The sequence below is a fragment of the Coptis chinensis genome, chromosome 4 (assembly GCF_015680905.1).
Source record: "Coptis chinensis isolate HL-2020 chromosome 4, ASM1568090v1, whole genome shotgun sequence".
In the NCBI taxonomy this organism is placed as follows: Eukaryota; Viridiplantae; Streptophyta; class Magnoliopsida; order Ranunculales; family Ranunculaceae; genus Coptis; species Coptis chinensis.
Window position 1 is genome coordinate 27,032,634 of NC_141459.1, and position 65,407 is coordinate 27,098,040.

General features: G+C 37.5%; 1 protein-coding gene, 3 long non-coding RNA genes and 1 pseudogene across 7 annotated transcripts; 4 read left to right on the plus strand and 1 right to left on the minus strand.

Moving 5' to 3' along the window:
- The first annotated feature begins 5,739 nt into the window (after nt 1-5,739).
- LOC147502970 (uncharacterized) lies at nt 5,740-11,923 on the plus strand. Its single transcript, XM_086607773.1, has 2 exons — nt 5,740-7,269; nt 7,708-11,923. Exon 1 carries the CDS (start codon nt 5,747-5,749, stop codon nt 7,172-7,174), a length of 1,428 nt encoding a protein of 475 aa, XP_086463899.1. The 5' UTR covers nt 5,740-5,746; the 3' UTR covers nt 7,175-7,269; nt 7,708-11,923.
- A 22,075-nt stretch (nt 11,924-33,998) lies between these two features.
- On the plus strand, nt 33,999-38,637 carry LOC147502971 (uncharacterized). Of its 2 annotated transcripts, none has more exons than XR_015220088.1 (5): nt 33,999-34,266; nt 34,917-34,945; nt 36,279-36,361; nt 37,258-37,390; nt 38,397-38,637. It is a non-coding gene; the product is annotated as an uncharacterized LOC147502971 (long non-coding RNA). The 2 variants fall into 2 exon arrangements; XR_015220089.1 differs by having other exon boundaries at nt 37,258-37,372.
- Nucleotides 38,638-41,158: 2,521 nt separating this feature from the next.
- LOC147502972 (uncharacterized) lies at nt 41,159-45,025 on the plus strand. 3 transcript variants are annotated; one of them, XR_015220090.1, is made up of 4 exons: nt 41,159-41,563; nt 41,943-42,232; nt 42,804-42,850; nt 44,792-45,025. It is a non-coding gene; the product is annotated as an uncharacterized LOC147502972 (long non-coding RNA). The 3 variants fall into 3 exon arrangements; XR_015220092.1 differs by having other exon boundaries at nt 41,164-41,563; nt 42,167-42,232; XR_015220091.1 differs by having other exon boundaries at nt 41,166-41,563; nt 42,170-42,232.
- A 721-nt stretch (nt 45,026-45,746) lies between these two features.
- Nucleotides 45,747-48,360, minus strand: LOC147502973 (uncharacterized). The gene is made up of 4 exons (XR_015220093.1): nt 48,200-48,360; nt 48,026-48,107; nt 47,450-47,515; nt 45,747-46,074 (listed from the first exon to the last, which is right to left on the minus strand). It is a non-coding gene; the product is annotated as an uncharacterized LOC147502973 (long non-coding RNA).
- A 4,079-nt stretch (nt 48,361-52,439) lies between these two features.
- On the plus strand, nt 52,440-55,592 carry LOC147502974 (uncharacterized; annotated as a pseudogene).
- Nucleotides 55,593-65,407: the final 9,815 nt, after the last annotated feature.

Consider the following 65,407-nt stretch of genomic DNA (forward strand, 5'->3'; position numbering starts at 1 on the left):
TCCGGGTAAAGCCTTTTGCAACCCGCATCGAGCCTTTAAACGAAAAATAGTACCATCCGGATTATGCTTAATAGTGAAAACCCACTTACAAGCAACTGCTTTCTTCCCGGAAGGAAGATCTGTAAGAACCAAGTGTCATTAGAATACAAGGCACTCAACTCCTCGTCCATTGCTTGCTTCCGGCCGGGGATGAGATAGAGCATCCCCTCAGAAGTTAGGCGGAACGAGAGGCATAACAACAAGGGCGTAGCAAAAGACTTGACGGATGGTGGTAAATGATCGGTGGAAACATACTTAGAAATAGAATCTTGAGCATACTTACTAGGAAGACGATATCTTGGCGGTGGGCGTTCAAGTTTTCGAGTGCAATCGAACATCAAGGTCGGATGGAATGGCAATAGGATCCACGAACCACGATTAAGGAAGAGGTGAGGCAGCGGAGCGATTGAACTTTCGGCCTCAAACTCGGAATGGCAACCGAAGGAAGATACCGGCGCCCGCTCTCTGAAGGCTATCGATTGAAGCGGGTAAGCGCTCCTTCTTCACTCACTCCCTCATTTTCACCAAGATCATATCCAAAGACCACCGGATGGCATAACACAATCCTCAAATGGTTCGGAGGACATCTTCCCCTCCTCAAGAGTAAAAGCGGGACATCTTCAAAAAGGTAACATCAAAGCCTGACGGACAAATGATTTGCGCAGATGAGGACTATAACATTTGTACCCTTTACGTATGCGTGAATACCCAAGGAAAGCACACTTAATAGCACGAGAGTCTAACTTATCACGACCGGCTTAAGATTATGAACAAAGCGGAACCTGACCAAAATCCGAGGGGAAGATGGAAAGAAGATTGACCGGGGAAAAAGAACAGAGTATGGTGTTTTGCCTCCTAATATTGAAGAGGGCATCACGATTAATCAAGTATGTGGCGATGGGATCGCCTGCCCAATAAAACTTTGGGAGATTTGTTTGAAACATTAAGCGTGGCGACTTCAAGAATGGGTCCGTTCTTTCTCTCGGCAACCCCATTTTGTTGAGGTGTATCCACCGCGGGAGGTTTGATGTGTAATTCCATGGTCATCTAAAAACTCGGAATATTGTAGAGGTATAGTCTTTGGCATTATCGGTTCGAAAAACATGCATGTGTGCGAGAATCTTGATTAGTAATCTCAAAGATAGAATTTTTGAAAAACGAGAGAATACTTGAGAACGATTTTCCATAATATAGACCCAACAAACCGCGAGAAAAATCATCTATAAATGTAATAAAATACTTGGCTCCAAAAAGGCGGTGGTTCTACAAGGACCCCGACATCCGAATGGACTAACTGAAAAGGAGCACTAGAACACTTATTTAACCTATTTTTGTAAGTAGCACTCGGCGATGTTTAGCTAACTCACAAACCTCACAACCTAAAAGACTGAATACTAGAAGAAATACTGAACTAAACTTAGCAAACTAGCCGGAGGAAGATGACCAAGGCGTCTATGCCAATCAGCAGAGAGATGAGACTGTAAGAGCACATACGGTGAGAGTGCCCATAATCATCTTGAAAGTAATAGATGCCCCCATGCTCATACCCCCCACCAACTAGTGTCTTTATCTGTAGATCCTGAAACACAATATGAGTGGAAGAAAACATGACATTACAGTGAAGAGATTGGGTGAGACGATGAACAGACAATAGATTAAAGGGGAAATTTCGAATAAGCAAGACTGAGACAAGTGATATATTACGAGTTAACTGAATAGTACCCCGAGCAAGAATACTAGCCTTAGCCCCATTTGCTAATGTGACATATGATGGTGTGTGAGTATACGCAAGACTAGAAAACAACTGGGGATTACTTGTCATATGATCAGAAGCTCCTGAGTCAATAACCCAAGAGTTGTTACCACTTGTATGAAGACATGTTTTACCTGAATCGGCTAGGGTCGCAGTGGGGTAGTCGGACAAACTTGATGAACTGGGAATAGCTTGTATCCACTTCATCAGGGCTGCAAAGTCTTCTTGAACTCGTTGAAAATCAGTCACTTTTTGATCAACTACTGTGGCATTGTTGGCTTTGTGCAAAGGTGGGCGTCCTGTTATATCCCAACAAAAATCAGCACTATGATTTGTGCGCCCACAATGCTCACAAGGCTCAAAACTGCCAATACCACGACCACGACCCCCTCTACCTCCTCTACTGCCATTACCACGACCAGAAGAGGGGTTGTTATTACTGCTTGGAGGGATCAATAAAGCCGCGACCGGTCATTGTGCCTTGGAGGAGGTGCGATATCTGAGACAAACGAGAGTAAGCCTCAGACAGAGTAGGGAGCTTAGATTCAGCTTGAACTTGGGCTTTCACATTAGCAAACTCGGGACGTAGCCCAGATAGGAATTTGGAGACTCGAAATTCCTCCCTTTGTTTCTTCAACTGATTTATGTGCGTAGTAAGTGGGTGATATATATTCGGTTCTTCCCACTTGCTACTTAAGAGAATTGTAATATTCGAGATAGACATATCTCCTTGAGTGAGATCAAAGATGTTCTCATACAACCTGAAAGATACGAGAAGTATTCTGAGATTGAGAGTATGATTCTTGTAGATACTCCCAAATCTCCTTCGATGTTTTAAAAAACCGCACAATATTACAAACATCTTTCTCCATAGTATTCCACAGAAATTCTTAACCAAAGCGTCATCTTTTGTCCGGTTGTCTTTCCTTTATCATCCGGGGATCACATCAAATGATTTTCCTTACCTTTTCGATAAGATAAAATGCGATCGCTGTCTACGCCCATTGAAGGTAATTGGCAACACCCTCCAATTTGATGAGAGGTCATACCAACAGAGAAAATGGCGTATTACGAATTCATCGGATTTTGGAACAACATCGGTCATTGTAAAGAGAAGAAAACTCACTTGATGAAAACGAATACAAAACGCAAAAATACATGGAGACAGGGCGTCTCCTCTTTATCAATACCGAGATTGCGGAAGCGAAACAATACTAAGACACCAACTAATACTAAAACTGGAACCTTGGGCCCGGGGATCTCTCTCTAGCATTCTCTAAACGAGTCGGCTCCGATACCATGTTATTTATGCTAGGAGATACATATGGTGGTTAGCTTGTTAGGTTAAAGGGATTGAGTGTGTAGAAGAAGAAGAAGAAGAAAGGATGGAGGCACAAGAAGAAGGTAGGGTTTAGAGTATATTTACCTTAACCTACAATGCATATATTTATACTAGAGATGGAATAACCTAAATAGCAACAAGCTAAATAAGGTACGGTCTCACACTTATAGAATGTGTGAGACCGACACTACATACTTCAACAAAAAATAATGATATTGAGATGCAGAGGGCATAAACAATAACACAATCATACAGGTAACCAAAATGAAAAAAAAAATGATATGTTTGAGAAAACAACCATAGAACCTCTGAACTGCAATATGTTAATTGAATTGTTGAATACTCCACGAGATAGAAGAGTAACAGGAGATGACTACTATAAATGGCGATATTAAAGAGTTTAGACATTAAACATATATACCTTGATCAATGTAAATTTATGGTGTGAGGAAATTCTAGCCTCCGAAGAAATTATATTTTGTGGTAAAGCTTTTTCAACCATTGGTAATCAGATGCCCAAGAACAATGCACGATCACCTAGATTTTGACCTCTGTTCACTTAAGCTCAGCAATTTCTAGTTTGAAAATCCTGAAACCGATTGTGAAACAATATGACTCTCTTTCTTTGTGTTTGATGGGACGGCCATATATAGTATCTTTCGACCAGCAAAAGGTCAGTTGAAGACTCCACGAGATAATTGCGTCCATTAGTCCATTACCGCCATACATTCGGATGTCCATTCTGCCCAAAACCGAAAAAAAACCCGTGTTGGGTTCTATTAATAAGGAACTTAATGGGAGAATAGGGTCGGGTTTGGTCTATCTAAACCGGACCGACCTTGTGTATTTGGCCCTAAACCCGTTAAAAGGGTTAAAAGCAAACCATATCCGAGGAGATGAAACCCAAATAGGGTAAAATGCCCACCACTTTAACCCGAACTGCATAATTCCCAGATATTTTCATTTATTATCTATTTATCTTCACAAACTTTTAGTTTTTGCTTTCATTACTTGTTTGGGTTTTGGTTTGACAAATTACCTTTGACTTGTTTTCTTCTCTTCTTCCTCCAACAACTCTCCAAGAACAAGTTTGAACCCAATCACACGTTATTAGGATTGGTGGGTTTGGTCTCTTTTGCTCCTCGAAAAATTTCGCGACACTCTATAAAATGTGGTCACTATGAGTCCATTCAAAATAGACTTGCCATCAATCTTATTGTCAAATCAACGAGTCGGTTCACACCACCACAAAAACTCAAAAAACCATCAATCTTTTGAGTTATTGTCTTCTTCTTCTTTTTCTCTTCTTTTGCTTTTCAAAAATGCAAGTTATTGAATCTTTGATATTCTAGAGGGTAGTGCATTTACGATGTTAAAGTTAAAGTCGAATCTATTAAAATTAAAAATGATTAACCATTTTTTCTTGAGATCTTGAGATCTAATAAATCGAAAATGGCGTTCACGAAAGACACCAATATTCTTTTATTTCATATATTTCCCATTGGAAACCCGAACCCGAACCAGCCCGGTTAAAATATAGGGTTAGGGTAGGGTTTGGTCACATGTATCCAACAAATCCCGAACCATCCCGACCCATCCTTGTTTCTTCATTGCTTCAAAACTTCGAAAAATCGGGTTCTACTTTAGTTTGGACATCCCTATAAGTTCATGCCCAAGTCTATTCTAAATAAGGACTTAATGGGAGAAAGAGCTATCTAGGCCCTTCACTAGATCGACAAGTCCTTCGAGAGTGTACAAGTCCCCTTTGTAAAACGTAATGTCCGAGTAAAACTGGAACCATCGCGGCGTCCGTAAACTACAAATCTTCAAATTTCTCGTAGTATTCTCTTCCAACCAAATGGCATGTCATTGTCCTCTCTCGGCCTATAGCAAAGCAACATGCCGCGATAGTAGGGGTTAGCTATGAACAATTGGAGATTTGTATTGATTGCGCCATGCGGTTTGTGTCCCACTCCATGTCGGGGTAGCCCCTTAATCTGTCTATAACAATATAAACTCAATGGAAGTAGGCGAAGACTACTAGTTGCTTTACCCCTACAGCTTAGAGCATTTCGCAAGTCACTATGAGGGGAAATTGAGAGTTTTCACCTTTGAATACCGTAAAACCCTTGCCCAATGCAAGGGTGACAAAGTCGGTGACTTCTAACTAAAGTCACAACGAGGGTAGCACTTGCTGTTGAGATTTTCACTGAGTTGTGAGTTTCTAATGTGTTTTTTTTATATTTTTTCGTTTTTTTTTTCGGACGCCAGTGTGTTTTTTCGACTTTTTTTTTGTTTTTTTTTTTCTTTCAAACGGGCCGGCCGTTTTTTCGATTTTTACATTCAAAGTTTCATACGGAATCAAATATTCTGAGGTTTAAAGTCACCTTGGCAATATTTTCTTGTTTTTCACCAAAAAAAATAGTAAATAGGGAGAATAATCCTAAGTGGAGGTAAAAAAAAGTTGCTTGGAAATGCTCTTAGAGACATAAATAAAATCGTAGGGATGTAAACCTGGGCTTAACTCCACACAGCCCGACCAGACGGGCCCATGGGTCAAGAAAGCCCACGACCACAAAAGCGAACAGAAAGTGAGTGGGCAAGAAGAAAGAATGAGAGTGAGCTTAATCCTCAAAATGCTAAGACATGCTTCAAAAATCTTCACTTTCCTTCACTTCAAACCCACCACTTCATTCTTTCGAACCCACAGTACCAAAAAGAACACCATAAGTTACACACAACACTTAACTACACAACAACAAGACATACTAAAAGCAATGTCAAAAACCCAGTCAGTTTTCATCACTGGGTCGGCAGGAACAGGTAAAAGTTTCTTGGTTTCAATAGCTATAGATATTTTAAAGAATGATGTATATAAACCTGGGGAAGTTTTTGTTACTGCATCAACTGGTATTGCTGCTTGTGCTTTAAATGGACAAACTTTACATTCATTTGCTGGTATAGGACTTGGGGTTGGAGATAAACATGTTTTACTTAAAAAGGTTGTTAAGAATGCTACTGCTTTTAAAAGATGGAAGAGTGTTAAAGCTTTAGTTATTGATGAAGTTAGTATGATAAGTTGTGATCTTTTTGATAAACTTGAGTACATTGCTAGAAGTTTAAGGGGTCGTGTCGATAAACCTTGGGGCGGGATTCAGTTGATTGTTAGTGGTGATTTTTTTCAACTTCCACCTATTGTGGAAGACCCCCTTGGTAGGGAATTTGCTTTTGAAGCTAATTGTTGGAATGCTAGTTTTGATTTGCAAGTTGAGCTTACTCAAGTATTTCGACAATCGGAGAGGGAGTTCATAGATTTGCTTCAAGGGGTAAGGAGAGGGAGAAAGGATGAAGAACATTTAAGAATTCTTCAACATTGTTGTAATGAACCAGTGGATTCGTCAGTGACTGTGCCACGTCTTTATCCGTTGAATATGCATGTTCAGAGAGTGAATGACGCTAGGTTAAGAAGTTTGAGTGGGGAAATTTTTAAGTATACAGCAAAGGATACTGGCAAGAACCCTTGGAAGTGGCAGCTTAGTAATGGGGTTGCACCTGATGAGTTGGAGTTAGGTATTGGTGCTAGGGTGATGTTGATTAAGAACAAGGATGTGGGTGTTGGACTCGTGAATGGTGCGACTGGTACCATTGTGGATTTCGTTCATCATACTGGAAAGAAGTCTTGGGGAGCATTTGCTAAATGTCTGCTGCCCAAGGTTCGATTTGATTCAGGGTTGGAACATGTGATTGAGCCTGATGAATGGCATGTTATGGAGGGAGAAAAGGCGCTTGCAACTCGAAAGCAGATTCCTCTTATACTGGCATGGGCTATTAGCATTCACAAGTGCCAAGGAATGACTCTTGATTGCCTCCATACTGATCTTTCAAATGCCTTCGGTTATGGTATGGTTTATGTTGCGCTTTCTAGAGTAAGAAACTTACAAGGCCTGTATTTATCTGGTTTTGATTCCTCAAAGATCAAGGCGCACCCAAAGGTTTTGGAGTTCTACAACAATCAGCTTGGTTCAAAGCAGTTGCAATGAGTTCAAAGCATGGATTTTGAAGACCAAGTTAAAATTGTAAATTCTGACTGGAAGCTAAGGTCTTTAGGAGGAAGCAAACCATGACGATTTAACAGGTATTTAGTATCCGGGAAGTGACCAGTAGTTCCCTATTCTTTTTATTATGGCTTTATATCAGTGCATATCCCTTTGCACCGACCAATCTAAGTTTAAGCCTGATTGTTTGATACAAAATTTTCTCATCACTGACTGAAAATGCATTATATCCATGGGTGAAACTTGTGATTCCAATATTAATTAATGTGTTTGGTAGTGGCCAACAAATTGCATTAGACCAAGATGTCTCTTTTTCTATTGCCCTAAGCTGCTCTGTTTGCGGTAACCATGAACCTTTTGTTTAATTATCAGTATAAATGCTTTTATTTGTGTAATAATTGGAATGAGTTGTTTACTTTTTGAAAGTGAATCTATTATACCATGTTACACGTTCGGATCCGTTGGTCCGCGTCTATTCGTTGGTAGATCTAATAATGTAGTATTTTGTTTCATGCTAGATTACCAGTTTTTGGAAGAACACGTGCAACCGCATATTCATGGATAAATGGAGTAATGAACTTTATATTTCTCCTACATATCAAGCAACACTATTAGGATTCTTAACAATTTCATTATTGCATAAACAATTAAGAAAATATTTTAGAAGATAATAATTAGTTGGCATTTGTAAGGAAACCAGGTGTTGAGTAGTAAGGTCATAATTCTATTACTCTCTAGTAAGGCAAGGTAAATAGTGGATCATCTTCCAAGAGCCACCATATGGACTTTGTGTAAGGAGAGAAATGCTATGATCTTTGAACAGCAAGAAAAAGAACTATCATGGTCATGGAGGGGATTAAAGAGGAATTATTTGATTGGGCAGGTGCAAGGCCTATCTGCAAAGGGTTTACTAATCAATATCTAATGTGTAATTCAGGTATGTTAGTTAGTTAAATTGATTTTAATTGGGGAAAGGTATAGGTCGGTTATCTTGTAGCTCCTTGCTACAAGAGCCATGGTGCAACTTCTTATATATTTATTTGTCTAATTAATGAATCGGTTTTTATTGATAAAAAAAACAAGAAAGAAATCGTACAAGACGAGTCATCATGGTATATAATGATCTCAGTTCATGTCCAAAAAGAGTGTTGGAAGGATACATGGACCTCTACTTGGAGAGTGCTGCTTGAAAGATCAAACCTGATTTCCATTGTTGTTGTTAGTTGTTCTGTTTTTCCTTAAGCCTGAGTACTGAGTTGAGGGAAATGGTTTTAGTTGTACAGTCAAAAACAAGGACTGGTTGAATCTAGTTAATTTTCTAAGTGCTTTTGTTAACATGTATGCTAGAAGTGGGGATACTGGAAGTGCTTGTCAGATTTTTTGTTAACAGAAAAATATTTTGTTTCTTGGGATGTGATTGAGGGTTTTGCAATGCATGAGTGAGGTACGATGCCCTGGAAGAAGCAATGAAATAAATTTAGACCAGATAGTCTCCATCTCTGTGTTGAACACTTGTATCCAGTAGAAGTCATTAAGAAATTCAGACAAAACCATGAGTGTCGAACTGGGATAGCCCTAATTCAAGTGTTGTATATCTACTTGGGGCTTGGGCAGCAAGCCACTTTTGGAAGCATTACAAGAAAAATGGAATAATACCACTTTTCAGATGTTGTAGTTGGAGTGATTGGTGTGTACAGGTCCTAGAATAATGTGTGCTTCTTGCAGCGTATTTTGTTAATTATATTGAAAACAGATCGAGTGAACATGTATGCTCCTCGAGTTGGAGATGTCTCTAGGATGAGGATGCTGATGAAGTTTAATGGTCTAAGAGATAGAAGTAACCATCGCGTAGTATCATTTTCAACGAGATATAGTGTGCTTTGAGGTTTGCACGGAGTGAGATGAGGATAATAAAAAACGTTGGCTTTATATCGTATAACTATTTTTGCTGTAGACATCTATAGTATTGAGGATGCTGCAGTAGGGAGTTGGAAAAAAGAAAAAAAAATAACACAACGGTTGTGGTTACTGTAGTTCATCTTCTCATTACTTAATATGCATGTTAATGAGATATAGAAGCTAATCACATTAATATTTCTAAATGGATCAAGTTGGTCCATTTAGGCATTTTTAGGTATATTAGAAATTTGACCACAGTGGGAACTTCAAGGCAGTGCTTTCTGTGTTACGGAATAGTAATTGATATTCTTCTATTCAGTAATGCAGATAATAACTTATCACTTTAGCAGCGTAAGTTTTTGATTTCGGGTGGCATTGAGCTTCAGAAGAATAAGCATTGAGCTAAGTTCAAAACAATTTGCTTGTCTGTCTACTTGGACGGGCAGGCGAGTTATGCAAAAGTCTTTGAAGCTATAACGGGATGACTATGTATAATACTATAATAGTATATAGACATAGGTCATGGTGTGGACAAATTGCAAGTATATTCAATTTGCAATTAATCTTTGAAATGGTTAATTGATGTGAGAAATCGGGCTTCAACAGTATGGGGGTTTAAAGGGATGACTAAATGAATATATGTCATGATGTGGACGATTACAGAAATATATGACGTGGTGTGGACGAGATGCAAGTATTTTACTTTGCAGTTAACCCTTGCAATGATTAATTGATGTGAGAAATCGGGCTTCAACCGTTTTTCTGGCAAGAAGATTGGAACAACAGAAAATTTAAAATTTTAAGATACATGCCATTTGAGTGGATCTGCTCCCTTCTTGGGAAATAGGCCATTTTTATGGAACTTCTACCCTCTGGAGCGGATTAGGTCGCAGTACACCAATTTGATAGTTTATGAGTTTCTTTCTTGTATAAATCAAATCAGTAGGTCCTCTTAAGTTGGTTTTCTTTTGAGTTATCTCCTTGTACATGCAAGGAGGTTCAATGCATCCTCTTTGTTAATACTGCTTATGCAGGGACTGTTTATGATGTTTAGATTGGTCTGTATTGTAGATTTATCTTCATTATAATTTCTGTCAGCCTTGAATAATTCCATTGGATTCTGATTAATAAACTTATTCATGTCTATCTATTATGAATACCTTGCACAGTAGATTTCATCAGTAGGATGACAGAACTATTTGTTTTACTGACAGGCAACCTTACCGTTTAGAAAACATATAGGGAACCATTATTTGACAGCGCAGGTGCATGTTTCTATATCGATATATCATAGAGAACACAACTAAGCTGCTATTCTCTTCCAAAGGGAAGCAAAGAGCTACCCGTAAAATATTTTTGTGGTTTTTTAAACCACATATTCCAACTTAATAATCCCTAACACAGTGATACACAAAGCAGCACTTTCAACTTCTGCAGTTGACCTTACACAGTTATCCACAGCGCATTTCGATAGGCAGCTTCTCATCAATATTTATCACTTTCAACTTCTGCGGTTGACCTTTGTTTCTGTTACAGTGTAATCTTCTGCAAGTGAAATGGTCTGAAATACGTTGATATTGACTGGTTCTCGCAACTTTAAATTGAATATTGCATTTTTTTTATTCTGAAAGTTTGTATCACTTATCATGCCATTAAAATGTACTAAAGACAATGTCTATTTATTATTTAAAACTGCTTAACATGGACCAAATCTTCATATACTAGCTTCTACTGCCTCATCCTGAGTTCACGACCAAGTTGCACTGTATAATCGTAAATTCGTTGCATTTCTTCTGTCTGAACCTCAACCATTATTTCATCTACTGACTATCAGTATCGCAACATTAGTTTATTATATGGTTAGGGCCACGAGCCCACGAGTTAGTTCGATTTTAATTGGGAGCAAATTGATTGGGTTGAAAAAATCAGCAAATTTGTTAGTATTTGCATACGTTATTTAAATTATTGCTCGAGCGTCATGCCATCTTTGACATACTCTTACGAGTTTTAAAATGAGTATTTGCATACGTTATTTAAATTATTGCTCGAGCGTCATGCCATCTTTGACATACTCTTACGAGTTTTAAAATGAGTATCTGAGCCATTGGTTGATCCTTACATGCACATCTTAAGATCATCTAACGATAAACTAAACACAAGTTTCAAGTTTCAAAAACTATATCCTGAAAGTCATGAAAAGTAGGCTAACTAAAATAATAATGACAAAGTTAAGAGCATTTGTCCATTTCAGCTGAGGCATTGCTTAAATTGTCGAAAACTATAGCAGTTTCTTGATCTCAAGTATTAAACATCTTCATTTGTTGGTCGATAGGAGTTCATTTAGGTAGCAAGAGGTCTAAGCAATGGAAGAATTTTCATATTTTCGCAAAAGTCGAAGTTATTCAGGGTACAGGCAGCTGGCCGTACAGTCCTCCACAGAGCTCCTTGAGTTAAACCCAAAGAAACTTAGAAGCTTAAAAGAGACAACATCTTCTTCTAATACAGTTCAGGGAAAGGAAGCAAAGAAGGTTACTACGAGTCATCCAATATTCAATATGGCGGATGCACGCCGAAGCAAAAAAGCTATGAAGAAGCCAGATTTTATGAGATATATGGCGTATGTGAAGGAAGGAGGGACATGGAACTCTGACTCTAATAGCCCAGCAATTTATTTCAAGTAAAGTCTTTCTCTTGTAGCCATGAATGAAGTATGGTAATTTTTTAGTAGAATTTTTTTCCTTTTTATGTTGACACACGAAATGCTAAGGCATAGTGATGATGTATGAACAATTTTCATTTAGAATTTTGATATGTGAATCAGTGATTCAGTTCAAACACTCTCTTCTGCTTCTCTCCTTTTCACATCGTATACACAGGTCTTAGGCAAAGGTCAAACCGTCAAAGTGTCATACAATACTCTTAGAATGGCAGCTCTTAGCATGACTCAAAAACTACGTTTGTCGTAAACCAAGTACAATCTGGGGTTCCTGACCGGTGGCCAGCGTTACGTTGCTACTACTTCCCGATCGATCTGACTTGCATGGATAAAATTGTCCCAGTTGTTGGCTTGTTGCACATAGCCAAATGGTGTAAAATCCCAAGTGACTGATTTCCTATTTTTCACAAAACTTGGTTAGACGCCAAATTCGAACTCATTCTAGTGTTGAAATAAATTATCTAAGATTGGGAATTTTTAAGGTATTTGTTATTGACAGACCCATATTGTTTTGGGCAGACTCCAACAAAAAAAACAATTATTACAAGTGTGTCATTGGTCCTAAAAAATCTAAAAAAAAAACAAATATTACAAATGTGTCATTGGTCTCAAAAAATTGAATTCGAAAAAGCTTAAACGACCCGGCTAAGCCGTTCATTGTACAAACTCAACGATGTGGCTAGACCGTTTGGACTGAGTCTCCAACGATGTGGCTAGACCGTTTGGACTAAATCTCTCAAACGGTGTGGCCACATCATTGGGGACTCAGTCCAAACGACTTGGCCACATCGTTTGGACTAAGTCCCAAACGACTTTGCCACATCGTTTGAGACTTAATCCAAACGGTGTGGCCACACCGTTTGAGATTTGAACTTTGAAAAAAATATAAAATTCTATTTTTTGGCGTTTGAGACTTAGTCCAAACGGTGTGATGTGGCTAGACCGTTTGGACTAAATCTCTCAAACGGTGTGGCCACATCATTGGAGACTCAGTCCAAACGACTTGGCCACATCGTTTGGACTAAGTCCCAAACGACTTTGCCACATCGTTTGAGACTTAATCCAAACGGTGTGGCCACACCGTTTGAGATTTGAACTTTGAAAAAATATAAAATTCTGTTTTTTGGCGTTTGAGACTTAGTCCAAACGGTGACACTACACCGTTGGGTATTCGACTACGATAATAACCAAACGATGTGGCCTCCAACGATGTGGCCAAATGGTTTGGCCACATCGTGGAGACTCAGTCCAAACAATGTGACCACATCGTTGGGTTTGCACAATAAACGATTTAGCTGGATCGTTTAAGTTTGGGGTTTTCGAATTCAATTTTTTGAGACCAATGGTACACTTATAATATTTATTTATTTTTTTTAACTTTTTAAAACCAATAGCACACTTGTAATAATTTTTTTTTTTTAGTCTGCCCCACACAATATGGGTCGTCATTAATAGGACTCATTTTTAAAGGTGAAACTCCCAATAATGTGACGGTGATCATCCTCATTTTACAAGGGTTCGCCTATTTTAACCGTTAACATTACAACCGTCCCAAATAGTCAAATTGAACCTAAAGCCTAAGCGCGAGTGCCTGACCTAGCCCAGCCCGTATAATATTTGTTAGAAATTTAGGAAAATTTTCAATAAAATGTTGTCTAAGATGAATAGAACAAAACCAAATTTGAATGATGAATAGAACAAAACCAAATTTGAATAAACAAAAAAAATTATATCAAATCACTAGAATCGCCGAATTTAAACTCCTATGTTCACTAAATTTTAGAAAGAAGATCTGCTTCCTCTCTCCGTAGGTCCAAATAGATAAGGACCCAGGCCATTACTCGTTCAGGCCCAAGGATCTTGTTAGTAAACCCCAAAGACTCGGCTTTAATCAAGCCCAACGGCTCAACTCCGTTTTAGGCCCAATGACCTACCTTCATTTAAAAACAAGTACAAAACTACAAACCCCAACAACTTATACTCATTACGAATAGGTCGCATATGGAAACAACCTATGTTGCACGGACATAGACGCGGCGACTTAATTATATCTAAAAAAAATAGGATGCGGACGCAACAAAAGATGTAGAAATTAATTAATATTTATAATTTTATTTTATATAAATAGAACATTAAAAACGAAATTAAATGTATCAACATTCATAAATTCAAAACTATTCAAGATAAATAGCCACAAGATTAAGTTTAATATTTCATAATCGAACTTTAAAAATATGTTATAATTCTTACTAAAATAAAAATCGGAAAAAATTAGTTTTTTAGCATTATTTTGATTTATTTTATATTTTTTTGAGTCAAAATCTGCGTCATGACTATATTGACCGCGTTCTAACTACGTCTTGACCCATGTCTGGTTTAGTTGACCATGTCTTGACTGTTTTGACCACAACGGACGAGCGTCCATGCCGCGTCCGTATCCGCATCGGCCCTTTGGTAGGTGCGTCCGTGGGCTTTAGAGGAAACAATCCAAGCCCGTGCACATTTACTTGATATACAAGGAATCGCCCGGGTGTATGGATTTAGATTTTAGAAGGTTCTAAAAAGTATAAACAACAGTTCTTCAAATCAAACTTATTAGGAATAACTAATAGGTAAGGATTTCGACCCTATAGTTTAGGATTAGGAATAACCATAGTTAACAATTTTTTCAAATCAAACTTATTAGAAATCCAATGATCCCAAAAATTAGAATTCTGGACAGAATTTCATCATAAATTTTGAAATTTACAATATTTCAACCCTAAATTGTTTTCCTATTTTCTCAAAAACCTAAATATTCAACAGAATTCTAAGATTCCGTTCGAAATCACGAACTATGAGAGTAACACAATTTAAACTATTGGAGTAAAGAATCTGTTTCCTAACACTAAATCCTAACTGAGAAACTAGTTATCTTTCATGTATGTCATTTAGAGACAAAATGGCAAAAAAAAAAAAAAATATGTTAGTGGATTTACATTGAGACTTATGTCATTTTTTCATTGGCCTTAAATTTGTTTAATAAAAAGTAGATTGCAGTTTTATAAGAGATCTACTCTCATATTGTGAGAGCATGATTTATTTGGGAGTGAGAGAAGGAAACTTTGAAACGATTCACATGACTAAAGATGTATCTCTTTGTTGGGGTCGAATTTCTATATATTTTTTGTTTACAACATACATTTTACAAACAATTTCTTTAAATTTGTTGAAAAAGTAATTGTCGTCAAATCTTGCATTTTGAATGGCTAGGATATTGCACATGCCACAGATATGAAGCATCTATCCAAATTTCTCTAAAGTACTCTAGAATTTTCTCGGAAGTATTCGTAGAAGAAGAATATATATATTTGAAATAACAATAAATAATTCTTCCACAAATAACAATATCAATGTCCAATGATCTTAATTTGAGGATTCAAACAAAAGTTATAATTCAACATTAGATCTAATTTCTAAAATCACAATCTTCTAGATTATATATCGGAACGACATATCACCATTTTTCCATGTATACGCAGTGATTTCAGAAGAAGGTTTGTTCTCGCAAGCTAGAATGCTAGACAAAGTTCTAAACATATATAGTCCATGACTTCTTGTATAACATGTATGATAATTTATGGGAAATAATTAATCTTTATAATACAATATGTCTAAGAAAGTTTTGGTGGTAACGAGGACAGAATGTGGACTATGCACAAAATGTAGGTGTGCTAACAATTTTTTTTAAACAAATATTAACAAAGAGTAATATAGCTCCAAAGAATACTAAACAAACATCACTACTCAAAAGTCTAAATGTATCCTCTTAATTGCAACTATTCTATCGAATACTAATGTTGACACCAACCAAAAACTTCCAATCCCGCCTTCTATGAACACCACCAGCCAAAAATGAAAAACCTCACAACATTCTTTGTGCCTTTATCACTGGTTCTTCTCTTTAAGTCCATTATGGGAAATTTTCTTTTTATGTCCTTCTTAGCTACGAGGTATTAAATGTTTTATAACCATCACCACAAATCAAACAAACATAAAGAGGAATGTCGAACACATTTGCGGCCATTGTTGGTTTGAGGGGAAAGCTCGAATTGAATAAAAGGATTTTCCATGTGCAGTACTCAGGTGTCACTGTTTTTTTTTTCTTGCAAAATTATTCATATTCTACTAACTAACCAATCCTGAACACTGAAATAAAAATGAAGTACTAGGTCTGGTATTTAGACCAGCCCTCAAATTAAACATCAACACATAAAATCTCCTTATACCTAATAAAATCCTCCCCAAAATGAAATCTCTTAGACAAAATTTTGAAGACATAAACAAACTTCCAAGAGAAAAAAGTTTCAATAAAGATTTTATCTATCAAGTGACCATAACATATTTCCAGGCACACATAAAAAAGTTATTCACAAGTTAAACTATTGAATGAATTGGGCCATAGACCAACTTTCCTAACACCTGCCAAATATTTTTTACTAGCAAATTAATACCCAAACCTATTTAAAACAAACACTTCCCGTAGAACCCCAAGAATCTTTCTTAATTTGCCTATCTTAAGCAAATTGTTCCGCAACTGAAGAAAAGTGTATTTTGATGTCTAAAAGATTAAAGAGAATTAATAGCCGAAAGATCTCAAAAAACCCTAGTGAGTCACTCATTTAAATGTTCACTCATCGCACGAGTGGACCTATTCGGGTTTGGGCCTAGATATAAAATTTTGAGAGGGACTGGTATATATGTTTTAATAAGAATAATTGCTTTGCCTATCTCTTGAATGGGCCTAGTTTGTTGATAAGAGCCCAAATATGTAGTTTAAACCCCTTAATAGTATTCTACTTATGTCTATTATATTATTAATAACATGAGTTTATTATTATTTACTTGTTTTTATGTATTTCAGGCTTTGGAGTTGAATAAGTGCTGAAATGATGTCAATTGTGCATGAAAAGAAGCTAAATTGATTGCTAGGTGAGAATCATGGAGAAAGGCCAAGATTTATGAAGAAAAAACCCTCAAAATGCCCAAGTCAAAGGACTCAGGTGAAAGTCAACCCAGAATAGAAAATTGCTGAAAAGTCAATAGAACTTCAAACGAAAATATATTTGGACTAAGAGCTCTGATTGAGGCCCATTTTATATCCAAATAATCGGCTCGGAAATAGCTTTCTAATGGTTTAGGCCTCGACCCATTTGGAGCAGTACAAGTTGATAAAAAGGGTGCAACAGTAAAAGGTGCAGATTTGGCTTAAGTTAAATGTTACAACCTATTTTGTTCAGAAGGGATTCTCTTCCCCTTACCCACTACTCTCTCCTTGAACTTTCTTTTCTTTTCTTTCCTCTCCCTTTAGTTCCTCCCCCTCTCTAGGTTAATGAATCCTCCCCCTTCTCTCTCACCCACTATTCCTCTTTATACCTTTCTTTCCCTCCATCATGGCCCTCCACCTGTCCCTCCATCTCGCGGTCCTAATAGCTCCATGTGTAGGGTTTCCGTACCGCGACCCCATGCTTTCAGCCTGATCTGGTGGACCGCGGACTACGACGCTCCGCTGCTTCGGCCCAACTCCCTACTCCTATTCAGTTGATATATACTGTCACTACAGATGCCCCCTCTCGAGTCCGCGACGGTATGTTGGTCGGGGAGTCGAGAGCCCCCTCCATTAATCTTTTTCATGTGGCCTTCCATCTTCCTTTCACCGCTGGATTCACGAGTTCCCATGTGACTACAGCTGCCGCCCCCTTGATTCTTGTGCATCCACGCGTCCTTCATTGGCTGGTTCCTTTTCGTGTCCCCTCGATTTCAACTCCCCTCAAATTACCTTTTTACCCTCTCCTCTTATAAAAAGCCCGCTCGATTCTTCTTCTCTCACTTTGCCTTTCTCTTGCCTTTCAGTTTCTTTCCACTTCCCCCTTTTACCTCTCTCCTTATTTTTCAACCCTGGTAGCTCTCGTGATCGTCGTTTCTCCGGTCTCCTCTGTGGGAATTCTTACTCCGGCTGCTTTTCTCCTACCTCAGGTTGGTTTTCTCTTCTCTCTAGCTCCCTTTACTTGCTATATTGCGCATTTCTCCTTGGTTCTTGGCGTTAGAGTCTGTTCATTTCCCTTCCTTCTCCGCCTTGTTGTAACTGTGTGTCTTCCACTCCGATCGCGATGTCGACAGTGAGATCCGCCACCTCTTCCTCTTCCCAGTCCCATAGCCGTGCTTCCCCCCCTCTCCCCGACCAGACCGAGGCTCCTTCCACCTCTGGTCAAGCCTTTGCACTCCCGCCGCCTCCGCCGCGCCCGCGCGGCCGTAGACCTAACCTAGAAGCTGTTAAAGCGGCTTATGGAATACCCGCTGACGTCATCCTAGAGCACGTGCCTGACCTAACTCACTTCCCACACCTAGTTCCCTACAGGCCGGGGTACCTTGTGGCCACGGTAGGCCAAATCGTTGCCGGCCTGCGATTGCCCCTCACCCGCCTCGATGTCGAGGTGTGTAATCATTTTAACATCCCCCCTTGTCAAGGCATCGGCAATTTCTGGAGGGTCATGTATGCCGCGAACTACTACAACCGTTCCAAAGTACCCAAGATAACGGTTCGCGACATGACCGCTCACTTTTTCATCAAAAAGAGCACCAAGGAGGTCGGTGTCGGCTATCACTCTTTCTGCGTCCGTCCGGGGAAGCGCCACTTTATTCTTCGTATCACTTCCTCTGACAAACTGTGGCACCACTACCCTCTTTATATCTCAGGCAACTTTCTCTTCGCAGATCTTCCCCCTGAACTGAACCTTAACCACTTGGCTTTTCTTCCCAGTGGTGAGTCTCTCTCTTTATCTTCACCCCCTAGATGTATATCTTTTGTCTTCTCGACTGACTTGGCAGCTCTCTTTTTCAGGTTGGCGCCCCGACTCAAAGTCGCGACCTTACCACAGCATTTCTTCCACCACCTTCCAGAAGCTCCGCGACTTGGGACCTGCTCAGGCCGTGATACTTGGGGTTGACCCTGCCACCGCCACCCCGCTATTGGCTGATCCCGAACTGCGATCCATTGGGAAATATGCGCCCCCTTTTCCGTCCCCTCCTCCCAAAGAAAGAAAACCACGATCAACCCACTCCCCGGAAAAACGCCGTTACCATGAAACCCCCCCCATCCGCCCCCAAATCTGCTCCTCCGAACCCTTCTCCCCCCGCCCCTACTCCTTATCGATCCACGACCACCAGGGAAGACCAATACTCATCCTCTCATTCCCGCTTCCAAATCTCTCAAGACTTCGGATATGGTGCCCCAAACGCAAGCTTTTGATTAATGACTTCGGATGACGATGTCGTCCCCATTACTGCCCCCCTTGCTGCTGCTCCCTCCTCTCCTTCCACCGCCCCCAAACGTTCACGGCCCTCAGCTCCTGAAGAGGGTCCCCCCACTACCCATGCCCCTCCGCCTACCGCGCTTCCTCAGGCGGGGCAGCGGCCAGGGAAAGAGGCGGCAGCTCGGACTGAGAAGGGTGCCGCAGGGCCCGTTCCCCCCTTCTGTCCCACTTTCAAACTCCGCAACCGCCACCTAACCATCAACGACTCTGCCTTGGAAAATCCTGCGGTGGCCTCCTCCCTATTCTTTGGGTCTCATCTCCCCAAAGACATGGCATACGCTGACGGTGGCAACTTCGAGTCTCATCGGACCTCATTCTACACGGGCTGGGAAAAGGTGATCCTCTCTTTTCATTCTAGTGTCTCCCTTCTCCTTGAGTATTCTAACTTCTATTCTCTTCCACAGATGAGTTTGGACATCTCCTACATGATCCGCGGCCTCTTGGGCGCTGATTGATGAACCGGACAAGGAGGTCGCCCGGAGAGGATAAAGCCGCCGCCGAGATGGACACACCGAGGGCCCGGGGCGAGCTGAAGGTGCGAAACCGCCCACCTTGCTTACATGGACCAGGTTAATGACCGCAGGTAATCGGTAGCGAGACCACTCCAAGCGACGACGCCGCCGCTCTCGGCTGCCCTCTCCCGGAAGCATCAAGAGGAGGTGTCGGTTCTTCTCTTCAATCAACACGGCCGATATGGGCGAGCTCGGACGACTTTAGGGCCGGGCCGAAAAGGGGTGGCCAAGAAGGTCAAGGAGGAATTTGACCGGCTTACCCGAGAGGGTCGTCTCCTTCCTGAAGCCCCTGCCGCAGCTCCTCTACCCGATGTCTCCGTGCCCATCCCGGACTCCCCTCCTGCCATGTCTGATGTCGCCGCGCTGGTCTCTGAGGCGATAAATGAGGCGGCGGATGTAGTCATAAGCGAGGCCGCCGAGTCCGTGGTCCGAGAAAGCACCGTAGAAGGAAATTAGCTTGTTTTTTGCCCTGGCTAGGCTTTCCTCGACGCTATTTTGTAACACTCCTTTTGCTACAATTTTTTCTGTCTTTCCATCCCCTCTTGTCGGGATGTTTATATTATGTTATGTTTGATTGTCTGGGGTGTTTCTTCTGCTACTCTTACTCATGATTGAACAATAGCCAGGCCCTATTAGTGTACTTGACCCCACTGGTAGGGAATGTTTGATTTGCTTGCCCCACGCTCAGACCAGGCCTCCTCTACTTTCTCTACCTCTGGCAGGCACTCTGCCTGCGGCGTGTGGAAGCCTCTTTGCTTCCCTTCGCCTTTGTCCCCTATAGGTCCGGGGCAACTCCTCTCACCCCGGCACTGCGGGGAACTCGTTTTCGCGAGGCACCTAATTGTGCCTCACTAACATTGGGACCTCTCGTCCTTGGAGGGCTCAACCCCTCCCTTCCCTTCACTCTGAGGGGCAAAGAGAACTCAAGCAACAATATTTAACTCAAAAGTGCTACGGTTTTATATATGTACAAATAGCTCAAACCATTCCCCCATTACATCTCCTCGTAAAAATTTTTCAGCAACCTTACATTCCACGGCCTATCCACATCTGTGCCCTCCACAGTTTGTAATCTGTAAGTGCCTGTACCCCCTACCTCGATCACCACATATGGCCCTTCCCAGGTCGGACCCAATTTTCCTTCGCTGGCCTTCTTGGTGCTGGGTGTCACTCGCCTAAGCACCTTGTCTCCCACCACAAATTTCCTCAATCTCAAGTTCTTGTTGTATTGCCTTTGCAAGCGGCGCTGATACTCTTCCAGCTTAACTCGAGCAGTGTCTCTCCTCTCTTCCACTAGATTCATGTCTCTGGTCAGGATGCCCCAGTTTGATCCATCATTTACAGCCGCGGTCCTAGTTGTGGCTGCCACCATTTTCGTCGGTGTCACAGCCTCTACTCCATACGCCAACGCAAAAGGGGTCTCCTTGGTCGAGGTCCGCGGGGTTGTCCGATACGCCCAAAGCACCCGATTTAATTTGTCGGCCCAGGCCCCCTTCTTGCCTTCCAGTTTTCTCTTAAGATTGTTGAGTATGGTTTTGTTAGAGGATTTCGCTTACCCGTTTCCCTCGGGGTTGTAGGGGGCCGAGAACCCTTGTTTGATATGATACGTTTGCAGAAAATTCCTAACCCTTGATCCCATGAACTGGGTTCCATTATCCACAATGATAGTGTAGGGCACCCCAAAACGGCATATGATGTTTTCCCACAAGAACTTGATCACTTGCACCTCTTTCACCTGCTGCAACGGCACCGCTTCGATCCACTTCGTAAAGTAATCCGTCGCGGCCAACAAGAATCTCCTTTTACCTCGAGCCATGGGCAGCGGTCCCACTATGTCAAGGGCCCACATTGCGAACGGCCACGGGCTAGATACGCTGTGCAGTGGCTCTACTGGGGCCAATATAGACTGAGAAAACCTCTGGCATTTCTCACATTTTTGGCGATTTCTCACGCGCCTCTTTTTCATGTGGGGCCAGAAGTAGCCTTGTGTTAGCAACCTGTGTACCGTTGTCCTGCCTGCCGAGTGGCTCCCACAGTCCCCTTCATGCAACTCACTGAGCACCTCCTGAGCCTGTTCCGGCCCCAAGCATCTTAACAAAGGTCCACTGAAGTTCCTCCGATACAATTCCCCTCCCACCAGTACGTATCTACGAGATGTCTGTTCCAGCTTTCGTCTTTCTCTGGGGCAAATCCCCTCACCCCCTATCAAAAACCGTTTGATTGGCATTATCCACCCATCGTCACACTCCGCGGTGTTCATCACTCCCCATGCCTCCTCGAAACTCGGCCTGTCCAGCTTCTTCACTCGGAGGGTCCTTTCCTCGGATCCCGGCATGGCCGCCGCCACGTACGCCAGAGCGTCTGCATGGCGATTCTCCCCTCGATTCAAATGTGCGAAGCGGATTCTGGTGAACCTCGACGCCCAGCTTCGCAAGACTCCCAAATACCTCGCCATCCTCGGGCACCTCGCTGTGAACCCTCCATTCGCCTGGCATACTACCAAATTAGAGTCGGAGTATACAACGAGTTCCTTCACCCCCAGGCCCTCGGCCATTCTCATGCCGGCGATTACATCGCCTCATACTCCGCCGTTGTTAGATGCTTTAAAACCCAATTTCATTGTCGACTCTAGCAGCTTTGTTGTTGTCGGTGACCAATATCGCCCCCAATCCCGCTGCCGCATCCGTCCGCGGAGCCATCCGCAAACACTCTCCAACCGTTTCGTTCATCCCATGGGTTAAAGCTATCCGGCTCCTCTTCCCTCTCTGATTCCAAAACCATCTCCTCCCCCCATGTCGGATCCTCTGCGGAAACTCGCCAAGATCTCCGCCATCGCTCGAAATTCTCCTCCGTTTCACCTGATATTGGATGTCATACGAACTTAGCATCACAGCCCATTTTAGCATTCTTCCCGACTTCTCTGCTCTCAAAGCCTGCTTCAACGGCAAGTTCGTGACCACGATCACTGCGTGGGCTTCAAAGTAGGGCCCGAGCTGAAATACCAAGGCGAGGGCGTACTTCTCCACTCGATTGTATCTGGTTTCCGCGTCCAACAACGTCTTACTCTGGAAGTATACTGGCCTTTCTATCTTATCCACTATTCGAACGAGGACCGAGCTGATTGCATAATCGGAGACCCCCAGGTATAAATACAATTTTTCTCCCTCTTGGGGCGCGACAACAAATGCGCATACCTTCTAAATACCTTTTAAGATCCCGAAATGCTTGCTCACACTCCGCCCGTCCATCTGAAATCTGTGGTGTTTCTCAACAATGCAATGCCGCCTACACTTGTCGGATGATTTTGATATGAACTCGTTGAGAGTCGACCCTTTCCAAACAACCACGCACCTCCTTCATCTGTCTTGGGCGATGGCATCTCCACCAACACTCTTATCTGCTCGGGTTGGCCTCTATACCTCGGCCAGTCACAATATACCCCAAAATTTCCCCGTGGTGACTCCAAACGCACACTTTCGGGGTTGAGTTTCAAATTGTCGCGTTCGAGTATCCGAAATGTCTCCTCCAACCCTTCCAAGTGCTCCCCTGTTCGGACATACTCTTCTCCACCATATCATCAATATATATACCTCCAGGCCCTTTTGGATCTTGCCCTCAAACATCTTCTCCCCCAAGCGCTGGAAGGTGGCCCCCGCATTTTTTAACCCAAACGGCATTCTGGTATAGCAGTACGTGCCCCCCTCCACTACGAAGGCCGTTTTTTCCTGGTCAGGCCCATACATTGCCACCTGGTTGTACCCCATGGATGCATCCATAAACGAGAAGAAACTAAACCCCGCCGTCCTGTCTACCAACTCATCCACTCGCGGCATTGGATAACTATCCTTCGGACATTCCGAATTTACGTCCGTGAAGTCCACACACATCCGTACCTTTCCATTTTTCTTCGGCACCGCGACTACATTAGACAACCAGTCTGTGAACTCCACCTCCCTTATTATCCCCGCACCTTTTAGCCTCGCCACCTCTTCTCGGATTCCTTCTGCATATTTGGGCCTCATGCTTCTCATCTTCTGTCTCACTGGTTTCGCATCCTCCCTCATGTGCAAGCGATGACACGCAAATTCCGGATCCAGCCCAGTGACATCCTCTATTCCCCACGCAAACGTCTCTATTCCTTCTCAAGCCTTGAACCAACCTATCCTTCCATTCTCCTGTAAGACTCGACCCTATCGATGTGAACTTTTCCTCTTCACCCTCTCCCAAGTTTACTATCTCTATCTTATCTAAAGTCTTGGGATACTCCTCGACCTCCCCTCCCTCCTCCGTGGACCCGCACTGTAATTGCTATGCTGGCCTCTTTCTAGAGCCCGTCGACTCCTCTTCTGGTCCGCGGGCCATCCTCTTGATTGTATTCTGATGACTGTTCTTGGATGCCACCTGATCTCCGCGGACCTCATATATTCCCGTTGGGGTGGGGAACCGGATAACTTGATAGTAGGTCGACGGCACCGCCCTCATCTCATGTATCCATCTCCTTCCCAAGATTGCATTGTATTGAGAATTGGAGTCGACTACCATGAACCTTGAGAATACTGTCACTGGCCCCGTTGTCACCGGCAGCAGAAGTTCTCCCATAGGCTCTGTCACACTCCCATTGAATCCATACAAATTTGTCCGCGGAGGCCTAAGTTGCCCCGGGTTGATCCTCATCTCCTCAAGAGCTCCACTGAATAACAGATCCACGGCGCTACCACCGTCTATCAGGACCCTTTTGACCACATAATTGCCCATTGCCACTGTAATGACCAACGCATCCTCGTGTGGCGTATCCACGCCTCGGAGGTCTGCCTTGGAGAACGTGATTGCCTCCTCCCCGCTCATTGAACCTGCTCTGTATCTCTGTCCGCTATGGGTCTCGTTGACCTGCTGGATACTCGCCGTCCTTCTAACCTTATCTCGGTGGGCATTGTGACTCGTAACTTCCCCACAAGATAACATTTATGGTCCCCAATATCCGTCCATGGCGGGCCGGGCTCCGGTTTGGGTTTTCCCCCACGAATTCCCTCAACATCCCCTTCTCTACTAACCTCTGGACCAACCATCTCAGGGCATAACAATCATTGGTTTCGTGATTGCGCACTTGGTGATATTCACAGTAAGGCTTGTTTGGAATCTCCGCTGGAATTGTTCGCGGCCCTTCATATCCCTGCACATTCTTAATCAGCGGTAATATCTCACTCAATGGTTTCACCAGCGGGACGTGCTCCACCTCGCGGTATGGCTTCCGCTCCCTTTGCTCTCTCCGCTATCTCCGCTTCCTCTTTCGGCCGAGGGGATCGTCGGTATCTCTCCCCGCCCCGGCTATTTCCTTCGGCTTTTCTGCGCTCACCCCCTTTCTCTACCGCCGATACTGTCTTGGCTGCTTTCTTCGACTCCTTCTGCATGGTGTCTTCGTACCTTATATACTTCTCTACCCTCGGATATAACTCATGCAGTGTCGCTATCTCGTTCTTTGCTACAGACTGGTGAACTGCCGTTCAAGTCACAGCCCCCTTTCGAATGCTATTACCGCCGTCCTCTCATCCAGATTCTCTACCTTTAGGGTCTCTGCCTTGAAACGGCACAGGTATTCTCTAACCGATTCCGCGGATCTCTGTCTGACGTTGAATAGGGCCGCGATATCCACAACCCTCCTTTTCTGATGTATAAAGTGGTCCACAAACGCCTGCTCTAACTCTTGGAAATTGGTTATGCTCTTCGAAGGCAACCGGTAGTACCGGTTCGGAAGCTCCACCCTTAAAGGCTGGCGGGAACATCATGCATCGCGAACCATCATACCTCGACTCTTGCCAAAGAGGCATCTGCTGTCTAAAATGGTGGATGTGATCCGCCGGGTCCCCGCTCCATCATATCTCTTGAATCTTGGCCGGGTAAAAGCGTTTTTGTACCTCCGGCCCATATCGCGATCTGCAAGTGGGTTCGCGGTTCAGCCCGCCACCACCACTTGACGGCGCTACTGTTTGGACCCTAGTCTGATGAAGATTCGCCACTCGGTCACTATTGATCATTTGTTGCACTTGTTCAGCTGTTAACCCGGTCACCGGATTATCCACCAAGGTTGGTCCTTGTTCCCCTTCGTCCTCCACCTTTTCATTCTCTGTTTCTTCCTCTGTCCCCTCCTCCAGCCTCTCCTTCTCCCTTCTCAGCTCCTCATTTTCCTCCCTCAACCTTTCAATCTCTTCCCGCATAAGCCGCGTCTCCTCTTCTGCTCTTCCCTCCTCCCGTCCTTCTCCTTCTTCTATCTCCGCCTCCGGCATCTGCTTTGGGACCCTTATCTTACGTGGCCTACCCGCTGCCTTCTTTGGTGCCATTTCTTCTTTCCCCACAGACGGCGCCAAATGTTACAACCTATTTTGTTCAGAAGGGATTCTCTTCCCCTTACCCACTACTCTCTCCTTGAACTTTCTTTTCTTTTCTTTCCTCTCCCTTTAGTTCCTCCCCCTCTCTAGGTTAATGAATCCTCCCCCTTCTCTCTCACCCACTATTCCTCTTTATACCTTTCTTTCCCTCCATCATGGCCCTCCACCTGTCCCTCCATCTCGCGGTCCTAATAGCTCCATGTGTAGGGTTCCAGTCTCACGACTCCATGCTTTCACTGATCGGTGGATCATGGACTCTGACGCTTCTGTTGCCGCCCAACCCCCTACTCCTATTCAGTTGATATATACTGTCACTACATTAAATTCTATGTATTGGACCCTAGTGTGATTTTGAAGCCCATGAGCCTATAGAGAAATAAAATTTCGACCACAACATGTAAAACCCTATTTGTTATCTATAAAAGTAGAGGTTAACTTCAAGTCTAAGTATCCATTAATTAGTTTAGTTTTTAGGGTTAGAATTAGAGTTTATAGCCTTTATTAAACCTTCATTAAAATACATTCAAATTATTATTCAATTCAATTTCTTCTCTACATTATGTCTTCTTCTTATTTTTTTATTCATGATAAATCAATGAATAAAAACTAAACCTCCATTAGAGGGGGTTTGAATGAAACTTTGATAAGGATTTGATTTGTTAGTATATAGTAGTTGTTTAGAGCTTCAAGTCTAGGTTTTTCTCTACTTAGAAATAAGGAAAGTTAACCTATACTAGAGAATAGTGAGTTTGCCATGAGAATGGGAACAAACTTTCTCTCATGCTAATTAGTTATGAATAGAGATACCATAAGTGATTAGGGACCATTAAAGGTCTAGTCTTTATGTTTACACCTTGTGTGAAAATATAAAGACCAAACATAAAGACTAGGGTTTTCTCAACAAATTTATGCTAGAATATTAATGAATCGAAAAGTGGATTTTAAGCTCTCTCTAACTTTCTCTATTTTATTCACATATTTTATTGCTTAGATGAATTAGTTTAAGTTTTAATCAATAGCATAATCATAATATAATTCATCTCTCAACATATTATTACTCTCACCTTATTCCTCTTGATTTAATTAGTTGAATTCTATTTAGTCTTGATAGTTTAAGAGTATATTCGAATATTTACTAGATCTATATTACTTGATAGTATAGAGAGAGAGCAGTATATTGATTTAAACACTTGTTTGTTAGATTAAGTATTAGTGTTCATGCATTAAGAGCATCATCAATGCATTTCTATTTTTCGTTGTGACACCTGAGCATATTTTGTTGATCAAAATTTATAAAAGCAAGCGAAAAACCAGCGCGATTTTGAGAAAATTTGGTTTTTTATTTCGGATGGGAAAAGTTGTCCCGTGCCAAATTAAAATTTTTTTACACGGCAAAAGTTGTCCCGTCCCTATTGAAACAAATTTTTTTTAAACCCGCGAATTCTCTTCTAGTACCATTCCCCCCATAGAACAGGCGAGATAAACTCCCAAACCCATCCCTTCAATCACCAAATAAAAATTCATTTTTCAATCAAATTTATTTTTGTTTTTTGCAATGGATCAACGTCGTCGAGTTGGACGTAGGAAGACTATTATGCTTGGGTCAGGGAGTTCAAATCCTCGGGAAAATGAGAGTGAACTCGTACCGGAAAATGATTTCAATTTTCCATGAAGATTGAGTATTGTTGATCATCCGACGTTGGCCCCCGATCCAGACAAGCATGTTTCGTGTTTATATAATACTGACGGAGTAAGTATGAGTTTATGAACGTTGTTCAATTGATTTTGATTTAAAATTGTGTTTAGAATTTATCGTATACTAATTTTTTTTTTTGGTAAAGTATCGTATACTAATTGTTTGATTAAATGTCTTAACGTGTAGAAAATGAGTTCGACGAAATGGAGATGCGCAATGCCGAGCATTAAAGACTTCTGGAATCACCTAGTGGAAAGAGGGGATGAAATGGAGCACGTAAGAGCTCGAATTTTGGGAACACCTTTTGGTCCACTTATATCGTGTACGAGCATTCGGACTGATCGTCCATTGGTATTTGCATTGTGGTGGCACACCACGCATACTTTTCGCCTTCCATGTGGTGAGATTGGTATCACACCACTTGACTTTACAATGCTAACGGGTTTAAGTGTGGGCGAGAAGAAACCAATTTTGTTTGATTCAAGTATCGAAGAGGATTTGGAAAGGTTGAAGACTCTATTGCCTTCGTTGTTTGATTTTGAAGGTAGACTTGTTCCAGAGAATATGGATGGCAGATACATTTTGAACTTGCCCATCAAAGAAATATTCATGCACCGATTAGATTATGAATATTGTTTAGAGCACGAAGTTGATGCTTTATATTTGGACCCAAACTCTGCAGAGGAAGATGAGTTTATCAGGATTATTTTGTTATATTTTTTGGGCCAAGTGGGTTTTACAACAGGAAAATCTGGGATTTAGGCTGGTTGGTTAGCGTCTTTGGTAGACCTTGATAGCTTGGAAGATTTTGACTGGAGAGGTGCTTTCATGGCACATCTATATACAAGGCTTGATTTTTTTGTGCAAACAAATGAGATGGGGAAGCAATGCAACGGAATTACTTGGATACTACAGGTAATTTAATAGGATTTAACTTTTAAGATATAAGCTTTTATTTTGTTAGTTAAATATTATATAATTTAAATTAGATACATTTAAATTTGATTATTTCAATACTGGTGGTATGAGTATTTTGCTTGCTTAAACCCTATACCTCAGAGGATTGGGATAAGGACTTATGGCCTCGCCCACAGGGATGGGCTACAGACGATCATGCTAGATTAAGGGATGAGGTCCATAATGATCTTTAAGCTGCTAGGATCCAAATAGAGACGAAAAGTGTGAGATCTATTGTTTGGAGTCCGGGGCAAGGTTCTCAATTTGAGAATATGCATATCTGTCAGCATAGTACTCTAATGTTGTTAAAAAGATTCATATTGCAAGCCCCTGATATGCGTGTTTGGTTCCTTGGAGATAGGGTGACTATGCAGACCATTGGATATAGATATATTCCTGCTCCCCCACCCACAGATATGCGTGTTATGGATGTATCAGAGAATTTGATTAAACGATATCACGTTGAGAGTGCATGGCCGTATTTTACTGATTATGTTGATGTGAACTCCAGTCTTGATTATGACACTTATTGGCGGAAATTTTCTAGGGGAAGCCTATCTGCGGGTCTACTGTATAGAGGTGCAAACATGGATGTCACAACTAATCAGAGTTTTAGACGAGACGTCGAATTCCCAGAACCTGCAAGTTCCACAAGAACATCTGGAGTCTATCATGGTTATACACCCCCACCTAGTGATCCATACGACCCATGGGCATACCGCATTGTTAGTTCTCAAGGAGTGGAGAGCACATTTCACTTGGAGCGTTCAGTGCTTGTACCTGACTTACAATAGTTTAATGAGGTATATTTATATTTCATTATGTTAATTTAAACACACTATGTATATATACTTTACTTAGATACAATATTGACACAATGCAGGAAAAAGTGCGTGCTCGATTATCAGATTAAATGCAAATCAACCAGGGGCTTCGAGCTAGTTTAATTGAGCACACTCAACAGTATTATGGCTATTTAGACGAAGAACGAATGCAAAGAGAAAACGCTAAGCATAGGATGGCTAAGATGACAAACGAATTGGCAGCCTTGGTAATTTTATTATATGTTTTGCATTTTTACATTTTCAAATTTTTTTAATATATCAAATTTTAGATTTTAATTGCATTGTGTTGATGTTTCAGAGATTAACTACCGATATCATGCAACAAAACAGTGCTCCTAATAAAAGAGGGCGAAAACGGAGAGGGAGTGGCCAGAGCAGTTAGGGCAGTGCTCCATAGTGCTATATTGCACTATTTTGTAATAATTTAGTGATGTCATTGTTGTTGTTGTTGGTTGTTGTTGTTGTTTAGGGTTTGAACAGGTTTTTGAGAATCTTAACAGGTCTTAGGTATATGAATTATGTTGATTAAACAAAAGAGGCTATGTCCAATTTTTTTTATGCATTAAATTAATTATTACATTGCATTAATTATTATATTATTTTAATTATTATAGCAAGTTTAGAATCTATACATACTTTTTGTTATGTAGACAAAGAAATTCTCATGTGAACAATCAAGCCCATGTGAACGTGACTAATAAGCCCATGGGCCTCCATGCCAAAACTGCATTGCATAATAAAGGAAAAATACACTAAAACAAAGGGATCAATTTATATCCGTTGGCATTATTCCCAATGGATATATTTCTATTCGTTGGGCTTTTGCCTATATATTCAAAGTCATTTTCATTCCTCACTTCAATTTCTCATTTTCATTCTCTAATCTTTCTCAACTTCAATTTCTATCTCAACTTCAACCACCAATATGGACGGGTCAAATATTGTCCACATTTCTACACCTAAGATTTGTCAGTGGTGTAAGGAAGTTGGTCATTACGCTACTTCATGTCCATACATTAACATCAAATGCCCAAAACCTGAATGCAACGGCATGATGATAGTGGTCATAGCTAGCAATGATGATAATGGTCATAACTTGCAATGATGATATAACATTGGAAGACTAACTTCTAAAGTGTGATGTTGATGATTGTCTCTCAAATATCAATATCTATCATTCAAAAAAGGTTGACATAACTGTACGTCATTTTTGCAAGGAAGTAGTAGATTTCTGCCCTAGGTGTGGCTTGTGCGATCAATGCAATCCTTCAATGTGTGGTGGAGAAACAAGTCGTACCTCTTAAAATTTAACTGTAGGATATATAATATTTGTACGTTGTTTAATTCTGTAATGTATTGTCTTTAATTGTTTTGCATGTGTTTTTAATTCCGGATCCGTAGAATTTTATAAGATGTTTTGTGTTATTATTTCAAATTAAGTTATAATATTTTTCAATTCTAGTTAAGTTGATTTGTTTTTAATTTCAACTTATAAACAAACACATTTTTTCAATAAAATAAGAAAGATGCGAGAAGGATTAAGTGAATTGGTGAAAAATAAGTGAGGTAGTGAAACAATAATATATATATATATACCACAAGTCCAACATATCTAAATATATCCATTTAGGCCCAACGGTACAAAATCCCAACGATCCATTTTGAATTTTTTATTAAAAAAAAAGGAAAAAATGTTGGACGGCAAAACTTGTCCCGTGCAAGTCATTTCTATATTTCTGGGTAATTTGGTTTAAGATTTGACAATTGTTATTATGAAAATGGTGTTTTGACAGCGCGTTGGGGGACGAAAATTGTCAAATAAATTGTCAACTATCACATTAGAAATCGAAAATAGAAATGCGTTGATGATGCTCTAATATTGTGTTTAGCAAATTAGTGTATATCACTTGTTTCCAACCCTCAATGAAGAAAGTTCCCCAACTAACTAGCTCATCTAATTCCAGATTGAGAGAGTAGATCTCTACTACCGTATTCATCCACTGTTCATCCATTGGGATGGGCACCAAAAACTTAAAGACGTGTGTAGCAGCACTTCATGACGCATGTGAACGGTGGATGATAACGGTTGTGCATATTTGATTCATCCTACCGGGTTTAAAGGAGTTGATCTTTATAAAGAATAACTAAAACTTAATAAAAAAACAGAACCTCTTTTTAATTAGGAAGATATAAATCTAACAAACAATATATACCATACTACAATGTGGCGAACTAGTCCAACAAACCACCTTTTTTGTGATTTGAAAAACATCTAAACACCTTTAATGAGGTGTGCCCTAGCTGCCAAGCCAGGCTTTAGCCGCCATAGCATAGAGGCGTGGGTGAGATAGCCTTCAACCAATGTTTTATCTAATCACGTTATTACACATGTCCTTTTTAGTCTTTTAAGCCTCTCGGCTGTCCGTCCAGGCTTTTTATCCTACCAAAATACAACACCTGTTTTTCTTAGCCACTCAAAGCCTCCCAGCCGGTCTTTCTCCCAAGATTTATGCTATTTTCGTGAATGAAAAAAAAACGGTTATCTTCGTCTCTCTCCCTCTAATGATTGGTTGTTACATTTACAAAACCTTAATAACCAAAAAACAAGGAAAACCATTCGTAAAAACCCTACCCACCAAAACTCTATTTTCAATCAATCCACAAGAACAACAACAAAATCAACAACAATTATGTGTTTACCCTTCTCAATTTATTGCCTTCAATTCCTCAATTCATCTATCTTCTCAAATCATTTGTTTTCATCAGATTATACAATGGCCATGTCTATCGAACTCGCTTTCTCTTGAACTTCATTAAACTCTAGGGGCTTGGCGAGGAGTTTTCAGGTGACATTTTTCGCTCTTTGACAATTATTATTGATTGCTAATTTTGTGGTTTTTCAATTATTCTTTTTCTGTGTGATTTCAACTAAAAAAAATCCAATTTTATTATGCTTTTCAAAAAAAAAAAAAATTTTCAAATTAGTAATAGTTATTGTTTGTGTTCAGTAAAATTGGGGTCTAAGTGTTTGTGATAATGTCTCACTTAGTCTGTTTTCTTTGTGGTGATAGTCATCTTTCACGACGACTTTTGCAACAACTTCACATTCGTGGCACAATTGTTTTGGATTGCCCACTAAGACCATCGATATAAATCATGCAGCTTAGTTGTAGCTGCTTGCTTGCATCATAGAAACCATTGTTTCTATTGAACTTGAGAATTTGCAGTTTATATGGTATCTCAGGTCTCCTTTTGCACTTCGAAGGAGATTAAGAAATCCGATATCCGATATGAAGATTGAACTTATAAGATGAACTAAATATGAACAAATTTCGACCTTTGAAACCACTTTCAAGTGGTGCAGCTCCTTTGAGTACATCACTTCCCTCAGAGTTTTTCTGGTGTTGATTTCATTCAGGTGAAGTGAATCATTCTTTGTCTATTAAATAAGTATTATTTTCATCTGCTTAACTGAACTATCTTTTCAAGATTTGTAATTTGAATTTTTTTGTCGTAATGTAGAACAAATATTCTTTTATTTCGATGCTACGTTAATTAGGAGGTACCATAAAAATGGTTAGAGTTAAAACAAATGGTGGTTTGCAACACATATGAATACACTATAGTTTCGAGAAGCTTGAATCGCTCAAAATTTTGCAAACAATATGTTTGAGTTAGAGCCTTAGATGTTAATAAAATACTTAAGGGACTTTGATTGTCAGGTTCCATCTTTATGCGCCAGCATAGTTGACATGATCGATTTTCATTATAAACAATTCAAAAGTTTTCAGTAGTTCTTTTTGAATTAAAAGCTTCCAGTAGTTTTTTTTTTCAATCTATGCTTATATATGAATTGGGATTCTACTTGGTGCCGAAATAAAGTTTTATTTGTCTGTGAATGTTTTTTGACCTAAGATGAGATTCCATTGGAAGTTTATAAGCGATTGATCGTTGCATACAATCTTAATATCAAATAATTATATTTTTCCAAGGCTATGGCATGTCTAACTCCACTGACAGTATTGACACGTTGCTTCAATAAAGGAAAATTCAGTAAGTATGCGTCAGTGGGACTTAATTAAGGTGCCAAACATGCAAGCTAAAATTGTGAATTGGAACTCTGGTTCCTGTAGCCTCCAGGCAATAGTGGTGGGCTTTAGTTAAGAGGACCTGATGTTATGAAAGGTAAGTAGAAAAAAGTTGGGAATCTAAGATACTAAACTGGATAGGCAGTGAAACATGACAATGCATTTACCTATTTACCTACGATCAATCTCAAAAGTTTTTTTTGTTATAATTCTTATATGCATTGAGTTAGTTTTAGCTTCTACTGTAAATTTGAAGTTTTTAAGTTTTGATTGAGTGATTATTGCTTCATATATATATATATGGTTATATGGTGTTATATAACCTGTATCAATACACTATTTTAGCAACCTCTTAGAACAACATAGAGGCGTGGGCGAGCTAGCATTCAACTACCAAACTATCTTACCACGTTTTAACTAACAACTGCCCTTTTTACTCATCTAAGCCTCTCGGCTGTGATTCCGGGTGTCCCATCCTATGACAATGCGAACACATTATCCTATGACAATGCAATATGTTAGCTAATGTGAGTTATTATTTTTTGTAGGGGGGAAATTTTGAAGTTTTTAGGGATGAAAAACCTTCCTAAATATCAAGTTCAACCTACCTATATATCGCTAACCAATAAGTAACTTATCTTGCTCTTTATTGCTCAGTTAATTATACATTCATATCTATCATAAGTTGCTCGAAATTTTAAAAATCATTTTTACCAATTTCTGGCTTCGTTTCATTTTTTGGTTTCGTATCTACATATGTATTTAGACTTTTGTTTTTGAAATTTTCAGGTTAGCACATTGCATTACTTACTTTCTAATTGTGTTATAAATCAAGATATGAAGCCGCATAATACTTTTTGAGGTTGGATCTATTGTGAAGGTTATTTCATGACTTATAAGGATGTCCAATATTTTGGCATTTTCTTTTACATGCAATTGGAATTTTATGTTTTCTTTTTCCTTTTGTGCACGTCTATGTGTGTAAAGTTCATATCTATCTGTGAAGATTCATTCACGTAATTTCTTTTCTTTAGAAGCCATATTGAATGGTATTTATGAAGGTTGAGGTCTATCACCTTATTATTAGTGATCTCCATTACTAATGTGTCATCATTTGGTTCATCCACTAACGTTATACCCGTTCTACTTTGTTGGCCCATGTTGTGTTGTATGTTGCCTCTTAGTTACATTGTTTTCCTCTTAATCTTATCTTTTGTTGATTGATATTTTGATGATTTAAGGTTTTCGCATGTCTCCTTTTTTTAAAAAAAAAATTCAGGGAATTGGGAATGAGCGCAATTACAGCAAGTAAGTTTTTGCCAATTTTGCGAATTGTGTTTAAATTTGAGTATCTGATCTATTGGTATGTATTGTTTATTTGGCGTCAACGTTGAAATAGTAGAAAGTGTGGTTCCAAAATGAGGTGTGACTGTCAACTTGAGCGGTTAAGATAATTTTTTTTCTTTAACCAGACTTATGGATAGAAGTTAGCTCCACTAATTTTTAGAGTGATTCGTGAAAATACTTAAGAGCAATGGCAAGTTTCCTGTTATTTTATCTTTTTTTCTCTTCTGATTTTTTTGAATGACATACTTGAACTGAGTGATAGACCTCACATATACAGAGTAAATGCTAAGTTGCTGACTCACATGTAGATATGTACTTTGAGACCTTTTGGCAAAGATTCCACATTGAGTCTTAGAGTGAGTATTTCAAATCTAAGAAACGGCCATTTTATAGTGGTTAATATAGACACTGCTATTGTACTTCTAATTAATTTAGCTCAACTATGGACCCGATGTAAAGTGTTGCAGATAAAATTTATGCATCCGAAATGGTTGTTCATCTTTTGCACCTTAGTTGCTCTAATTTGACTCTTCTAAGATACATAGCTCTTCCATTGTGATAAGAAACTTTGCAAGAATAGACAGATTACTTCCACTAAAATTTAATTCTAATTGATACATATATTAATACACACACACACACACACACTAAAGTATACCATCAATTTTCAGCCTAGAATTTGTTCACAACTGTGTATGCACGACTGCTCATGCCAAAGTTTTGTTTGATAGTTGGAAAGCTAGTTTTATGAGCTTGAATAGCTTTGGTGTCTATTTCTATAGGTGCATATGAGCCTGGTCGTTGATCAAAGGTTGAATTCAAATCACTTGAGAGATAACTTTGAGAAGGGGTCTTACACTCTTAGGCACGTTGTTTATGTTTATAACTTTGAAAGCTATAGTATGGGAGTTTTCTAATGAAACATGAAGCCAATACTTAGTTTTAGTGTTTGATGGTTTACTCTATTTGTCGTTTTTTGTTTTTTTCAAATGGTCTTATATCTTAATTTTTTTGTTGTGCTTGAATAAATTATCGTCTTTATAGTTAGTACTATTGGGCTATCATTCATACATGTGTTTGGGGTGTCACTTATTTCACATTTGATGCCAAGAGTTGTGCAATTGAAGCGTCACATGGAACTGTTTTTATTAACGCATGCCTTACCCTGAAGAGCATAATACTAATAAATGCCAAGAATTAGATTGAACAATGTTTTTTATATTTTCTTAGAAAAAGTTGTCTGATATATTCTAGCACATTGTTTAATCTCATGATTTTTACAAATTGATCAAAGCTGTAGTATGGTACTCTATAAAACGAATCAAAGGTATTACATAGTGGAGCTAAGCAGCAGCTAGCGGATTTCATATTTAAGAGGTAAGCATATGTAAATATGTATTTATATTGTGGTTTAGTGCAACTAGTTTTGTTGTAGTGTCTTTGTTAGCATGGCTAGTTGCAGGAGCTCACTTAAAATTACAATGTAGTTTCTTATGTTCAATCATGAGTCCCCTTATTATAATTAATAAGGTTTGGGCTTTTCTATATGCGGAATCAAATATGAAATTTTCTTTTAGGTTTTGTAACAATAGATGGGTGTACCTTATGTGTGTGAAACAAATAAGACGTCTTAAGGTTTTTTCGTTAAGTAGATGGTTGTGGGCATATGCGCTAACCTATGTACATATCAATATTTTAAAAGGTCATCGACCCATCCTATCTTTAAACTTGAAACTATTAACTGCATGATTAAATGATGTAATTCAGTTTTTATTGGTCTTAATAAAATGGTGTCAATATGCCTTCTCTATAGATTGATTCAATTTATATTTTGTAGAAGGGATTATTTCTTAGCATGTAGTTGGGAATTATTTGTTGTAACAAAAATACGAAATAGATCGAATACCAGCAAAGCTTGGACATATTCTATTAGAAGATGATGTCATGCGAGGTAGATGAGTCTGACACATAAAATCTGAGGTTAAAATAAACTGTGAAATTACCAAGAGCTTATTTGGTTATCCTCCTCTAGACTTTTATAGGTAAGTGTGTCTGCAATAATATAGGTTTTTTAGGTATTGTCTTTGAATGTTTGGCATGGCACCATGGTTAAGAGAGCACTATTTTAAGGTAGAACAGTACACACAAAGTAGGAGCACAATGTAGGATGTGTCAATGCCTATTTTTTTGAAAAAAGTATCTCCCTTAACTAAGCCAATTCCATTTCCTATATATCCAAATCATTAATTATTTTTTTCTTCTTTATTCATTAGCTTCACGGGACTCATTTTGTCAAAGAAAGATTGCTGGCCGAGCTACACTTCCACAAGTTATATAAAGAATTGCTTCAAATTTAAGCAAATAATTGGAATGCCAGATTTACTCTTAGTAAGTTTCAATCTACAGGTACCATGGAGTTCTTTCAATTTTACTTTCAGACTTTAAGTTAGTTCATATCTATTTGTCATGTGCTCCTTCATGACCGTAGCCTATGGACTCAAACCACTTTCATGAAACTCAAAATTGTTGGTCGTTTTATTACTTATCTTTGTTTAAACACAAGTCTTTCCGAGGTCAAGGCTTATACAAAATTGTGAGGACTTCTACTCTAGCCAGTTATACTGAGTTCCTTTGTAGTGAGCCGCTCGCTATGTTTACACTATTGAGTGTGTTGTGTTAAATGTTTTGTACTAGCATATTTTTGCTGTTAGATTATTCAAACCCGTTACACTGCCAAAATGCATTGTTAATTTATCTGAATAGATCTTATAAACTACTATCCATGTTGATCATCGAAGCGTCTAAGATCAATTATGAGAGAGAATTCAAAGCAAATGTTTTTGGTGGTTACTCTTGGAAACATTTCCAGCTTTTAATAGAGGTGTATCAGGAACAAAACATGCATATTTTCTTAATATATGTTTATCTTGATCTACTTGACATATATGCGAACACAAATAATATGGTTAAACCTTAGTTTTATTGTAGATTTGGACAAACCAATTACTTGGATTTATATTTATGGGTTGATTGTTAAATTAAATGTGACTACAAAAGAATATGTGTTCGACAGTTTGTTCTTCAAAACCTATTCCTACATTGCCATAGAGCTACTTTTTATCCATGAGAATAAAAGATACATCTGGTTTCAATGTACAATATCACCTTGGTTGAAATGTACATTTATAGATTAGGCGCAAGGGAGAGTGCATAGGCAATCGTAAAGTTATTATTGGTCGCGAATTTCGGTGTTATACTGCTACTAGATACTTTTCCCTTCACTATAGAGTTTATATTACTACCAATCTGCCATTGTTTCTATTACAACCAATCTGCCATTGGATAGTGTAAATTGAACAGTTGGAAATTGGAATTTTTATAACATCAACTCTTCTTAATCTTTATTTTACAGTTGTACAGGGTGGGTGGCGAGTCATGAACCTCATACATGTTCTTCAACGTGTACGCATTCATGCGGATCTAATATGATTTTTCAAAATTCAGCTCAATAGAATGTTTGAGCGTGAACAATTATGACTTTTATGGTTTACTGCAAATGTAATTTTGTCGATTAGGTCTGTATCATTGAAATCTGTAAATTGCTAAATTTATTATCCAAACAACTCCATTTAAGTTATATCATTCTTTTTCTTCATTTTCCAATTTTGCAGTGTATTCCCTTTCACAAAAAAATTAAATGAAGTGATTAGTTTGAATTATTTTGGTAAGATTATCCTTTTATCATTTTTAGGCTGTTCCCATTGCATTTTATGTACGCATCGTTATGCATAATCAGGCGTCCAATGTGTTCAATTTGTCTGACTATTATAGAGCTAACTTAATTCGTAGTTATTGTTACCACATTAACTTGAGTGTAGCAGTCTTTGACATAGTTAGGTGTAATTTTAGCAGCAACACAACTTCGGCAGCAAGTAAGACCAACAATCCATATGTGTGGACTACCTATAAACTAGGGAGCTCCAACTATATCCCCATCGAAATCCTGAAGTTTTAATGGAATTTAGACTTATCAAAAGAAAAAAAGATGTTGATAGCAAATGAACGTTGCCGTACGATTTTTCAAACTCAATGCAAAACATACAGCCAATTACATCCGTGCCAAAGGCACAGGCAACACCTATAGGAATAAAAGGTTTTCAAAAAACCAAAAAACTAGTGTGCGCAGCAGAACTGTGAACCACTCATTTTAAAATTTGTGACCGGGTGTTTAAGTTTTAGCCAACACTACTAGTTTGATGCACATTGCAATTTGTGATTTGCTTCTCTCTTTCAGGTACATATTCAGACATTCGTACTACCAGGAGAATAGCGTAGAAAGATGCAAATGATCCTAGGCACATAAAGGAGAAGGATTCATACTCATCCTACTAGGTACTTGGCCTGGCGTTATGATTTATATTTTAGTTCTTTCCCACATGTTAAAAGTTGTAAGGACCAAGGCCCAAAAACATCATTATATATTATTAATATATGTTTGCTTGAAAAAACGATATATATCGGATATTCCATATTTAAATATATTCATTTTTGGTAACCAAATTACAAACTATTTAAAATATCGGTAATACAATATATTGGAAATATAATATAGGCAATATCTGGATATATATTGGAAATTTTGCTCTTTATATTTAAAATGGTCAAAAAGTCAAATATATATATCGATTTTCTATGAAATATCTTATATCGACTGGATATAAAAGTTTCATATCGGGGTTTCTTTTTGCTTATATTTTAAAAAAAAAAAAAGTTATATTGCCAAGGTAGATATATGTCGGAAATATCGATGTTTTGACTTCAAAAATACCGATATATATGTTTATATATCGGATATATCGGATATTTTTGGTCCATGGTAAGGACCATAAACACATTACTATTATTAGATTATATTTGCTTGAAAAGTTAAAAGTTTTTTTCCCACATGTTAAAAGCTTGAAAAGTTTACCTACTTAATAAGTATGGTAACAGCTCTGTTTCAATCCATAATTAGGCAATTGTCTGGCATTACAATTTATATTTTTGCTCTTTCCTGAATGTGAAAAATGATAGGGAAACGTAAAATATATTATCAGTATTTTCTAAACATGATTTGTTCTTCGACTGGATGCTGCACAAGTGACATGTGGCGGGGTTATACTTTTTGCTTACATTTTAAAGTAACTGCCTATGGCAATAGCTCTGTTTACAATTGCCAAGGGAGGGAACTTATATATTTTTGGGTTTTGACTTCAAATAGCTTCGAAATTTGTTTACTTGGCTTCTGGATCTGGTGTTGTGTCACTCTTGCATAATTGCATCAGGTTCCCATACTTGATTTTAATTGTGTGTAGTGCGCAAAAGTATTAAACCATTGATGTTAAGGATTTCAGTGTTTAACTTTTGCTAGAAGGAGTAGAAGTAGTACTAGTACTAGTAGATGAAGAAGAACGGATTTGAGGATGGGTGTGGGGTAATTTTGTGGAAAGAGATGGACTATGGAATATTGAAAGTGATGAAGCTGGAAATGAAGTGAATTGAGTTGGGGGAATTGTGAATTGAGTTCGGGGAATTGTGTTGAGTTTGAGTTGTCTTTGGGAAGTGATGGGTATGTTCTTAGAAGTGCCTCCATGGTACTAGGATTCTAGCTAATTTTTTCAACTAATTTTGCATAGTTGAAAGACCCTAGAAATGTCACTGATTGTTATTCTATCGGTAACTGTTGGTGAGCTCACTGAGCTGTGCCTTCGGAAATTAATTAGAGAATAAGATAAATATTCTATACAAGTTTATTTATTAAAGGGAGTCATGACTGTAATTTGTGGGTTAACTTTGCTAGTGGTCAGAACTTCCACCAAAATGTTCAATGAAATGTTACTAACTTTAATTTGTGTGAGTTCAAAATGTTGATTGGGACTTCTGATTCTGAAGGGTCATGCCACTTTATTTATCACACTAAAAAACTGATTCTGTTTTTTATAAGGCAGATAATTAAAGCAGTATATATGTTTAGTAATAAATTAATAATTAAACCAGTTGTATGTTTAGTGAAATTAGGATTTCATTTTGGCAAAGGCAAGGCGTCAAGCTTTGTAGGTTGTCAATGATTATAGCTTTGTATGTGGTTCCACAGTAGTAGCTTTACAATTTTAATTTAGGGTAGTGTCTAGAACATGACAACTTTAGCAAGACATTCAAGGTGTTCTATTTTTTCTCTTTTTTCCACTAACCAGGGTGTTCTACTTTTACTATTCTTAACTTATTTAGGATCAGATGTTCTTTTCAGGAAGAAGAATGGCAGAAGAACACGTGAACTTGAAGCAACAAGAAACACAGCAAAAGGAAGTAAAGCTTTTAAGGAACATGTATTAACTTGTAAATCAATTGCCCCAATAAAGGTCTCTCTCTGATTCTTGGTAGTTTATGCTCTGTGTCTCTCTTCTTTCTTTCAAGATTTATCATCAGTACTGCCAAGCATAACTTATGTTCTTTGGCTGGTTATATCTGCAGGAACAATGCCAAGCATAACTCATGAGCGACACATCTGTTGAGTAGTAAGGAGATCATGGTTTCAAAGAGGTAAGAGGAATATACATCAAATTTACATTTCCTTTCTATTAGTTGACACCCACCCAACTGTGAAAGCTTCCTAGCCTCTTTCTTTTCTCTCTTCAACTTCAGTGTTAATAATCCCGAATTCCATAGTTTAGTACATATATCAATTGACCATCCTGTTTTAGCACCTTGTTACATTGTAGCTTAATAAGACCCTTTTTAGGCAGCACCCAATATATATTATTTATTTGATAGGTGAAAGTTTCAGATATTGGTCGGGTTTCATCCAGTTGTCCACGTACACTTGTTACACTAGTTTTGCTTCTTGAACACACTAGTGATTTCTAAATTTATTTTTCAAAGTCAGGCCACTCATTTTTTTATATCCTCGTTTGGTTTGTAGGAAATTGTGAAGGATTGACACTTTGACTTGCTATGTAAGACTCTTAAATTTACCATGCATTCCGTTATGTGTTGAAGTAATTTTTCATTCTAAGACTTATATATTGTACTCTTTATGCTTGACTTGTTTCAGAAATTGAACCAATAACAGGCTTGAAAGGGTCACACTAATGCAACTTGAGATTACGATCTAGCGTATTAACTTGCTTATTTAAAATTTTCAAGTAGGGAAACTGTGAGAGATGTGGTTTTCTTGCACAATGAACTGATTTTTGTTGCAGCTCAGAAGAAGTAAGACCATTCTTTTTACAGTAAATTCTTGACAATAACAAACTTAATTTTTATAGGAAATTTAGTAGAAATGTAAGCATATTTGTCTCTGCATTAGTTGTATATGTTTTCTTTATCTTGTGTCAACAAACTATCAATGCATGTCTAGACTCCTCAAGTAGAGTTCTACATGCATGATTTATGTTTTCTTTGGTTCCGCGTTTCATATCTTCGTTTGTTTTGATTACATGAGTTCTGTTGAAATTTCATTCATCTGTGTGAGAATTTCTATTGATATTATCTCAGTAATAAATCAATTACTATTGGTGGTCGTATATGTTTTGGGTCCATATGTTTTTCTTATCTTGTATCAACAAATTGTCAAAGCATGTCCAAACTCAAGTGTAGTTCTACATTTTTATTATTATTATTATTATTATTTTTTTGCATTTCATATCTTTCTTTGTTTTGATTATAGGTCTTTGCCTTGATTATATGTGTTCTGTTGCATATCATTAATTGATATCCTATGTTGGAGTTTTCATTTTGTAGTTAACCCAGTGATAAATCAATAACTATTGGACTGTGACAGGTATTCATATATATAATAGAGATGGTAAAGAACTTCATTGCCTAAAGGTTAGCATCTGCCACTCCCAGAAATTTTCCTTTTTCTGTTCTATTTTCTTTTGTGTCACTAAAGAATAGAAAAATTGTTTGAACCGTAGTCATATCTTAGAACCAGAATATGGTATTCTCCTTGAGTGAATAGAAAAGTTGAACGAACCCAAAATTGATTTGATTCATTGTTAAATACTTCTTCGAGAAGTATTAAAGCTGGTTTGGTCTACATCATAGTACTTGATTATGATGGTGTCCTGGTTATAACTTGCTATCCATTCAACTTTTTCTCATATCCGCACACACAGATGACAAGCCTTTTAAGAGTTAAAGACTGGAATAGTAGAATCTGATAAGATCACTACATCTCGTGAATGAATTTTTTTTAAGGCCTTCAAAATACGTCCTACACAACATAAAGAAAGTCATAGATAGATTGAAATGAACAATCACACCCAAAAAAGAACTAAAAAGAAGGAATAGACCAGCTATCTTCGAAGGGAAAGGTTGTTTCTCTGAAAGGTGGCTTCTTACTCATCTTTTTGTTGTAGAGATTTCACTTTAGAGTTCACCCCGCAAATTTGTTATCTTGTTAGATATTTGAATAGAAGTTATGTTAGAGCTGGATTTATGGAACTTCATCTACGGGTGTATCCATAAGGCCATAGACATGGGTCTCTTTAAACACATTGATTGAAAAGATCAATAATTTGATCTAACTTTACATTTTAGAAGTAAGGTACGAAATTAGATATGGTGATTGTTCATGTTTTGGAAAAAGGTAGGGTGTTCTTTATTAAAGTTCTAATTGTTGACATCTCGGTAGCCATTGCAAAAGATAAGGGGTGCTCCATGTATAACATCAGAAAAGATCAATCATTTTTCAAACTTTGGTTTTTTAACATTGGGTGTTCTTTTTCCTTTTTTTCCTTTCTCTTATTTTTATATGGAGATTGAAACTTCCTTTTGCTACCACCTAGGGTTTGAGTGTTCTGGTATTGTAGAGGCTTGACTTGCTATGTATTTTTATAGTGGAGGTGGATTCGGTTGTGTGTACATAGAAATTCTAAAAGAATTAGTTTATATAGCTGTAAAGTAGCTAAAAATTGGTTGTTATAGGGAAACCGTGAGTTTAGAGCTTAGCTCGATATTATTAATTGTGTAGATCACCAACACTTAGTTTCACAAACAGGGCGATACATATACGACCATCAAAGATTGTGTATGTTTATGTATGTTTATGTCCCAAACAGTACCATGTATTGTCCAGATGTACTTCTTCAAAAAGAATATCCGTATTTTTTCCACCAAATGCAAAAAATTGTACCACAAATGTCGTATACCTATAAGTTCTATTCTAAGGACATCGATACCAATGAGAAAAGGCGAGTGAGAAATTAAAAAATGCTACTTTTATTGGTTTATATCTAAAGGTGACTGTCAATGATATATAGTGAGTGTTTATATCACATAAGATTTGCATCCCATCTTTTATATCAGCAAGCTTTTGAAAGGGTAGACCCTTCTGACGCCTTTGTAATCCCTGGAGGCAAGCTCCAAAGTACCTTGCACTAGATAAGAAAGTATTTGTAGTGGCAGAAAAGCGATTTACATCTATCTATTTTCCATAGGTAAATAAATTCTATTTGTTCTGGTGTTCTTAGGATAAAACATATTCATTTGATCTTGAGTTTCTTGATAGTTAAATAAATGGTTTGATCTTTTACTTCTCTTTTGGTGTTTGCATAAACTTTAATTTTATTCGTGTTTTGAAAATGTGCTAGGCTTATTATCCTTGAAATTTAAGCTTTGCTTTTGAAAGTGGCATTTGTATATATTCGTGTAATATTAGTATGAATGTTCTTTAAAGTTCTTTTAATGACTTGGATTTTATAGAGCATGATGTTTTTCTACATCTTTTATATCACTAATTTTTCTTTATTATTTTTTGAATTCCAGGGCATTTGAGGAAAATGATACAAAAACTAACGTTGAAGCCGCTTAATGCGGATCTTTTACCTTTTTTTTTATCAGCGTATCTTTTACCTTCACTTGTTAATTAATTAAATGCACCGGGGAATGCGTTTGTATATGATTTAAATGAAGAAGAAATAAAAGGTATCTATTTAACTCATGTGTTTATGAATGAATTTTGGTATTTGATTCGACATACTATGTTCTTTGTATCGTGTACATTAAGATTGGAACATATTGCACCCTACGTGTAGCCTTTCATGTAGTTTTCTTATATAATAACGTCTTCTGAGTGAACACTATTATATATTTTTACCATAATGACTAGAAAATCTTTATGCTTACCTTGTATTTGTTGGATTCATTGTAAAATGATTGGATTAGGTTAAAAAATGCATTATGACAGGTTTTATATTCTTAAAAACCTTAAAAATACAAAGGAAGTTATGTCAAAATTTTGAAAAGAATGATTTGTGTTTAGATGTTGTAGTATTCATTTTAATGTGATTTGTATCAAGCACATATATTTACAAATAATTCATTATCCAATCACAATATGACACATTGCAACATATTCAACAAAATTTCCCGTGTAGTTGTGTACAATCCAATTATATTCATCATATTTAAGTCATACTTCGCAAACGGAGGTAAGCAATACCTTCTCAGATCGACCAATCATCTTAGCCTGTCACAATTGTCATATTATAGCAATCGGTAATAGCTATTCCAAGATCTAGCTCGTGCCAAATATTTCATATTTTTCATAGCTGTCAACTCAGGTCTTCACAACTATTAATTACAAATCTACCAATCAGTAGATTTATGTCACGCCCCAAGACCCAACACATACATCCCGAGGGCGAGGAGTGAATCTCGAGGCTGACACCCATCCCAATTCTATCGAAATTTCGTAGAGTTTCCTTTGTTTAATCGACATTCGTAAACCCTAAAACCTGTCATAAACCTGGACATTTCATAATACCCTTCCAACAACCATATATATACCAAATCTTCACCCTATACACAACTGTGATGCCCATATACAGATCCAAAATGTTTAAGATTAACTACACTACAATACATCGGGTATTACATCCAAAATGAGCTAGCTCTCAATATATACAACAAAAGAATGGACTAAACTATCTCTATACAACCCAAAATATGAACTTGACTCTGTCCTCGTCAAGCATAAGGGAATCCTCCCAAATCCCCATAACTATCATCGCTAGGGTTAGGAAAAGCCTCATCTGCAACTGGCTCGTCTGAAATGTTAAGTAGGATGAGCAAACAACTATGCCCAGTAGAAACGCACATAACCAATACTAGACTACTTATAACAAAACATTTAAAACATGCAGGTTTTTATAATAATATCCAAATATCGTGACTATACAATAAATCACTAGCTAGCATAAATCATATCGGCATGCTTCTTTAATATTCAAAATATAGTTTTCACAAATATCATACAACTATTGTGCCCACCGTGATCCTATTAGAATGGTGAGGGCACGACCGGTACCCAAACCCGATCCACAGGGGCAATCTCGGTTCAAGATTTTCCAAAGGTGAACCATGCACCGTTGTTTTCCTGATTTTACCGGTAGAGAGATGAAATGCCGTTGTTGTGTTCGTACACACAAAATTCCCAAAGCTTTTAGGGCTCAGGTGGGCCCTGTGACCACGACCCCCATACTGGCTGTCACCTAACTTACGGTGGTCAACCGTTCGACGACTGCAGACTGCTCAGGATCCTGACACACATCCAGGAGTGGACTAACTCTCACTCCTCGCGTCTAAACCTCATCGAGGTAACATGTAACCCCACACAAGCTAATCACCATACAGCGTGACACATACAAGCATGGTTATCTAGAAAAGTATAAAAAGAATTCCCTGACTACATCCAGTGATGCATCCCTTTAAAGGTGGCCCACCACCTCGAAAGGTGTACACCACCGTTGGAATCCTAGAGCGAACTACCGTCTCCGGAAATACGACAACAATTCCTTCTTTATAGGAATTCACAATTCCTTTTCTAAATCCCCTCGTGATAAGCATAGTAATATATATATATACTCGTATTACCGGCTATTTCCAAATACTATAGATACATATTTAGTTTTTCTTTTAAAACTGTTGGTCCTCAGATGTGTGAGTTCCCGGATTCCCCTCATCGATCACATACAACCTATGACTCCCAAACGGGCCAGTCATAGTAAATAACAACCGATGATTCCCAAACGGCGAATCATCGTAAATAACAACGAAACTCTATATCGGGAACAATCCAGAACCTCACACATATTTACAAACAACCGGGTAATTCTTACCCGCATTACAAAATCCATCTTTCTGTCTCATTACAGAGACAATAGACAAGAACCCTTCCCAAAACCAGTTTTTTTTGCTCTTTTAACCAAGAAACCAAATCTCGCTACCCCGATTTTTTTTCAAAAAAAGCATTTCACACGAAAGCTATCTATATATATATAGTTTATAGCGAGAAAATACAGTGCAAAACATGACTATCATATATACATGCATGGTTGATACGCAAACTATCTATTTACAATTTAAACGATTCAAATTATGCATGAAAATAAGCAGAATATATATTGGTATGTAGGTTCCTACCTTAGCAAGCTCCATTCTCCTCAAGCCCACTTAACCGAATCAAATCCACTTAACCAAATCCAACTCCTATAAAATCATATAAGCCCAATCGTAAATCTATTAGAACCCGAAGAAGACAACTAATATTTCCTTTCAACATAAGTTGAAAAAATTAATTACTCGTTGATTATATTAACCACTAATGTAATTATTAACGTACTACCTTTCTAGTTACCAAAAGTTTTGTTCTAGACTGCTATAGGCCACCACAAACTGTTACAGAACACCGACAGGCTGCTGCCAGGCAGTCTGACTACAGGCCATTTCCAGTTCTTACATATATTTTATTAGTAACTTAACCCCTTCAGATGCTTCATATTCACTCTCCTCCCATCCCACACAAATTTCCATTTGTAATAAAATCCCAATCGAAGTCCAAATTTCAACTACAACCAATTCCACACCCTTCGATTCATATTAAATCTAACAACAATTACTGTCGTGTTCTTTATCAATCATGCATTACTCAATCAAATCCTAAACAAGTTTAAACTAACATAACTTCTCTAAAATAAAGTGAATATAGATAATTCTTACCGAGTCAGCAAGATCCCTCCTTAGTTTTCGGCTCCACCTCTACTTCACTCCACTCCAGCTCTTCCAAACTGCTACTGCCGACCTTCAACACCCCCAATACAATCAATTTCAGCAATACACCCTCAAGCTATCGAAATTGAATCTAACTATTTATTTGAAACGAATTTAACTCACCTTTCGCGGAACTACGACGAAATTCCACTCAATTTTTGAAGCTTCACACTTGGGTTTATAGTTTCTAAGGATTGGGTGTTTGAATTCTTGGTTTTGATCACTGAAATTGGGGAGAATTGAGTCTCTCTCTCTTAGGGTTTTAAGAGGTGCGAAATTGGGGAAAAAATGGGTGCGATTTGGGGTTGTGCGATTTGTTTGGTTTGAGTTTGTCTAATTTTTTAGCTAAAAGACCATCCTACCCTTACCTTGTAATTTAGCCTCAAACAAGGTTTTTTATCCCCCGCTCTCGCGTGTAACACCCAAGTTTGCGCACGCGATACCGAAATTACGACGTTGTCGTCGAATGATTTGTCCAGTCTTAAAGTTTCCGGTTTATAGGCGACAGACTCTTATTGACTATGCAAGTATTTAATTATGCGCACGCGAATTTACCCGGTATAACACCCCGTCTTTTTATTGCATTTCCTATAATAATATTAATAGTAATAATAATAATAATAATAATGTAAATAGAAAACAGAAATAGGATATCCAGTTGTTAGGATAAAAGCCCGTCAGTAAGTAGATAGGTTTAAAACCCTTGTTTTTCGGAGAGGTTTGAAAAACTAGAAAATAGGGGTTTCTCATGTAGAGTTTTTTTTTTTGGAGAAAAACAAAACGAAAAAAAAAAAAGAGTTTTACTGAGAGAAAAAAAGGGGTTTTGAACGAGGAAGATTATCGTTTCGCGTGACAGTAGACGACGGGGTTTCGATTTCGGGGAGCTGTTCGGGCTGTTCGATTTTAACAGTGAGTAGTCTTTTTTTTTCTATTTCACCTCACCTTGAGATTTACAGTTTTATGGGTACGAGGAAAAACCTAGGTTTCCCCTCAGTATTTTTGTTCTGCATATTCTTCGATTGTTTTTTTTCTGTCGAATTGATAAACATGTTATTCTACATACTGTTTTTTTTACATACTGTTCGTTAGTTTGCTGCTGTGATCGACTTAGTCGGGGTACGGTGTAAACAAACTTAAGAAATAAAAAGATGATTTTGAATCATATTTAGTTATTGATATACGTTGGATATAAGCTTGTTCTGCTGGAGTTTGGGTAAGCCGTTTTTATTGGGTTTTGGGTTGAGGTGTTGATGTAGATCAAGTTGCTAGGGATTGTTGTTTGAATTGGAGATTTAAAACTGTTAAACTGTGATAGGATTGAGTTTTGGTCGATTTGTGTTGGATAGGGTGCTGTTGGGATGAGGATTGGGTGTGCTGTTGAAGCTCCGGAAGAGCTTCAATGGTGACCAAACCGTCCTGCATTTTTGATTGTTTGGGTTGGTTTTGTTTGGATTCGTTTTGTTTAGATTTCGTTGTGAGGTTATGTTGTTGGGTTGAGGGGGATTGTTGGTGGTGGATTGGGTGTTGGAAATTTGACAATTGAAGCTTGAAAAAACCTTTAATGGCGCTTCGGTCCGAATTTCTTCGGTATAACATAATGGTGAATTGTTGATATGGGTAGTTAGGGTTTTTCTCCCTGAACCAAACCGCTGGGTTGGTTTTAATTATAGGTGGCCGGTGGTGGCTGTGTGGTGGTCGGTGGTGGTTGGTTGAAATTGGAGAGGAAGGAGATGAACAGTAGCCAAAAACGATTTTGGGCTTGGGCCAAAATCGTGGGCTAATATCTTTTTATTTTGGATTTTAAAATTTTGACTTTTAGATTAGACTATGGGCCTTAGGATTTGGGCTTTTGGGTTTTTGGAGTTTAGACCGGGTTGACCAATGTTGACTGTTGACAGAGTGGACTTTGACTTTGACTTTGACCAGAGTTGACTTTGACCAGTTGACCCGAAAATTTGACTTTTTCCTAAAATTATGATTAGGTCTATTAGGATAAGTCTAGGACTACTAGCATGTTTGACTTAGGCTAGGATCTTTATAAATATACTTGTGTACGTGTATTTACTGCTTTGTGATTTTTCAGTCTTTTGCGATACACAACGTTATGACACTTATACATTCATGAAATTAATAACGCGAAAACAAAAAATAATTGAATCAAGATATTCCTACGTTCTCTGAAATAATATATACAATAAATTTCAATAATGCGTAAACAAAACTTACCGCACCCTTTTAACTCTCCCACTCAAGTTTTGGAATTGAGTTTTATGACCGATGATGTCATATATAGGTGGGCATTTATTGAATGTGCCATAAATGGCCCGTTAGTGTTATATAAGGGTATTCATTGAATGTGCCATGAATGACCCGGTATTCATTGAATGTGCCATGAATGACCGATTAGTAGTGGACTCCTAAGAGGAACTAAGGTATTCGGCCATGGGGGTAGTCAGATTCCTTGAATGTAACGGAATGTAGGATTGGGTATTCCTTGAGTGTGGCAGGAATGACCCAGGGCATTCATTGATTGTGCCATGAATGGCCCGTTAGTGATATGATAGGTATTCCTTGAATGTGGCGGGAATGACCTAAGGTATTCATTGAATGTGCCATGAATGACCTGAGTTTTTGTGCCCAAAGAGGCTGTAAAATATGTGTATGAAAGCCCAGAGATGGCTATGATATTGTGATAGTCGGTGGGAGAGAGGCACACAGGAATGTGTGATTTGGCAAATGTGTGGAGTGCAAATCGTGGAGTAGGTACTAAAGGGTGGGTGTATAAGAAAAGTAATTGATTAAGTGATAAGAGAAATTTATTTGATTATGCGAGTGTGTTTGGGCTTACTTTTGAATACATATAGGATATGTACATATGTTATATACAAGTTCTAACTTTCTTTTGCAGGAGGGTAGGACTTAATAATATTTTGTGCAGGGACGCGGTCCTACCCTTATACAGCAGCGGATATCGGTAAGTTGTAATTCAATTATTTAGATATTAAAACGAGTTATTAGAATGAGTTAATAAGATGGAATTTAATAAAATGAAAGTTTTGCTTGGGAAGAAACTATGCCGTTTGAGATGACGGAACTACTTGTCTTCCAAGCTGAGAATGATTAGGTTATGATAGATTTAAAGTGTTAGTGGGATAAGTAAGAATTTGAAATGTTTATATGTGTTTAGTCTACTCATACCAGCAAATTCAATTTGCTGACCCATGTTTGCTTTGTTTTTGGCAACGTGGGTGTGTTCTTGGGAACATAGGTGGAAGGCAGTGGAACCGCGGCGTGTGATTGGGATTCGTGCCTGGAGCAGTCTATTAGTTTTCGTTTAGGTCTGATTATTTATTGGAAGAATGTAATAACGTAGTTTACTTTTTCATGGCATGAGAACATGGTAGTGAGGAAATTTTATTTATGAGAGCTTGGTTGATATTTTATTTGGACGGATGATATCTTAATAAAGAAATGGCAGATAATTATTGGGATTATTTTAATTTAAGTTGTTTCTTTTAAAACATGGCTATTAGGGTTTGTATGTATAGTATCCTCCGTCATAGTCTGGGTTTTTAAACAAGTGAACCTAATGATGTTTGAATATTTATATTTTAAATATTCACTTGGTTATTGTTTAGAAATTCGGGCTGTGACACCCGGTATCGAATTATTTTATCACGTATTATTTATCTTCTTTTCGATTTTTTTTTTCGAATATTCTAAGTAGCCAGTTATATGAAACCTTAGAATTTTTCGAGAGGTTTTCCTGAACTAACTTGGTTTTCTCGGTCGGTGTTAAATAAATTTACGTTACGTCAGGCTAACCGTCTATCCGACTGGCCCAGTACGTAATCTCCCCTAAGGTTCAAGTGTCTTTTACTAGTTTACCCTTAATAATAATTCAGGACTTTACAATTCAAATATTTTCCATCTGTAGAACGTGTGGAACAATATTTATTTGTAAATACTAACAAATAATATGAGACAATTGATCATTGAGAAATAAGCGGAACCATTGTTTATTCTCAAGAGTTCCGAGTATTGTAATTTTTAAGCTAGTAAGCTTGATAAAGTATAATGAAATTAATATTATAACGTACGTATGTAACAATTGACCAATTTATTTGGATGTGTGTCGAATACAATATTGTGTTGGGGGTTCCATTTCAAGTGATATAGGTAATTGCTTACTCATCCGATAAATATGGATCAAATCAAGCCAAGTAGTTATGGTTCTCCTATTTATAGGTGATTGTTGTGGCGTGACTACTGATTGAGGTCATCAACACCTATTCCATTCGATGTATGTAATGTCATTTATTGCATTCGATTCGACGTTTGTGTTGGGTATCCCTCGACCATAATGTTGGAAAATGGGAATTGGGTACGCCAAGACATTGACTGCAAAGTGTTCTTTGCAGGCAGGACGGCAAAGTGTTTTTTGCGGTATGTTCTCCTAATATATTTTTTGTACCCACTATATAAGCTATCTTGAGAAGGGGATTTGATTGGTATCGTTTCCCTAACAGTTTGTGGCCATCTCTAGAGAAATACTGCTTAGATTATCCCCACGTTTTACATACTTTATGCATGGGGAATCGATATTCAAAAAAAGCATCCACACAAAAGCCAATATGAGGTTATACCGATTAAACTTTGAGATGGCTTGGTGTCATGTATTTCAATGCAAAAATATTGTTTTGTCATGTTTAATCGTCCTACAGATACGTAATATCATTGTCAAATATACCAAATTGGCAAAAATATTGAGATCTACATCGATTATGATATGGCCATCAAGTTTCTCAACTCATCGAACCATTTGGCGATCTTGAAGCTATCTTTTGCCAACTCAAAATTTTTTATGTCAAGCTTAATCTAACAATAGCAAAATGTGATCATGTCTCCACTACACCAATTTTTTAAAATAAACAAACGACCCGTAAGGGCCCATTAATGAGGGTTAGTATGGTTTTACGACTCGACCGGTTTTGAACCAGAGTCGAAGGTATCTAGGTTGACATTTTAATGTTGAACCAGTTTAACATAGAATCCGGTTTCATGACCGGTTTGAACCGACTGGTTCAACTTAAAAATTGGTAAATTCGGTGGTTCAAACATAATTCGGTTAAAAAATCGGTTCAATTTGGTGGTTTTTACTCAAACCCATCCAAGTTGACTCAACCAAATTAAATGCTTTCCTTTACTAACCTTAAAGTGTCTCTAGGTGGTGGAAGTATCACCTGTATGTTTGAGGCCGAAATTTGAGGCAAGTATCCGCAAATTTTGACCAACTCTAGATAGAGGCAAATAACAGCTGTAAATTTGGAGCAGGGTCTACCATGCACGACATTGATATTGTCGCGCGACATTACCACTGTTGCCCCAAGTTGAAAAAAGTAAAAAAATAAATAAAATAACCCCACGCGATATTCCCACTGTCGCACCAAATTGAACAAGTAAAACAAAAACCCCACACGACATTGGCAATGGTGTGTGACATTGTCACTGCCGCACCGCATTCGCATCCAAAACCGCAAATTTACATCCATGGATGCGGCTAGACAAGTGTGATACCTTCGCATTTGCCTCCACCTAGAGATGTTTTTTCTCGAAATTCCGAATAGTAGAGGCAAATATGCATGTGATACTTCCACCTAGAGATGCTCTTATATTATTTTTTATTCGACCTAGCCGAGTTTACTTAACAAAGAACTACTTGGATTTTATTTGAACCAATGGTTTAAACCGGGACCATTATGACCCAATCCGATTATGAAAACCATGGTTAGTAGCTAGCCTTTGTTCTAGTACGTCTAGGGCTGTCAATGGATTGGTTTGGGTCGGGTTCTGAAAAATCCAAACCAAACTGATAAGAAAATTGTGAACTTGAAACCGAATCGAACCGATAAGATATATTGCAAACTGAAACCGAACTGACTCAAACCGAAAACTATAAAATCAATTAAATCATAAATTAAATCAATTAATTTTAGCTGCACAATTAGTAAACATATACAAAATTAATCATAAATATTACGAAAATGTCATCTTATCGGTTCGGGTTCATATCGGTTCGGTGGAGGACAAACCCGAAACCAAACCAATATCTTATTGGTTCGGTTCGGTTCGGTTTCAGATCGGTAATGGGTAAACAAAATTACTAAAACCCAAACAATTTTTTATCGGTTTGATTCGGATCGGTTATCAGGTTATCGAAACCTATTGACAACCCCTAAGTACGACTGTACGAGTGCTTGTTTCCATGGCCGTTATTTTCCCGCCTGATATTTCGGTGAAAAATTTAAGTATGCCGCCCAAATGTCAGTTTCCCCCTAAAAATTTTAGAGACCGTGCTTTTAGCTAAGGATTTACTCTCTCTCCACTTTGCCCACTAAATATTTCAATTTCCACTGTTCCAGGTCCTCTCTCTCTCTCTCTTCTCATTTTTACTTTTGGTGCTCCGGCAGTAGATTTACACTTTCTTTCGTCCTTGTCAGAGCAAGCATCGAGCTTAATTTTCACGATCTATACTTAAATTTCTGGGATAAGGTCAATTCAACAGCATTGAATAAGGAGATTTTAAAAGCTACATATGAGAACTGCAAGGTACCTCTTCTAGCTTCCCCTTTGCCGCATTTAATTAATATCATAGTTAGTGATGAAAAAGTATGTTAGTATTATTATTATTATTTTATTGTTTTTCTTCCCCTTCTAACAAGTGCTTTTAAGGTCTGAGCTTATAAAGTCGAGCTCGGAAGAACATTCTTTGCTGAAAAATCTTGGAAGCTGGCTTGGAAAATTTGCAATTGGAAAAAATCAAGTACAACATGCCCATGAAATTAACCGAAAGGTGTTAATAATTGAGGTATGTGTCCGTCTTTAATTCCTTTTTAGTTACAGAGTCCCAGAAACAGATCGAAGGGCATATTTTTTATTAGTGTTATTTGTAGGGTAATAACTATTTAAGATTCCAATGCATCTTAATTGGATTGTCTTAGGCATATGACAATGGGTTAATTATTGCTGTGAATCAGATTCATCTGCTTTTAGTTATTTCAGTGCTTTATTTTTATGTCTAAGTACTTGTGATGCAGTCTCGAACCATGCCAAAGTATTGTTTGATATCGGTCTCCCATCCTTGGACCATGGGCATTCTTGGTTTGCTTTCTGAAATTTGTGCACTACCAAATCTGAAAATGAATCTCAAGTTTGATATTGAGGTATATTTATATTTTTCTTTTGAATTTTGGTTTCAAAGTTTATGACTAAAGTTTGTTGTCACATGCAATTATCTATTTTCCATTTTCTCTTTGTATTTTAGGTTCTATTTAAGAACTTCGATGTATGAAAGATCAAAGATGTAAAACAAACTTAACTTCTTAAAGATTGGGTTAGGGAAGTCGAAGGAAATCCTAATTTTTCCAACAAAGATATTGGGGATTCCCAGCCAAAGAACATTTCTGAAGTCAACTATGGGACCATTTCTTTAAGTCAAGTTGAGATGCTGCTTTAGGTTGCAACTCAGTCACATCCTGTTGGTCATTCACAATTATTATTTCAGGTTTGCATGTATGTTCAAATTAGTGTTCGATATTTAAGGTTTTTGTATAAATCTCTGATCTGTGTTATTGCAAACCTGTTTGGGGGATGTAGTACACTGCTCCACTTCATTTAGCTCCTGGTGTTTTGGTTCATGAGGAAAAAATGGCTCCCTTAAGCATTTCTGAGAGGCTTCCTTCTAGTCAAGGACTCTCCCAACAAACCCTATCTCAATTGTCATGTTCTGTGAGTCAAGTCTTCTCTAATTATCGCCTTATGCACTGTTGTATGATAATTTCTGTTCGGTTTCTTTTTGTTAAAGATTTTTTTTTCTCCCTCTGCTACCAACACTGATTCCATACCTCCGAGCTAATATTATTAGTGTGTTAGGCTTTCATATGCACTTTTAGAGGTTTGAAACATTTCATTGACTTTACTTTTAACAGGTGTTTTAGAAAAGTACTTTTAACTAGTACTATAGTTGGGGAATGTTAAGTTTGTGACACAATGTTTTCCAACAGTATTGTCCCGGGTACAATAGAGAGGGCATTTAAAGAGATAATGACTCTCGTTGTTCAGCGCAGTGTTACAATAGCAACTCAAACATTAAAAGAGCTTGTTTTAAAGGTTGCACATCTTTCCCATCTTACTTTTTTTTATTATTATATATATTTATCAATTCCATGCCTGTTAATTCCGCTACTTCGTTTCTTAAAATGAAATGATATGGAAGGATTATGCAATGGAATATGATGAGAGTTGTATTTGGTAATCACAGGCTAGTGAATGCATTGCTCATGAATGTCTATCATGTGTAAGGACTCGAATTTTCTTAAGTGCAATTTGGCAACTTATTTATACTTAGGTACAATATGTTTTGGCTTAATAAATTTGGGTTACATGGTTGGGCACAAGCTAACTTTCTGAATTTGCTGGGAGCATTATAGTTTAGCTTAGATTAATAAGCTAGCAATCATATTTGTTTAAATTGTTCCTTGTATCATAGTATTTGCATGTTTAGTGTATGGACATACTTGTCTTAGTACTTGCCACCTCCTACTTGGAGCCAACTCAAAAGGAAGCACCTCCTACTTAGTGTAAGGAGGAGCTAATTCCTTAGTGGACAACAACATTGGGGGCATAATTGAATTACATGTGGAACTACATAAAAAGCTTTGGATAAATGATGGATGTCTAGGAACTTGAACTCAATTCAAGGACATAATGGTGGTAGTTTAATAACCTAATCTGATTTACTGACTACTCAATATATTTAGAGGACTAGGAATGCTTCTTCAGATGATTATGTGCTAGAGTTTAAGATAGGCAAGTAAAACTATTCTATAATGTGATGCGAAATAATTAGCTAAAACTTTTAGAATTATTAGTCGTCTTCTTGTTGTGTAATACTCGATCAACTTATGATATGTTGCAATGTAGTTAGGAGCAGCAGTTATGAGCTGACTTCGAACTCCATTTTGGACACAGTTAGAGTTGGATTTGTGGTGGAGTTAGGGTGGTGGTGTGCAGTTAGTTAGTATGTGGTGGTGGTTTGCAGGTGGCTAGTGTATGTGTGGTAGGTAGTGTGGTGGTGTGTGCTGGTAGGTAGTGTGTGGTGGTGAACACACTACCTACCATACCAGCATGCCAACTTGTTAACCCAATTGACCTCGACACATTTAGTTTAGAGTCCTGTGGAGATAGATATGGTATCGCAAAGTTTGGTTGGCAGAAAACAGTGCGACATAAATCAATTTTTGCGCACTGTGTTCAAGCCTAGTTTTAGCATATTTAGAATGAGATTGAATTTTTTTGTAAAACATAATAAAGTAAGTTCTGTGTGTTAGCTTTTCAACGCAAAAAGTTTCGTTGCTTTTGGATATCTGTGGAAAGAGTTATGTTATTCGGAAAATAGCCCGTCAGAAATCCAGTTTGCTGAAAATCAGGATTTTTACCGTTTTCAACCTAAGTTTTCTTCTAGATGGACTGAGATTAGGATTTCAAGTTCTACATGAAAAAGTAAGTCTATATAATCTAGTTTCTAAATAATCAAGATGTGTGTCATTTGGATGAATGTAGGAAAATTTATTGTTTTGACAAGTTGGCAAGAAAACCTACCATGTCCTCTTTCTAGGTGCATGGACCTATTTTGAGGAATATTTTTAGAAATGAACTAAGAGCTTCTTCAATCATTCCTGGACATTTTGTACGCTATTTGTAACCTACTTTTAGATAGTGGTTTTTATTTGGAACGACATGGTTCATAAGATAGTTTTTGGTGACCTGAAGATAGAGTAGAATTCATTTTTGAGTAATTTGACTTATATGTTCATTGTGCATCATTAGTGTTAGAATTTCATTTATTTTATAGTGACAATAATTGGAACTTATTTTATTAGTTTGGAGATGATATAAGCTGTTGGTTTCTTTAAGTGTAAATGTTATGATATTAATATTTAAATTGTTTTATTTCACGTTAATACTTGGTGAGTTATCTTGTTTGGATTTGGTACGTATATGTTATGGAGGTTGCCTTGTATCTAGGGTTCCGATAGGAACTCCAAAACAAATTCTAAAATTGAAATAAGACAAATGATTGATAATGATTGTTCATTTAACTTGTTGGGAATGTTTGCACTATGCTAGTGGTGGATATGCCTAGGGAACATATGAGGTTCCGAATATGATATGTTATATATATTAAATGGGAATGATGATTCTTTTGAGCATGGTTTTGCATGGAAATTATGTTTTTGGTTAAGAGCTACGTAAGGGCTTGTTTCTAATCTTGAAAGATTGGATACGTAGGCATTCTTATGTAAAGGCGTAGTCGCTATAGTACATATTATATATTTAGTTTTTGCGACTGATATATGCATGCAATGAATGCAGTATCTGTAAATGAATTTGTGTTTTATGTACGAGTCAAGAAACTATATGCCTCTACTTAAATAGGAAAGTATCCTGTGTGGCTTGGAAAGTAAGATGAACTACTTGTCTTGATGTACGTAAGGGTTAAATAGTATTGTTGTATGCTTTTGAACTGTTTAATCTAAACGGTGGTCATGTGGTATTATAGTTATATGTGATGGCGACCACACTCAGATTTTGTAGAAATTTAATATTTATTAGTGGTGGTGTTACCACGGGAACTTAGGGGTTCCAAGATTCGAAAATTGAAATAGATAAAGTTTATATGGACATTGAACAATGGGTATTGAATGGTATACTATGATGAAGCTTGTATTATTTGATATTGATTATTAGGTATTAAACGGTATACCCTGTTGGAGCTTGTAGTGATATTGGAATTGGTTTCAATTTAGTTTTATTTTGATATGATTCATTGGTTCCTTGAAAATGATTGTATGCTTGTGTAAATCCCTAGTCTGCCACGACTCCTTTGATATGAAATTCATGTAATGACTGATTTTATTGTATGAAAATTCCTTGGGTGAATCTTCTGGGGTGTAGTGAGTAGTAAAATTCCTTACTTGATCACCAAGGTGTGTAGGGTTAGGAAATTCCATAGTTGTATTCCTTGAGGTGTGATTATGTATTTTTAGCCCAAGTGTGGTTGTTAGCCCAAGAGTGGTTGTTGTAATATTTAAGATATGATATATAGTGCGTGAATGTATAGGTTCCATCTTCTCGGCGTTTTATGGTCCTAGTTGTTATCTCGACAACAATGGATACCTATTATCGAGAGTGGATTGGGTTATACGGGGAGACACATGGATATATGTGTCACTCACAGCAGTGTGTAGAAGTGACTATCGTGGTTGTGGCTAAAGATATTTGTGTGTAATATTATAATGAATTCGGATATGTAGTTAAGTTTGAATTATTATAAATGTTAACTAGTTTCACTTGTTTAAAATATGTTTTCCAAGATGGTAGTATACTAATTTTCTTGTAGGGGTGGATTACCATATAAAGATTTTTGGGTTAACTAGTATTACCCCTCCACTAGATGAGTCAATTAGGACTCCCCTCCCCCCCCCCTAGATGGCCAATTAGGACTCTCCCCCCTAAACACAAGGTCAATTTGGATTGACTGTTAAATTTCAAGTCAAATAACTGAAAATTATATAAATGCCCTTATTATTCTCAAAAAACAAATGTTCAATTTTAATTAGGTGGGGGCAATTGTGTCATTTTCAGTTATTTGACTTAAAAGTTAACAGTCAAACCAAATTGACCATGCTTTTGGGGGGCAGGGGGGGGGGGCGGGTAATACTACTTAACCCAAGATTTTTTAACAAGGTAAATCCATTTTTATTTGTTGGTTAACTTTGATAAAAGGATACCTCACACTGTATAGAGGAGAACTAACAGTCTTTATGTAAATTATACAATGTTTTAATAGATTTTAGACGCGCTAGAGAAACTAATGCCTTATGAGGGAAGAAACTAAATTGTCTCGAGATATAAGGGTTACTTAACTGTTTTGGCATTTGTCGAGACGATTAAGTAGTTGGGTTAAGCAATGAGATATATATATATTGTTATGATTTTTAGGTTATGACAGGATTTAAGTTTATGAAATGTCGAAAATATAGAGGAGATGTTGCTGAAATTTTTGTAGGTTTTTTTTAGGATTTTTTGTCTTTGTACAGTTTGGGTTTTGCTTGGTTAGCCCGTATCACGACTTGAGTTTCGTAATGACTGTAGATGCCACATGTCTTTGGTATTTGGTTATCACGAAATTTAGGGCGTGACACCTGAAAACAACATTGTGAGTTGCTTATTCCTAAATGAAGTTTTCTATTGATGTACGTATGACTTGTTTGGAATAGTAGGAAGTTGAGTGCCTTTGTTATATACATTAATGTTGTGATGGTTCCATCGACTAAGTTTAATTGTTGCTTTGATTGCTTGGCAACAATGGTGATACTTTATTATCTGTTGATGCAAATAATGGACTCAAGTTATCATACCTAGTAATCCTATAGATGTGAAACAAGAACTTGGGTTTTATGTGGGTTTAAGTACTTATAGTCTTTTATTATTTTGAATGTCTTAATAGGTGATTGTTTAGGTAATGCTGCGAAGGTCTAGAAAATGATGACTTTTGAATGATATGTGGAGTATGGGAGATTTTTATGGGTTTGTTATGTAGCTATTACTTTTTTCTTTGCAATTCTTTAATTTGTATGTTATTAACTTAGATTTTTCTTGAAATTATCCTTCTTAAGTGAAGCTTGGAACTATCCTTACACAAAGAGATATACCTAACAACACTCTTTTCTTATTTTTGTTGATTTACAACTTGTTTCCAAATTTTAAAGAGTGAAATTTGAAGAGAAAATTGCGTAAACCTATAGCAATGACATGCAAATTATTAGAACAATTTATATAGACAACATATAGGACTTGTAAACTTGAATTGTTTTTTTAGTTAACATTTGATGGCAACAACATAAAAGAGAAATTTCTACCAAGTGGTATCATATGTTGTAATTGATGTATTACATGTGATGCCATTTGGTATAGTATGTTACTCTAAATAGTATGAGAAATTCACTTCATATTCTAAAAGTTGAAAAAGATTAGTTTGTATATGTAACTCAGAGTATCATAGTATTGAATATGTGATTTAGAATATCATATTATTGAAGTATTATGTGACAAATAGTATCATATTATTGAAGTATATATAACTTGGAATATCATATTATTGAATATGTGATTTAGAGTATCATACTATTGAAGTATATGTAACTCAAAGTATTATATTATTGAATATGTGATTTAGAGTATTATATTATTGAAGTATATGTAGCTCAAAGTATTATATTATTAAATATGTAACTATGAATATCATATTACTGAAACACATAATCTTGGGTTGTATATGATATGGTCTGACTGCGACAAGTAAATAACGGGGTTTCTAGATGTTTTGCACGAAAGTTTTGCTTTTATAGAGGAAGGACAATGAGCATTGACTTTCTACAATAGTCAACACAGTGCTTCACCACACTCAAGATAATGATTGTTTTTTTTGTCTGGGATAATAGGCATAATAGAAGAATATGACACTCCAAATAGCTTATGGCAGTGGAGTATGACAAATAAAGTCACACATGCAATATCTCAACGGTACAAAAGACATTATATGTTGCTGATATCAAATGAACTTGACATTTAATATTTCCAATGTCAAATAAATTTGACATAGCATCCACTAACTTTATTCCAATGTCAAATGTACTTGACATTGTGTTGAGTTGAGTAAGTTTATGTCTACCAATTTTATCCCAATGTCAAATGAACTTGACATTGATTTTTTCTAATATCAAATGAACCAATAAGAGCAAGTTCATGTCAAATAACTTTTCTCTAATGTCAATTGAATTTGACATTGTGTCCACTAAATTTATTACAATGACAAATTGCAATACATATGAACTTGACATTGGATTATGAATTCATGATCACCAACTTTTTTCCCATGTCAAATGAACTTGACATTGGATTTTGACAAAGTCAAATGCACAAGTGTTCATCCAAGAAAGTCCCCTACTTCAAATATTAGCATATATACTAGGGCCTCATATACTAGACAGTAAGTATGAAAAGAAATGTAAATCGAAATGCAGAAAAACACAATGTGAGAAATCTTCGTCTTCTTTCAATCATAATAACATGTGAGTGATACAATAAATAGAATATGAGAATCGTTGTTGTAGTTTGGTGTTTAACTTTTGGGTTGCACTTAAGTGTTTAACTTTGTGTTTTAACGCCTAAACATTGTAGTTTGGTTTTTGAATTACAGTTATGTTTTTAAATGAAATTACGACTATATTTGGTATTTAAATGTTCACATTCAAATTACAGGTATGTGTGGTACTTGAGTGTTCACATTTAAATTATGACTACATTTAGGTGTTCAAATTATCATCGACATATTTCATTATGGTCCTTCATTATAATGTAGGCTTTATACATCTCTAAAAGACTTTTATTCCAATATAGCTCTACCACTTTGCCATCACTCAGCTCGCAATACTAATTCAATCCAATATAGTGCTTTAATGGGAGTATGCTACATCTAATGTTTTAATAGAAGTATGCTACATATAGTAGTTTAATGGGTGGGAGTATGCTATATATAGTGGTTTAATAGTAGTATGTTACATATAGTGATTTAATGGGAGTATGCTATATATAGTGGTTTAATGAGTATGTTACATCTAGTTGGTTAATGGGATATGAGTATGCTATATCTAGTGGCTTAATTGGAGTATGCTACATCTAGTGTTTTAATAGAAGTTGGTGAATCCAGTATTTGTTCCCTCCGTATGCTCTAACAATCTAACCCCTTTTTTCTTTATATATATTCATTATTTTATAAATAGCATCAACATCTAGGGTTATGGTACGATTTTTTTTTTTTTTATAAATTCTCAATTATTATTGCTACTGCATAAGATCCAATCAAGCATAAGAGCATGTTAACTTTGTAAAAATAAAGGTAATTTCCCTTTAAATTCATAAGTTTGATTAACTTTTAGGGGTAAATAAGAATTTTTTTGGAGTTACTGAATCTCATTCTTCACTTCGAATTTTATCAAGTACAAAGAGCATGAAGAATTTGATATTTGAAATGTCAACAGAGATAAATAGTTTATCAAGTATAAAGAGTATGAAAAAAATTTGTTGGTTGTGTGAAGGTTTTTCGTCCTTCATGGATTAGTAATTCTTGAATAATTGAACTTGGTTGAGCTATTGATTTGAACTAGCCTATTAAGAAGTTTAATTTGTGCATTAGTTGTTAAGACATTTGTTCATTGTTGCGATCTTCATGAGTTTCAAATTGAGAAGTACATGTCAGGTCTGTGATCAACTTGGACACTTAGCTATTAAGTGCCAATTTATGTACTCTCCCTATAAAGAAGCTACATATGATGGGATCTGATTGTTGGGCATATTGTAAACAACAAGCAATCCATGAAGGAAGTACTTGAAGTGCCAACATGATTCATGTCGAAGTTATTTGCAATGGTTGGATGAAGTTATTTCTGATAAACTTTATGGATCAAGCTCATCAACAAACGAATGCTTTAAGTGTGGTTAGCCAAGCCATTGGATGCACGAGTGCCCTTGGATAGACTGTGAATGTAATACAAAAGACTGTAAGGGGAGGAGGACTGTTAATACTACAAAGTATGGATTAAATATTGGAAAAAAGTATTTGAGATGCAAGAGTTGCGAGGAATTTCAATGGCTTCGTGATGCAGTGAAGATGACATCAAGAAAGAAAACAGCCAGTTTGACTGTGGAATCCATTGTTACCCTGAAAATGACTGTCTGAATTCTCAAAGCTAAATATAAATTGAAATATGTAATGTGTAATGCAAAGTTTAACTTTAAACTTATGCACAGTTTTAGCTTTGTAAGATGTATTCTAATATTTTTCTCTCTTTTTTTATTGCAACTTTTAGTCTTGTAAGGTGTAATCTGACATTTTTATAATTGCAAGTCCATAATGCTCACGATATATGTATCTGAAACACTTGACAAACGTTTGACCACTTTTTAAAACTGAAGCACTTATATGTGTCTTTTTGCTCATTTTGCTGTAATTTTTTCAGTAATAGCCCATTTTGTTATGTCTGTTCAGTCATGCTAGCAGTTAAGATACAATCTGATGTAACATGTTTGCACTGTGAACACATGACAAGTATGAAAGTAACCTGTCAAAACTCCATATTTCTCATTTTAACATAAAATTTCTTTACTATATAGAATCCATAATGTAGTGACATACAAAACAAAGTTGCACTAATTAGAGTATTAGACACAATAGACTTTTTAGGAAAAATAGTTTGAGATACAATGGTTTTATCATATGATTAAACACAAACTTTTATCATATGATTAAACTTCTTTTAAGTGATTGCTTATTAATCTCAACACCAGTTTTGTAGCACTTAAATGTTCTACTGCAATAAAATGGTAAATAACATGCACTTGTGCGTAGTACACTATTAGCAACCTAATGCCATCACAAACAGCTTGCAATACTAATTGAATTCATTTTTATTGTGCAATATTTCATTTGTTGTTGGATACTAAATTATATGCTACATATAGTTGTTTATTGTTAGTATGTTACAACTTGTGGTTTAATGTGTAGCTTATTGACGCAATGTGAAGTTCACTAAAGTTAATATGTCATTTATTGTTAAATACTAAAGTATATGCTACATCTAATAGTTTAACAGGAGTATGCTACATTTAGTGATTTAATGGGTAGCTTAGTGACCGCAATTGAAACTTTTTCACTCAATTATTCCAGTTTTGCCTTTCAAAATGTGTGGCTGAAAATCCTGCGCATGCGAAATTTGGGTGTACCTTGCGCACCCTAGAAGCCCTCTTCAAAAAATAGAAAAATAATCCAAAATCAGACAGAAAAAACAAAAATATGGAACTAATTCGCCAACATATAGATCCAAATCAAAGAGAATATTAATATACAAAAAAAATTGGCAAACTTTTATTGGAGAATTGAACAACCCCAAAAAGCATGACGAAGTTTGTGATGCTCTGAAGGAGGAAGAAAAAAAATTCACGATGTACAACACCACCACAAGCCTTCCTCCTTCAAGCTATCTATATCACAAAAGGCTAGGTCATATATTTATTGATGAAGTCACTGACAGCGGTGAAGAACGTTTGCAAATCCTGTATCTAAAAAAACATAACCAATTTTGTGATGATAGACAAGAAGAACGTTACTAGTACGTGTACAAGATCCACTGTTGTTCTTCCTCTAAACCA

Excerpts from the sequence above, each read along its gene's own strand:
- LOC147502970 (XM_086607773.1), top strand. The coding sequence starts at position 5,747 with ATGAGAGTGAGCTTAATCCTCAAAATGCTAAGACATGCTTCAAAAATC.